General features: G+C 39.2%; 1 protein-coding gene and 1 non-coding gene across 5 annotated transcripts; both read left to right on the forward strand.

Moving 5' to 3' along the window:
- Positions 1-3,405: 3,405 nt before the first annotated feature.
- Positions 3,406-44,529, forward strand: DAW1 (dynein assembly factor with WD repeats 1). 4 transcript variants are annotated; one of them, XM_032857409.1, is made up of 14 exons: positions 3,429-3,503; positions 7,265-7,338; positions 13,446-13,518; positions 16,740-16,884; positions 18,525-18,583; positions 21,281-21,403; positions 25,288-25,387; positions 29,248-29,355; positions 31,437-31,543; positions 32,431-32,533; positions 33,298-33,412; positions 40,181-40,257; positions 42,115-42,277; positions 44,488-44,529. In XM_032857409.1, the coding sequence occupies exons 3-14, from the start codon at positions 13,451-13,453 to the stop codon at positions 44,520-44,522; spliced, it is 1,203 nt and encodes a 400-aa protein (XP_032713300.1). In that variant the 5' UTR covers positions 3,429-3,503; positions 7,265-7,338; positions 13,446-13,450; the 3' UTR covers positions 44,523-44,529. The 4 variants fall into 4 exon arrangements, with proteins under 4 accessions (XP_032713298.1, XP_032713299.1, XP_032713301.1 ...); XM_032857407.1 differs by lacking the exon at positions 7,265-7,338 and having other exon boundaries at positions 3,406-3,503; XM_032857408.1 differs by lacking the exon at positions 7,265-7,338 and having other exon boundaries at positions 3,406-3,503; positions 29,274-29,355; positions 31,480-31,543.
- A 17,500-nt stretch (positions 44,530-62,029) lies between these two features.
- LOC116868007 lies at positions 62,030-62,308 on the forward strand. The gene has a single exon (XR_004382727.1). It is a non-coding gene; the product is annotated as a small nucleolar RNA U89 (small nucleolar RNA).
- The last annotated feature ends 9,781 nt before the right edge of the window (positions 62,309-72,089 follow it).

The following is a 72,089-nucleotide window of genomic DNA, read 5'->3' on the forward strand; positions in this document are numbered from 1 at the left end:
TACAGCATTCATGGCTAATGGCCATGAATTAGCATGAAACAGACATATACTCAGGTCAAGAGATTCATGCAGCGCCTTCCAGGAATGAGTACATGGTAAGTCAATTAGGCATAGCTTTAACCTCAACGTAAGCCGAGGCCAGAAGAGAAATCTGTCCACACTCATGAACTTCACTTACTTCTCTTTGGATCACCACTTCATTTGCAGAGAAGCCTATTGCCTCCCGAAAGGGGGGCCAACGGGACTTAAACTGGATACTTGTGGCAGGATTCTGGGCTATCAAGTCAGAACACTAGGAATCCCATCAGCAGTGACTATTTAGGTGTTAGGGAGGAAATGTGAGAGAACTTTGGGACAGTCGGGATGTTTTGACAGATAAATTACTCTGAAGCAAAGACAGAGAGGAGGGCTGCTGACCCCTAGTGGGGATGGGCTCTGGAAAGATGGGACCTCAACACCAAAGGCCTGTGCCCCAGAGTTGGTAAAGAGGGCCCTGGGTATGACGTGAAGGTGGTGAGGAAGTTCTCTAACTTATGTGGGAGAACTTGGCTTAAACTCTTCGAGCCAAAGGAAGGATGTCAAAAGCTGCAGAGCTGGAATTTTTTTTTTTTTAAGAAGCAAAAGTACAACCTGTTAAAGTTTGGTTCATGGAAGTAGGAGAAATCCTTTACCTGGAACAGAAAGACAAGAGCCACTTAGGAACTCCTGGAAATGGAAGGAGTGGTGATGATAGGTAGGTAACAGTGGTGGAGGCTCTTGGTCTCAACTAGAGGAAGATGGAGGTAGAATTAGAAGTGAAATATGGAGTGAACTTGAACTTGGGGATCTCTTAACAAAAGTGGAGCCAGATGGTTCTGTGGTTGTTATCTATATCCTGGAACATTATGGAGCCTGGCTTGTTCTGTGGAAAACAAAGGCCACTTTTTATTTTGTAAAATATGGAGAAGTTGCAAGAGTAGGACAAGGAACTTCTCAAAAAGAGTCTTGTGCCAGGCTGGTTTTCAGTATTTTTTTCTCAGTGGCTTTATTGTTTCTTATTCATCCACCTATCCAAACACACACACACACACCCCCTTACACATAAATATAAGATTTTCAAAACCATTTGAGAGTTGATTGGAGGTATCATACCCTTTATCTCTAAAGAAATCAGTGTATTTTTTCTAAGAACAAAGACATTGTCTTATATAATCATAGTATAATGATCAAAATCAGGAAACTCATTATTGATACAATATAATCTAAACTACAATGTCTCATTCAATTGCCCCAGTCATGTCCTTTACAGATAATTTTCTTCCTGGTTCAGGACCCAGCATCACTCAGTGCATTTAATTGTTCTATGTCTTTAGTGTCTTTAATCTGAAGCAGTTTTCAGTCTTTTTTTTTTCCTTGGCTTGACAGTTATTTCATACAATTTCTGTAACTTTGGTTGCCCTGATGTTTCCTCATGATTAAAGGGACAGGTTATACTTTGCAGGAGGGAATTCCAGAGAATTGCTGTGCCCTTATCATTGCCTTGTATAGCGAGCTATGAATGTCAGTTTGTCCCTACATTGGGGATGTTAACTTCTATCCTAATGGTTAAATAAATGGTGTCCACCGGATTTCTCCATTGTAAACTTACTATTTTTTTTGAAGGCCTCATTTAAAATGTCACAAGCATAAACAATAAATGGGGAAACAAAATCCACTAAAGACTTTGTTCTTTTTTTTTTTTAAGATTTTATTTATTTCATTTGAGAGAGAGAGTGAGAGACCTGGTGGAGGGGCAGAGGGAGGGGGAGAGAATCTCAAGCCAACTTCCTAGGAGCAGGAGCCCAAGGTGGGGCTCAATCCCATGACCCTGAGATCATGCATGACAAGGAGATCATGACCTGGGCGGAAATCAACACTTAACTGACTAAGCCATTCTGGAGCCCCAAGACTTCTTGTTTCTATAGATGATCTCTTCACCCTTCCCCACTTAAACCTTTTCCAGAGTCTTAATGATTTGGGGAGACTTTGAGCTAGAAGGAATCTTACATTTCATCTGTTTTTTTTCTGTTTCTCAAGTGTGGGATGCTAGGATTTTTATGTGCTTCCCATTTGTATTAGGCTTAATTATTCCATGCAGAGGATCTTCATTTCAATGATCTCTCCAGCCTTCTGAGTACATGAAGTAGAAAGGCTAGGTTGGGTGCTAGGCTATCTTGAAAATTTCAAATAGTTGATGATGCTTCCCTACTGTTTTGTAGGGAAGGCCTTTGGAAGGCCTTTGGTTCATAGTCTCTGGTAGGTAAGAGTATAGGGTCATTCCACAGCATTTAAAAAATCACATTTATTTTTACAGTTACCTACTGCTCCTCATCGACAACTGGGCAAAATTCTAATTTACAGGATTAACAGTAATTTTCTTGCAAGCTTGCATTTAAAAGCGTGAAGTAAAATAAGTGAGTCAATTTGGAGAATTGACATGGAGACGATGAGGAGACGTGGCCCACAGTTGTGAAGACCACGGAGGAAGTGCTTACCTTTGGGGATATTCTGACTTAGGAATTTAGGTCAAATTCCTTAAAGGATATGGACAGTCTGGCCCCACTGATTCTTCCAGGACCGTCTTCCTCTCGGGAACTGGACTTTACAGGCAAAGAACCGACTCTGGCAAGCAACCGAATAGGCCACAAAAAGGTCCGGGAAACCATATACCCTGGGTGGACAGTACCCTGTGGACTCCAGGTGACAGGCTTCTGAGGCACCTGCCCTCCCATCCCGCTTCTGTGGCTCACTAGTTGGGGGTCGGTGGGGGTCCTCACTTTTTCTGATGCTGGATTGTTGCATCCGTGAGAGGGGGCGGGAAGAAATGGTGCACCACTCAAACCTCTGTTAATCTCTACAGCGACAGGTGTATAAGGCGCCAAGCGCAGTGCACCACACAGCATCAGGAAATGTAGCCTGATACATCGTGGTTCCAATTCTTTTGTGGGAACAAGGACAGGGCATAAGGAGAGGCCCGGAATGGTGACCAGGAGGGGACTTTTCTCCTGTCCCTTCTCCTTGGAAACTCAATGGGCCACAGTGTGCGCGGCCAGCACTCCGTAGAGTGCTTTGTCCGTTGTGAAGTCACCCTGACTGAGAACGGGAGGGGCCCCCGTCCCTGCGCAGCCCAGGCACCGACGGTGCAGACGGAGCGAGGGTGGCAGCGCTCTCTTCAGCGACGCGCCCTGGAGCCCTCGTCTCCCCCTCTACGAACAAGCAGGCAGGTCCGGACACCCGCAGCGGCAGGGCGTGCTCCCTGGCCGCGCCTCGCCGAGCGGACGCCCCCCAACCCGCCACGGGTCGCCGGCGCGGCAGACCCCACTCCCGAAGTCTGTAAGCCCAGCTCCGCGCCCTGGATGCTCGCGCATGCGCGCCGAAGCACAGCTGCTGTTTGGCTGTTTCCATGGCTACGAAGAGCGTCGACCAGGGGTCTGGGAAGGAGAAAATGAAGCTCAAGGGCCTCCTACTCCGGTATTACCCGCCAGGTAGGAGCCGGGCCTCCTCCGTGCTGGCGTGGGTGCTGGGCTCTGGCCTTGGGAGGCTCCAGGGCGGTGGAAGGTGCGGGGACTCGAGGGGCCGGCGGAGTCCCCTAGCGGGTGATCCATGTAGGGGACAGAGAGCCAGGCGATTCCCAACAGGGCCCCTTGCTCCTTTGGTTGTTGAACACTGTTACTCAAAACATTTAAAGTGACTTTTTAGGAATTCTTTAAACTTTGAAGTTGCGGAGTTATAATGCTTTTCTGGCTAGTTAGGAATGGGGCGAATGGGGAGGGAGAGGTGGTGATCAGTGATGTCCCTAGAGATTGGTATCCGGAAGGGAAGACACTGACAAGGAGCACATTGCTTTTTATTTTAAACAGAGCAGAACGATCAAGTCAAGATATGTTGAGTATGAAAAGGAAAATGCATATGCAACAAAGCATATTAATTGAGTATCCGCATTCCAGACCATGCTTATCAGTTGACCAAACACGTTTATTGAGGGCCTGCCACCAGGCGCCCTGTGCCCCAGGGCTTTCAGCTTAAAGGTCACAGTCCTTGATTCCAATGAGCTGAGGAATTTCAAAATACACCCACAGAACCCTGTAGTTTTAGAGTGGGACAAACTTGTCTAGTTGTCTTGTTTCACAGGTGAGGACATGGTCACCTTTGAAGAATGAGTGAAGACCACTGGTCACCCAACTCATTAGGCACAGAAATAAGGGGAGAACTCTTGGTTCCAATTCAGAGCTCACTTTAAAAATAAGAATAGGGGCGCCTGGGTGGCTCAGTGGGTTAAGTGTCTGCCTTGGGCTCAGGTCATGATCCCAGGGTCCTGGGATGGAGCCCCTCATGGGGCTCCCTGCTCAGTGGGGAGCCTGCTTCTCCCTCTCCCTCTGCCTGCTGCTCCCCCTGCTTGTGCTCTCTCTCTCTCAAACAAATAAATTTTAAAAATCTTTAAAAAAAATAAAAATAAGAAGAATATAAAATTAAAAAGTCTACAAAACTTGCCACAAAGCAATAGATGACCAAATATCCTTGCGGGATGAGAAGACTGGGCTTCCCTGCAACAGGAGGCCTGGCATTAACTCTCACCCATGTGAAGTTAACATTTGTAGTAAAATCATAACTCATTTCCTCCCTCTTACAATTACAATTAAAATAACATGAAAAGGCCCTAGATGTGAGAGGTAGCACGTGGGAAATTGTAAATAGCTTGTTCTCTCGATGCATTCACAATTTTGGCTATGCTTGGTGTAGGCTGGGGCTGGTTCCCATAAATAGACGGGCATGTGAATGACTGGCTTTCATTCATCCCTTTGCTGTGGAGTGTAGGTTAGGAAGATGAGCTCTGGGATCATAATATCTGGCTCTCACCGTATATAGATTTTGTAGCTTGGGCAATTTGTTTCAATCCATCAAGTCACATGTTGGTAACAACACCCATCCTAACCTGTCTGTTGACCCTTTGCAGCTACTCCCCCATTTATCTCTTTCCCTTCAGAGCAAACCTCCTTGGAAGAACAGCGTCCCAATTTCTCTTCTCTTTTGTCTTGGACTCACTCCTGTCGTGTTTCCCCCCTCATGGCTCCCCTGAAACTGTGCTCTTCAAGATCCTCAGTGACCTCCAACATCACTCAACCCACTGGCCACCTCTGCCTCCTTCTTGTCCTGACCTGACAGCAGCATCTAATGCATTTGACCACTCTGTCCCTTGCTTCCAGGACACACTGGTTTTTAATCCCACTTTATTGTGGCTCCTTCTTCATCCATCTTATTGGTGTCTCTTTCTTCTGATCTTAATGTTAGAGTGTCCAAGCACTCTGCCCTTTGACTTCTCTATCTATACTCATCGGTTAGGTGATCTCATCTATTTTCTCTGTTTAAAATCCTGAGGGAGTAGTCCTGAGTACCTCATGGCCTGCCTGATTGTTCACTTGGATACGTAATATGCGTCCTCTGCTTTTTTTTTTCTTAGCGCTATCTCAGGGCAACGTACCACAGTTTTACCTATGTATTTCACCTGGTCACCCCAACTTAAAAAATAAAAGCTTCCTGAGGTCCTGGACTTCGTCTATTTTGTTTATTAGTGTATCTCTAGCACTTAGAGTAGATGAAGATGGGTCAATAAAGACGAGCTCACATATTTGTTGAATAAACAAGTTTAATGAGATAAGGTATGTTGAGTAGAATGCTTTCAGCTCCTTCTGAAGTGGGAATAGGTGAGACAGATGATCTGTAAGATCCACTCCAGCTCTGAAAGTCCAGGATTCCAATGGCAATCTCCCATTCAATAAGGCTTTGGACTTAAACTTGCAACTATTGCCTTAATGATTATCTTCGAATGAAGTCATATCACTTAGCATGTTAGATACTTAATTTCTGAATTCCAGTCTTTGGTGAGCCATGCGTTATATGCAAGTTTCCAAGGTACTACTGAATAGCAGGTGGGTGTTGAAATAACATTATCAAGGAGGAAAAAAATCACTCACCACTGAATCATTCTTGTGTTACCTTTATCCCTTCTGCAATTTTGTTTAATCTCTTAGTCCCCAGATTTCAGTCCTCCTACTTTCTTTTGAATAACATATGGGTCAGGAGCATTCCACCATTGGCATCCATGGAATTTGTCCCTCTGCCTCCTAAAAGTACATGGCTGTAATATGGCTAATCAAGCATGGGCATTCTCTTTTTATCTCATTCATTAATTCATAAGCTCTTCACTTCACGAAGAGTAGGTGTTGCATACATGCTTTTCAACTGACTCAGGCATGACAGTCTTTGTCTTTTACTTCTTGTGTGTAGGCCCCTAGTGTTTTGGACCATGAGAAGGAGTTAAGTAAACATTAATTAGACTCATTAATATTCTGAGCACTCTAAGGGTCTTTGTTGGTTGAATGTGATCGGAGTAAGGAACACTCACATCTTTTGAAGCTTAGTCTTATAGTACGTTGCAGAATTTGCCGGGGAGAAGCTTCTTAAGTGTTCTTGGGAATCCTACCTACTGCACAAAAATCCATGGAGAACATTAAGATACTGTGGGCAACGATCACTGAAGAACAATATGCGCTCCGGGGAGCATCTTTGTCTGTTTTCTGCTTGTGTTCTTCACTATGCATGTCCCAGCTTCTGCCTCAATACTGCTGCTCAGTGGTCATGGGGAGGGTGAGCATTTGACCTTGATGTTTTTTAACAGCAGAACCGTCCAATGCACAGGTTTCAGATTTTGCACTTTGTTGTCTAAATCCATCCGTATAGTAACCCAGCTAATTTTTAGTAGTCGACTTTAAAGACTTTCAACATTTTTTATTTTATAAGAAACAAGATAACTGTGAAAAAAAGAATGCAGTATTTTGTGAATTTGCTAAAATTATTTAGTGCATCTCCTTAGAATAATGCTAATTCTTTTCAACCTTTCTCTGAGTTACAGATTAAGATTATATAATTTACCTACTGTTTACACATCATTTATTTACTCAACTATTTATAGAATGCCTACTTTCCTTGAGAATAAATAGTGCATATTGAGGACTCATATATAATGAAAAATACTTAAAATTACAGAACAGGAAGGAAACAGTCCTTAATGATAGTGATACCTTAAGCTGATAGAAACTTCATATGTTATTTGAGCTTTCAAATAACCTTATGGAGATCTTGATCTTGATCTTCAGGAGTTTATATGTTAATAATGTTAATCTCTATCATTTTTCTCCCTTTTCCTCCATGTTCTAATTTTTTTCTCTCTCTCTTTTTCTATCTTAAGAGTAATATTTACTTTTAACAAAATTCTGAAAAGCACATAAAAGGATAACTAAGAGCATGCTCAACCCACTGAAGGTATGATGGCTTCTTTTTTTTTTCTTTAAAGATTTTATTTATTTATTTGACAGAGGGGAGGGATCACAAGTAGGCAGAGAGGCAGGCAGAGGTGGAGGGGGGGAAGCAGGCTCCCTGCTGAGCAGAGAGCCCGATGCAGGGCTCGATCCCAGGACCCTGAGATCATGACTTGAGCCAAAGGCAGAGGCTTAACCCACTGAACCACCCAGGCACACTGGTATGATGGCTTCTTGAAAGGAGCCACCTGACATGTCTACCACCAGTAAGAACTCCTATTTCCTCAGGCACCCTGGTATGATGGCTTCTTGAAGCGAGCCACCTGACATCTCTACCACCAGTAAGAACTCCTATTTCCTCAACATGGCTAGTATTTAGTATTATCAGTCTTTGCCATCTTTGCAATTCTGATGAGTAAAAATTATATCTCTTTTTGTATTTTGTATTTCTTTTCCCAGTTAAAATATTGGGAATATTTTATTTTTGTATATTTATTGACCATTGTTGCTCTCTGTTTGCAAACTGGCCTTTCCTGCCTTTTGTCCATTTTCTTCTTAAAAATCATTTTTAGGCTTCTTTATAGTAAGTTCTTTAAGCTTTGTATTTATAGTTGAAATTTTTTTGCTGATTATCATTTATCTTTAATTTTGTGGTATCTTTTCCCGTATAAAAGCTTCAATTTATTTCAGACAAATGCATCATTTTTTTCTTTTTTAGGTGTTGAGTTTCACATCATGCTTAAAAAGCCAGTTTCTGGGCGCCTGGATGGCTCAGTGGGTTAAGCCTCTGCCTACAGCTCAGGTCGTGCGTGATCTCAGGGTCCTGGAATCGAGGCCCAAATCAGGCTCTCTGCTCAGCAGGGAGCCTGCTTCCCCCTCTCTCTCTGTCTGCCTCTCTGCCTACTTGTGCTCTCTTTCTCTGTTAAATAAATAAATAAAATCTTTAAAAAAAAAGCCAATTGGTTACACTAAGATGTAAATATATTCTATTATTTTGACCATTTTGTATTTTGTTTTTAATATTAAAATTTCAAATCACTCTAGAATATATTTTTGTATCTTGTGTGGTAGCAATCAGTTTTATAAATTTTTCCAAAATCCAACTTATTATTATATCATTATTTATTGCATAATTTATTTTTCCCCATTAATTTAAAATATTACCTTCAGTTTATTTTTAAACTCCCATATATAAGTGATTCTTTTATGTTGATCTAAGTCACACTTATGTTGACTGGAGTCACACTTTTTTGTTTTACAGTTTGTTATAATATATGATAAATTTTCAAATTCCAAAAAATAAAGTCATTATAATTTCTTTAATCCATAGATTGATTTGACATGTTTATAATATTACATTTTCTCATCTAGAAATGTGTGTCCTCATTTATCACAGTTTTCTTTTATGTTCCATAGTACAACTAGGCCTTGCACATTTTTTGTTAATTTTATATTTAAGTGTTCAATGCAATTATAGATGTGATCTTTCCTTTACTTGAACCTTCCCTTGTCAATGCATCTAATTCTTATTACTTCCAATCTTCACTTTTTGAATTTTATTTTTTTTAAGCCCTTTTAAATCTTTTCGAGAACACGTGACATATAAATAGGTTTTTAAAAAGATTTTCACAATGTTGTAATTTTTTGAAAAGGTTAGTTACAGTTGTTTGCCTGCTGTGTCCGGGTGCTCTGGTCATTAAAAGCACATGGAATGATTTTTTGGTTCTAAAACCTTATACTTCATTACACAACAGCTGCTTGGGTTTACCTACTTAAGTTGTGCCAAATCCGTGCAGCATGACTGTGTTGAGATGAATTCCTCCCGAGCGTGCAGCTGTGCTGTCGTGTGAGTGGTGACGTCTGACCCTGGGAAATAAGCTCTGTAGGAGAAGCAGGATTGAGGAGGAAGATCCAGGACTTGTTTGAGGTACTGGTGAGATACACATGCATCTAGAACGCAGAAGTTTAGATGGGAGAATTACAACTGTAATTGTTGGCATACTGATGGTAATCAGAGCCATGGGTACGGGTGAATTTATACAGACAAAAAAAAAATGTAAAGTGAAGAGAGAATTCCTAGACCTGAACCCTAACCTAAAGCAGTATTTAAAGGTCAGTTGTAAGAGGAGGAATCCATAAAGGAGAATGAAAAGTAACAAAGTAGACATATTTAATAAAAGCCAATGGATAATTGTATCTGAAGAAGGAGATTTGGTCATAGTGTTGATTATTTTGAAAGTCCGTGTCATAAAGATAAGGACTATCAATTGCATTAAGCATTCTGGGGGTACTTATCCAATCATCTGTCAGTTAGCTCATGTATTCAACAAGCTCTGTTTGAACAGTTCCTGTACACCAGTTTCATGGTAGACACTAGGGATAAAGAGAAGACAGACCCAGGAGGGCATCGTCTGGTGAGTCAGGTGTGGAGAGGATGGAAAACAGAAAGATCATAAAGACAACGGGGAGGGGCAGACCCCTCTGAGGGAGAAATGAAGGCCAGAGAGGGGAAGGTGTAAATCCATTTGACAGTGTTGCTTGTACTTGAAACTGGCCAAATCATGTGCTTACTGTGTGTAAATCATCACGACTCATTCCAAGGGGGATATCTTACACTTCCTCCTGGAAGTATAAAGAAGCATATGGTTTTCTTCTCAAAGATGTTACAGTCTCACCAAAGAGAGAAGGCATAGATGTAATTTAAGTAATACAAGGTGACTATGTGTCACAAGGCAGTATTTGATTATTCACTAGATAATAAGAAATAGTTAATGAGTTTCTAGATGCCAGGTGCTTTATATACATATTATTTAATTTCAACCAGAAAAATGAAAGTATTATCTATAAATGAGAAGACTGAGGTATAATGAGATTACTAGTATCATGAAATAAGTAGGGACTTGAGCTGGAACTCAAACCTGGATCTGTTTGATGCCACGTACATGCCTTTTCAACTCCACCTCATTCTATCTCAATGGTTCAGTGCTCTAGAACATAAATATATGTTTGATGGAATTTCCTATTTTCTATTGATCTAAAATACTTCTAGAATCACATCTGTTATATCAAATATATGATCTTAGGGAAGCGATTCTCACATTGTAGGAGGACCCTTGGGGGCTCTTGTGCCTTTTCAGTGGGGCCTCAAGGCCGAACCTCTTTCCATAGTAACAATAAGATACCTCTTGGTTTTTTCACGATGTTGACATTTGCATTACTGGTTACAAAAGCACTGGGAAGTGAAATCTCTGGAAATTTAACTCCACTTCAGGCAGTGGCAACAAATTTTCATAGTGGTCATTGTATTCCTCACTGACACAAACTGGTGATAGGACAAAGACCTCCTGAGTTTCACTTAGGAATGCCCTTGATGAATTGGTAAAACTTAATAACATAGTCAAAATCTGACGTGGGAGTACTTGCATTCTGCCTGATGAAATAGAAAGGTCTCATTAAGCATTTCTGCTGCACAGAGATGTTTGATAGTTGTTTTGAGGAAAACACTTGTATGGTCATGTGACTGAGAGATGAACCAGCCGTTTTCTTCATGGAACACCAATTGTACTTGAAAGACTGAAAAACAAATGCGGCTTTCAGACATGGACATTTGGAAGACATTTTGTTTGCAAATGAGCAAAGTGAGCCAGGAACTTTGAGGCCAAACTGTCAGCATTTCTTGCCAGTTATAATATTTGAGCCTTCAGGCAAAAATGAGAATTTCAGAAAACTTGGATCTATCATCATGAGTTGGGCAGCATACCGACCCTGAAAGAGTTTTCTGATGATAGATATTCGTAGTGATATTAACAAATGTGATTTTTTGGGGGGCTATTGTGTGATGATATATGTCAACATTTAGAAGATGTGTATAACTCAGTAAACAAATATTTTTCAGATGTCTGATGCATGATCTGAATATTTTTCAGATATCTGATGCATAATAAATCATACATGAATAAAAGATCCTTTGAAAGTGTGAGATAGACCAATGGATTTTAATATAACAGAATATGAAGAATTAATTGATGTGGTTTCAGATTCTATATTACAACAAATCTTTATGAATTACTAGTTATTAAGTTTTAATGCAGTATTAAAGAAGATTATCTACAATTACCTGGAAATGCAATTAAAATAATTTCTCATTTTCCAACTACATATCTGTGCATGACCAGATTTTTTCCCATATACTTCATCTGAAACTCTGTGTAGGAACCACTTGAACGCAGAAGCAGAGATGAGAATCCAGCTGTCTTTCAATAAGCCAGATATTAAAGATACATGCTAAAGTGTAAAATGATGCTACTCTTCTTATTTTATAAAATGTTATGTACATTAGCATGCTATGACTTTATTATTATTATTTTAAAGCAGTTTAATAAATAATTTAAAATTTCTCAATTTTAATACGGAAAATATTACAAAAACAAAACCTCTTTGGTGTGTTCAATAATTTAAAGAGTATAAAGTGGTCCTAAGGCCAAAACTTTTGAGATCCACTGGCCCATATTTATAGAGGTAGTACAGTAAAGTGGGTAAGAGACTCTTTATTTTTTTTTCTCCTAATAAATTATCTCTCTGTTGTTCAGAATGAATATATTCTATTGATCTGTCTTCAAGTTCACTGATTCTATCCTTTGTCATCTCCATTCTCCTACTGAACCTATTTAACAAGTTTTTCATTTTGCCCATTGAACTTTCTCATTCTATAATTCCCATTTAGTTTGTTTAAAAAAACTTTTATTTATCTGGGATTATTTTATTTTTTCATTTGTTTCACATGAATTTGTAAGTGGTTGTTTTTAAGTATTTTTGACATCTCCTTTAAGGAGGTAGTCAGATAATCCCAGCATCAGATTATACGTGTTTGTTGATCATCTTCCTCTGGTTCTTGGTGCGATGGGTGGTTTTTTAATTATATCCTGAGTATTGGGGTCTAGTGATTGTCTTTTCCTGTTTATTGTATCCTGGACATTTTGGTTCTTACATTAGGAGACTCTTGATCCTATCTGAATCTACTTTGACAGACCTGTCACCATGTTTAGATTTAACATAGAGGTTCTGTCTAGCTTGTGGGCTTCAGTTCCAATGGTAGCTTAAGTTTATGAGCCCTTGCAATGTTATTCTGGTCTGCTTCATTTTTTTGGTGCTGCAAGGTCTCTGGCTCAGTTCTAGCTGGTGCCATCTGCAGGGTAGAAGGTACTTCCCAATATGCCTGCTCTCACTGAATAACCTTCCAGGACAGTGTGGGGGACAAGACTCTAGTCCTGGTGACACCATTGGTTGAAAGTCAGGAAGAGACCATTTCGGTACCTGGTTGTAGAGTGGGGTCCAGGATATCCCAGGACTTCATTGTTGTCCCTTCTGAGGGTGGATAAGGCTGCCCACCAATGATTTGGTTGTGAAATGGGTTTTGAGTGATCCTGGGACTTCCCAGTGGCTGCTAGACAGATTGGATAGCCCCCCTAGGGCCCCCACTGAAGATATTGAGGAGGCCTGGGTCTTTGTGGCCAGGCTGCTGCAGGCAGATCAGATTACTGGTGGGGCCCAGCTTTGCAGGGGGACTGGGACAGGGTTTCTTTCCACTGGGGGATCAAACTGCCTAAGGATCCCCAGTTATGGAGCAGTGTTTGGGGTTCCCCATTAGTTCTTTGTCTGACTTCCCTTTGTCTGGTCCTTTGGCCACAGACAGCAAACTTTGCTATTACTTGATTTTTGTTGTCTATGCTTTTTGGTGGTTCCAGGCAGCAAGTTGCTCTTGTTTCCAGTTGGGGGTATATAGGAGATAAACAGAAAATCCAGGGAACTCATCACACTGTCATTGCTCAAGTCCTGAGACCTCTAGCCAGTCTACCCTCTATCCAACCTTCAATTATTTTAACATTGCCTGTTGAGTAATTTCAAGGGTGTGTAGCTGTATTTAGAGGAAGCACTAGGAAAAAGTGAGTTCACACTATCTTGTTTTAGAATCAGACATCACTGCACATGTTTTATGCAGAGAAATTCTAAAAATTAAAAAAACAGAAATGAAAAAAATTATGGCAAAGTAGATTAACTTTTGACATTGTTGTCATCCTAAGTGGTTTATAACATGTTTGTTTATTTTTATAGGAATTATGTTGGAATATGAAAAGAGTGGAGAATTGAGGACCAAATCCATAGATTTGCTCAACCTCAGTTCCAGGTAAACTAGCTACTCAGTGCAACCTGGGCTTCATATCCAGATTTTTTTTTACTGGAAAACGCTGACCCAGGATGATGTGTGGATGAGCTGCATGAACTCAGATTGCTAGAACAATGTTCTAGTGGTGCTGTATTAATTCCTGCTTGCTTCAGTGAGGTCCGCTTGAATGTCTTGCTGGGTAGGGAGGAGGTGGGAAAAGGATAGTCAGTCTGCCCTTTTTTTCACCCTAAATAGACCTGTTTTTATTGTTTTTAATCTTTTAGTTCAGAATAGTTTTAGAAAACTGTGAAGACAGGAGTTCCCACATACCCCATGCCCTGCATCCCCTATTATTAACATCATACATTTGTGTGGTACATTGGTCTTAACCAGTGACCAGGTACTGAAACATTCTTGCTAACTAAAGACCATATCTTAGTCAATTTTCCTTGTTTTATGTTTTTCTTCTATTATCTCTTTCTTTTCCAAAATACCACATTACATTTCATTGTCAAGTCTCCTCAGGCTCCTCTTGGTGAATGATCTCTCAGACTTCCCTTCTTTTTGATGAACTTAACATTTTTGAGGAATACTGGTTATTGGAATTTTAAGAAGATAATGGAGCCTGTTACTTTCCTGGTAGATAAACAGCTCACAGGACTGATTGCATTCCGTCCTACTCATTAATTGTCATGGGGCAGAGTTAGGAAATCCTCTTATGAGAGCATACTGCCCAGAAGTCATTCTCTTTAGGAAATCCTATGCAAAACTAAAAAAAAAAAAAAAAAAAGAAAAAAGAAAAAAAGAAAAAAGAAAGAGAGAGAGAGGAAAAAAAGAGAAAGAGAAAGAAAGGGAAAAAAAGAAATCAATCCTAGGCAAAACTCCACTTTGAGAGACAGAATCAGATTAGTGATTATCCTGCAGAAACCCATGTTTAGATAAAGTAAAGATAGTTTGAGTGGGAGAAAATTTTCAAATAGAACAAAAATACCATGAAGAACAAAAATACCATGATACCTGTTTCAGAGTTGTTGACCCAGAGAAATAAGGGATTTCCCATTGTGACTGTCCTTCTCCTTTGTCATGATTATAGGGGAGGAGAACAGAAACTGATAGCCAAGGGACCTCTCACAAAACTGTAGTTAAATAGTAGATGAGCTGCTCTTGAGTTTTGAAATGAGCCCAGACAACATGGCTTCTCAGAACTGTGGCCACTAGAGAGGTCTAGAGCTTGTCTGAGGGTGAGGACAGGGAGTGGCTCGGGTGGTGATGGTTTACGCTGAGTTCTCTTCTTGTTCCAAGTGACCACACAAAGAAGGTACTCAATCGTTTATTGTTTAACCAAAGAATAAATAGTGGCAAAGATAATGCCATTGAATTTCACGTGGAAGTCATTGTTTTATCTATTTTCAGGGAAGACAAGGTCTAAGATCAAGTCAGGATTGTCAGTTATTTTTGTAACTGGCACATGTTACTGGTTATGCCAGCGTGTAGAAAGTTCCTTTGTTAGACATTCATTTATTCGTTTTTATTTATTGAGTGTGTAATGAGGTTATCTGCACCTTCTACATGCAAAGCTCTAGGTTAGGGTCAATGAGAAGCTATAAAAAATCTTAATCCCGACCTCAGTGAATGTGTTTTCCAGTTTGAGAAACAACTTGTACTGAGTGGGGACATCATGTGAGTGACACAGATTAATGTTTATATGAGAGAATAACTTTCAGCTAGAGAGGCAGAAAAATACAGATTTTATATTTAAAAAGGTATAGGTCCTTAAGATGCAGTAGTCATGCTTTGTAGTGTATAAATGTCAAGTTAAAAAAAAAAGTATGGATGTTACTTCTGGTTCTGCTCAAGAATTTAGAAGAATTCTGCACATAAAAATATTTGCAAGATAGGGAACATTCTGGAGTTACTATATTGGAAAAGAACAGTTAGAATTCCACAGGCTTGGGATGTACAGATTAAATATCTGTACATCTGGTGAATATCTGGTGAATTTAGATCTTGCTGGGAAATCTGTTTTGATTTATAACAATGGTCGGAAAACTTTCCAAGAGGCATTATCATCATCTTAATTCTTAGGAAAGTATAAGCCCTTGGACAACTGACTCTCTCAGAATTTATCAAAGTCATCATTATAAACTGCCTCTGATTCATTTCTGTTCTAAATATTCATTCTGATTCTGATACATTGTATTTCTTGAGAGCTGGGACTGTGTCTTTTACCCTCCCAGGGCCTAAGCAATAGTAGGGTAAATGTTAGTGGGATGACTAGTCTTCCAGCTCAGTCCCTTACATGGACGGGACCTCGGGAACTGTTTATTTATGAAAAGGAGAGGCTTGCTTATCTGAGTTTGCATTTCTGAGAAGCAGCTGTTGAGACAGAGGTAGGAGAGGTAGGTGGGTTATTGAGAAGTGACAATTGCGACAAACAGCTGATGAAGCAGAATTTGGCATGAGGAGCCAAAATGACCTATTTTGGTTGCTTTGTGGTTTATAGACATTACTCTTTGTCTTGAACAATTATTCCAGACTAGCAAAATTAATCAGCATTGCCATAGGTTATTTGAATATTGGGGGAAAGTTGAATTCATACTTCTCAGAGCAGCTTTTTTTTTTTTTTAAGAGAACGATGCTATAGTCCATATGAAATATTAATCATCATCGTTCTTTGAATGTCCATTTTTGGTTAGGTACTTTCTCTTTCCTTAAAAAATATTTAAAACTTAACCTTTCCAAACCTCAGTTTCTTCATCCCTGAAGTAACTATGATAAAAGCATTAAATTAAATTAGGGGGTTGTTTAAGCAAGAGAGCATATATAAGGTACAAAGTATAGTGGTACCAGGAACATTCTGTAGGGGTTCATTAAAGAGACAAAACAACAACAACAACAACAACAACAACAACAAAAACAAAAACAGGAAGAAAATAAAGAGCTCATATATAGAACCAGTATGCACTTGGGCTTCTCAGGTGAGCAAATCATAATTCTTGCACACGTTCCACAGGAGAAGACACGGTTCATGACGGTGCATTCTGAAGAACCTGAGCCACTTTTCTGCAGGCTTGATTTTACTGATTTGTACTCCCCACCCCCCGAAATCTCTTAATAAAGCTATGGTGTTTTGACATTTTATAGATGTGCTTCATAACACAATGCAATTCTTCCTGCAATGCATGTCTATGCAAATTTTGGCATAGAAAAAAAGTAACTTTTTTTTTTTTTGTGAATTTCAGCACTGATGTCAATGCCTTAGTAGAAGAAATACAAAAAGCAGAGCCTCTAATCACAGCTTCACGATCAGATCAAGTAAAGCTTTTAATACAGAGGTTACAAGATAAACTCAGACAGCACAGCAATCACAAATTTTATCTTTTTAAGGTAATGAGTATTTAAGAAAACTGAATACAAGAACTTCAATGAATTAGTTGGTATCCTACCAATTTGAAACAAAATACAGATTATATTTTCTCTTTCCCTCTGTGCTTCACATATATTTGCTAAGACTAAGTCTCAACAAATGTTTGTTTATTGACTGACTAAGTGAAATTCTAACATTTATTTCTTGAGAAGTTAAAGAAAGATTTTTAGTAAGTTTGGCTGTTCTTTACAGTGTTATACTTAAAGGATGACCATTAAGGTTGTCTTAAGTTATTGAAGAATTAAATTTTTTTCCAGTTGGACTAATATCAAGAAGTTGTATTTCACAGTACATCAATAACTTAAATTTTCTGCTTCCATGTGAACTAAACTATACTTCAGTAAATTATTTATTGATACGACTTCTATAATAATTTAAATGCAGTGCAAATGTACCTATTTTTTCTAATCAGCTTTTGCTGGTTATAGTAAAAATATCACAAATATAGTCAATTATTTAGGACATTTTTAGTTTTTCTTATTTATTTAACAATATTTAATAGTTTAGTATTGCTTCATATTACACTGATTTTATTTTTATTATTTAAATAAAACTATAAGAAAATTTAATTATTATTTAGATAATTGACACATTCTATCTGAAAGAAAATATTCAATCTTTTGTAGTCATTATTGAAAGATTAAGAAATTATTCTTATGATACCTCTTTGTTCCAGCAGGTGGCACTATTTAACTTCAAATATGAGTTCTATAACTCACAGGACCTTGTAATTTATCCTCCAAAGGGAATATTTTTTGATAGGGAAAGGGGACAGTATTAATAATTATACTCCTGCAGTAGAAATAACTGGGTCTGGCCCAGCCTTGGCAATCACTTTATCTACAAACAGACTATCCAATTTATGTATGTTCATTCAATAAATATTAAACATCCACCATGTGCTTGACAATAGAAGTTGAAAGATAAATAAAGTAATACATATCCTGACTCTAGAGGAGTTTAGGAGTCCAAAAGTAATAAAAATTGTAAAATCTATATTTAAAACATATTTGGTGTATTTTCTCTATATACTATTCATGCATATTTACAAAACCATGTGCAGTATTTATTATTTTCTCTTTTTTTAAGATTTTATTTATTTGGTTGGCAGAAAGGGACATCGAGAGAGAGGAAACACAAGCAGGGGGAGTGGGAGGGAGAGAAGCAAGCTTCTCGCTGAGCCGGGAGCTCAGTCCGGGGCTTAATCCCAGGACTCCCAGACCCTGGGACCATGACCTGAGCCTAAGGCAGACACTTACCCACTGAGCCACCAGGGGACCCCATGTGCAGTATTTAAAAGAAAATATTATAAATTCGTGCTATTTGATATCTTATTTAATATCAGTAATTTATCTTAAAATCAAATTCATTGAAAACACAGATTTAATTATGTTTTTGCAATTATTTGTAACTATCAAATGTCTTAATGGTCTTAATGGTACAAGACACAATGTACTTTTTTCTCATTTGTTCAGATAGTGACTGTTGTCTATTTATAATTAAGACAAACTTGAATGTCTTCATTAGTTTGAAGTAAAAATTATTGAGTTAAACTTAATTTTTTTCAGTTTAAAACAAATTGTGCTTTCTTTCATTGAAGGTTCTCAGAGCACATATACTGCCATTGACTAATGTTGCACTTAATAAATCAGGCTCATGGTAAGTTTCTCAAATTTATTTATTTAAAATTTAAGAATTTTAGTTTATTTGAATATTTTATTTATTTATTTGGGAGACAGCAAGAGAGAGAGCATGAGCAGAGTGGGGGGGGGGGCAGAAGGAGAAAGATAAGCAGACTCTCCCCAGAGTGAGAAACCTGATGTAGGGATCAGTTCCAGGACCCTGGATAATTACTTGAGTTGAAGACAGATGATGGTTAACCAACTGAGCCACCCAGGTGCCTCTAAAATTTTAAAATTTTTGAATGAAAAAAATTTATTAAAGAAATTATTAGAAATGTTTTATAGAAATTTTAGGTTTATAGCAAAATTGGGCAAAAGGTACAGAGATTTGCCATGTACACCTGGCCCCCAAACACCCTCAGATTCCCTCTTTGCTGGCCCTACATTGACAAACTCATCATTATCACTCAAAGCTCATAGTTTGCATTAGGGGTCACTCTTGCTTTCGTACATTCTAGGGGTTGATGAATGTGTAATGACAGGGATCCCCCATTAAGACATCACACAGAGCAATTTCTCTGCCCTGAGAATCCTCTGTGTGCCACCTCTTTATTTCTATATTTCCATTACTGGTCTTTATTTCTCATTTTTAACAACCAAGGAATAGAAATTTCTTTTTTTAAATTAAACTTGTAGATATTTAAGGTGACATAATTTGACATACATATACATAGTAAAGTAATTGTTACAGTTGAGCTAATTAACATTATCTCCTCAGTTACCACTTTTTTGTGTGTGGGAGGGAAGCACTTGAAATGTATTATTTTAGCATCTTTCCAGTATTCAATCCAGTATTATTAACTACAGTCTTTATGCCTGTGCATTGCATCTCTAGTCTTATTCATCCCACATAACTGCAATGTTATACCCTTTGGCCAACTCGTCTCCATTTCTCCCACTCCCCGCCCCTGGTGACTACTGTTCTATTCTATGCTTCTACGAATTTGACTTTTTTTTTTTAGGTTCCACATAGAAGTGAGATCAGACAATATTTGTCTTTCTGTGTCTGGCTTATTTTATTTAGCATAATGTTCTCAAAGTTCATCCATGTTGTAGTAAATAGCAGCATTTCCTTCTTTATCATGGCTGAATAATATTCCATTCATTTCTTGATGGACATTTATGGTGTTTCCATATCTTGGCTACTGTGAACAATGCTGCAAAGAACATGAGGGTGCAGATAGCTCTATGAGATTCTGATTTCATTTTTTGGATATGCATCCAGAAGTGAGATTACTGGATCATATGGTAGTTCAATTTTTAATTTTTTTTGGAACCACCATCCTGTCTTCCATCATGAATGTACTAATTTACATCCCTGAAGAAGCTGTGAGGAGATGCCTAGAGATGAATCATAGATACACTGTCTTGTCAGCTCTTTCATTTATTTGAGTTTCAATGTCAGGATTTGTGTTCAACTTTTATCATTATCATTTGGCGTAGAGACTAGCTTTCTAATTTTGTGCATTTTTTTTCTGTGTCAGGGAAGTATATTTCCTAATGGAATATTTAAGGGATAACTGAGATACTATTATTTTACTTTAAAATTTGAGAGGCCAACATGCTAATTGTTCCTGTAGTAAGATAGTCATGTAAGAGGATTGCAAATCTTAAGCAAATGTTCACTGAACACTTACTAGTGTGCCAGTCATGTTCTAGGTCGTGCGGTCTACAGCAGTAAACTAGATGGGTGGAAGAACTAGCACGTGTAAAAAAAGAAAAACAAAAATGAGTTCTTCAGAGACAGGCAAAAAAGCCAACATGGCAGCTCAGGGTGTGCTTTGGGGCAAAGTTGAAGTCCCAGAGATGGCCAGTACTGCGGGTCTTATGGGCCATGAGCAGAATTTGGATTTTCCTCTAGATTGCTAGGAAGCCATCTAAGGAAGGTTAAAAAAAACAAAACAAAACAAAACAAAACTCCAGTTTCAGTGTGGAAAACAGACTTGTAAGGACCAAGTGCCAGCCAAGACCCATTAGAAGATGGCTTCATTTGTGGAGGCAAGAGATGGAGGCAACGGAGCCTGGTGAGAAGGAACCACACTAGGGATGTATTTTGAGATTGGGCTAACAGGATTTACTAATAGATTGTGTGTGGGATGTGAGGGAATTAAAGGAATCAAAGATGGTGCTCATAATTTTATGGTGGGACCAATGGGAAGAATGATGCTGTTTATTGAAATATGTTAGAATTTCAGAAAACGTTATGATTAATGCTCTAGTTATTAATTATTTATAAGAATGATATTCTTTTTTAAAGATTTTATTTATTTATTTGACACACAGAGAGAGAGACAGTGAAAGGGAACACAAGCAGAGTGAGTGGGAGAGGGAGAAGCAGGCTCCCTGCTGAGCAGAGAGCCCTATGCCGAGCTGAACCCCAAAACACTGGGATCATGACCTGAGCCGAAGGCAGAGGCTTAACCGACTGAGCCACCCAGGCACCCCTGGCAGGATTATTCTTTATTTTCTTTAGTGACTCCTTTTTGAGTTAGGGATAATCAGAAAGTTTCTAATCCAAGGATTTAGATATTGTCCTCAATTCACCTGTTTTGCATCCAGAATTTCCATTGTAAAAATCAAGATAAATAGGCTTACAATATTGCAGGTAAAAAAAAAATGAGGATAAACACCCTGCTATTGTCACTTTGTGATTCATTTATATTCCTTGTCTTAGCTTTATCACAGGAAGCTATGATCGGACATGTAAAGTCTGGGACACTGCATCTGGAGAGGAACTTCACACCCTGGAGGGCCACAGGAATGTGGTCTATGCCATAGCATTCAACAATCCATACGGGTACAGAGACATTCACTCATTCACTTATGCCTTTTTAATCCATTAATTTGTTTGTTCTTCTCCCCCTACGTGGAAAAAAGAGAACTAAAATTTGCCAAATGCCTGATGTGTGCATTGAAAGCCTTCTAAATACGTTCTTCAGTGCTTAAAGGGGTTTTGGGACAGGTATTACTGTTCTCATACAAAGTGTATAAAGTTCAAGTACCCTTCCCAGGATCACATAGTAAACAGGAGAGCGAGAGTCCAAGTTCAAGCAGAGCTCAGTCCCTTCCCTTCAGAGTTCTCTGACAGGCAGCTCCTACTGATGATTATAGCAATAGCATCTGGAGACTCTGACATGCCCGCATAGCACGGTTTACCTTGTTTAAAAGTTAACCTACCATCTATAGCAGGGAAAAAAATGTGTACAGTAACATGATACATAACAGTACAAAATATAATTGCATTTTCAACCAACCTCTAGTTACCTGATTCAACAGATTAACTTCGTTCTCTAGCTCTCCTTCTGCTCCCTGAATGCTTGCAACAACTGCGCCACCCACTGGTATGCCCAGCTTCTTGTCCCGCTGGTTAGGCAACCTACCAAGAGTTAGTTGTGTTTGCCCTTCAGTCAGCTTATGTTGGCTGTGCTTTCATTTGTAATTATGGTACTTAATTGAGCATTGCTTAAACGAACGAAATATGACTATGAAAATAAAGCTGTTAGTTTTTTGTGAAAACATAGATGAGGCAAATCTTGGAAAAAATTACTACTGAATGAAGTTGTAGATGGTATCAAGGCAAAAATTAGAAAGCACATTGAAACATTTAGAAAACTTTGCATTCAGATTGTTCTGCATGTACGTTTACATTCTCATCCCATTTTTAAGAAAAGAATTGGAAGTGGTAGAGGTTGGATATGATTTCTGAAAGTTACTTAATGAGCTCTAGTTAACCAAAGAAAAGGCCTTGGCCTTGCATATTTGAGTAAAAAAATTTTAATGTGTGTCTTTTTCTTGATGACTCACCAACTTTTTCCATCCACCATGCTGTTTCAATAAATATAGGTATTATGATGACTAGAAAAAGACAACAAATGGTTTAAAAGTTAAGAGGAGAAAGATCCATGTGATTTCTCCTGGTAGAGGCTTTCAAGATGATGTGAGGCTCAAGCAGAAGCATGGAAAGTGGAAGACAGAGGGAAAGGGGAGGACATCCTGGGTGAGGGCACCCTGCAGCTCCAGAGGTTAGGTAGGACTCCGTCTGGCTCGCCCAGTGCCCCCGGCTCTCTAGTGGACATTTCCTGGTGAGAAACAAAAGTGGTCAAGATCATAGTGTTCTGTGTAGTATGGACTCTGTTCTGGAGGACGGAGTTGTGATGAAAGCTTTGTGAACAAAGGAGGGATTCAATGAGAGTGCTATTCAGGAGGGCTGTTATGGCAGAGACAAGGGGCCAGAGGGTTTGGACTGGGAAGAAACAGGAGGCAAGGAGATTGGTTGGAGGCAGATAAAAGTGACAGATTCAAGAGACATGAAAACAGTGTAAGATAGTGGCAAGGGCAATAATAAAAGGGAGTTTTATAAAAATTTGATGGACTTAGAGTTGAAATTTTATACCATAAATATTAAACACTTGATATGTAGGTTGCTAATGTCATTACATCTCTTTAAAATGTAACACACTTTTAAAACATTAATTGTGATGGCACAGTCAAACCTAATTTGTACATTAAAATGATTAAATATTCCAATTGCATTACTAAAAACTTAACTATGATGTGATGCAGTTTTACATTGTAGGGAATGATAATTTTTATAATAACTTATTTCACCAACCTGTGGGAGAGAAAGATTTTATTGAAATTATAAATGATCATGTTTTACTTCTAGTATAATTTCTATTTTAATTGCAATGTTATTTAAAGCACTTTAAAAGTATAGTCTCTACAATATATTACCATATCACATAAAGTCTACTTAGAAGATATGATATTTTTGCATGCCTATCTGAGAACAAAGTTTTTGGGGGGATAGAGAGGTCAGGAACCCTTCACTTTTTGGCCCTTTTATTGGATTCTACCAAGACCCCCTGATGAAAAACTTTCCTGTCCAGTTACATAATTCAATCTTTATGTATGGATTAAAGCAGCATTTTCCAGGGCATTTTGGGGCATTGGGGTTTCAGCAGAATGAGTTCTAGATAACCACCAAAGAATGAGAGGGAGTGTGTGTGTGTGTATGTGTGTCTGTGAGAGAGAGAGAGAGAGAGGGAGAGAGAGGAGGGAAAGAGAGAGACACAGAGAGGTGAACTTCAGCCAGTTTAGTGTTTATGTGTTCTATACATTAGGTCAGGAGTAAGCTTTGATTCAATAAAGTAATTCTAAAAAAACATGTGATCAGTATTATCTTTTCTCATGTAGAGGCATATGGATGTAGAGAGCAGTGTGTGACCAAACAGTAATTAACTGAGAAACAACAGCACTTGAGACAATATGTTTGAGGGACAGGAGGGATGGGAAATGGAGAGAAGGAGCAGGAAAAGAGCACACAGGGCTCTCAGTGTGTCTGAGCAGAAGTTGGTGGACATCAGCAGCTAATGAGGAATGCCTAGACTGGATGGAGAGAGAGCCAGAGCAGACTTTGGGTTGACAACCAGCCTTGAGTGTAAGGAAGCTCTAAGTGGGTTGAGTGGGTGTTCTCCAGAAAAAAAAAATGTCCCTGGAGCATGGATAGAAAGGACTTCATTTATTTTATTTTTTATTTTATTATTTTTTAAAGATTTTATTTATTTATTTGACAGAGAGATCACAAGTAGGCAGGGAGTTAGGCACAGAGAGAGGGGGGGAAGCAGGCTCTCTGTTGAGCAGAGAGCCCGATGCGGGGCTCAATCCCAGGACCCTGAGATCATGACCGGGGTGAAGGCAGATGCTTAACCCACTGAGCCACCCAGGTGCACCCCTCATTTTCTTTAGAATCAGAGACCACAGAAACACTATGTGGGTGGCATGAGAGCAAAGGAGATATACAGGGCGTTGGTGTTAGTTTAGACAAAATATGAATTCTGCAACTGTGCCAAGCACATAGAATTTGCTTTAGGATATGTATTTTGGCTCTTAAGACATTGCACACTTTTGAACGGTGAACCTGCATTGTAATTGATGACCCAGTTGGATGAACATTTGGACGACTTGCTATAAAAGACAGGAGTCAATGGTAAAGGAAAAGATTTAGTTCTAGGATGAAAGCCAAACAGGCCAACCTACTCTTACCTGTTGGTTGTTGATAGTAACCCTGCTCCCCGGTATACACAGGAAGCCTCTTGTTTGCAAGGTACTGGTCTTCACCATATTTCCTCTCTAGACCCTCCCTCTTGTTCAAAGACCTTACAATTAGAGTAATATTAGCATTATTTTCCCAAGGAGACACTAAGTTCTCAAAACCTTATCTAGTCATATGGTATAAATTAAATTATTTATATATTTTCATTCTTCTTCTTTTAAATTCAAAATTATCAGTAGACCTGCTAATAGAATTTTTTTGTGTCCCTGCAACTCATACATTATTTATTTCCATTTGGTAAGAATTTTCTAAACTAAATTTTGTACCATATTCATTTTGCTAATTTAAAAGCTTATTGTAATCCCAAACATAAATTTATTACTTTTTAATGCAATATTTTAATGTAAAATACTTAAATTAAACATATAAACTGATACTATTGAAAAATTAGACCTTAATTTTGTTGTCCACTGAAACAAATGCCAGATTGCTTTTTGTTTTAAAAACAAAGTAAATTCCTGACTAGATAAACCCATGTATTAACATCTCTTGTCTTAATTCAGTGTATGATATACTGTGCTTGAATTTTTTTCAAAATCCATTTTTTTTTTTTTTTTTAATCTTAGTGACAAAATTGCCACTGGGTCCTTCGATAAGACTTGTAAGCTATGGAGTGTAGAAACAGGAAAATGTTACCATACCTTTAGGGGTCACACAGCAGAAATAGTGAGTATATTTATTTTATTGCATTTTCTTTCTTTCTTCCTTCCTTTCTTTTCTTTTCTTTTTTTAATAGACTTTATATTTTAGAGCAGTTTTAGATTCACAGTGAAACTGAGTGGAAGATATAGTGGTTTCCCATATATTCTCTGCCCTGCCCCAAACATGTCCCATTATCAACAAACCCCACCAAACCTGTACATTTGTTACAACTGATGGACCTACATCAATGCATCATTTTTTTTTTTAGTAATCCATTATACAAGGAGTGGTTCTACTTTTATGAATAATTTTGCAACTATATCTGGTATTTTCAGTTTGTATGTATTTTATGTGGAGGCATTAAAGTAATTTATAAACTATTTGAGTTTTTATATCGTACAGTTGTTGTCAAAGACCCATATCCTACATTGACTAAGAAGATGTGCAAAGTGATAATTGCATTTGAATACCATATCCAACCTTACTTTTTCTTTTTCAGTGACTTGCTTTTAAAGGACTGACTTAATGAGTGTTGATAAAATTCTTAGAATAGTTTTTAAAGTAACTTTTTTATATCATGTGAAATATTTAGCCTGGTTGTTTTCTGGATATCATTAGAACTCAAATTTGCATAAATAGTTTGCTACTTTAAATAGCTTTCGCTATTGGGAAGACCTTGCCCTTGGCCAATTCTGCGTTACATCCTATAACAATTAGTGAGTTAATTGGCACCCTATGGGAAAAATGATAGCATTTAAAAATAAACAGGCTGCTTATTTTAGGAGTAAAATTTATAATTATCATTCAGATTCATGGTGTATTCATCCAATAAGGGCTCATGCTATGTTTAATATTTTGCTAGACACTGGGGGATACTATAGTGTAAAATTATAACCGACCCGTTAATGGCACTCAGTGTGCACAAAAGAAAGTTTTGTGCTAATGTATAAGTCCTTTACATATATTAGCCTAGTTGCACCTCATCACTACCCTAAGAGCTAGAAATTTCCCCATTTTACAGTTGAAGATGCCAAGGCATAGAGAGAGTAAGTAACATGTCCAAACTCGTGAGAAAAACATGATCCTCATTCTCATGCTCCCTTGGAATTTTGAAAAAGTTTTCTTTATATATAGTTCCAAGGAAGACTTTGATCCTTTTCACAGTCAACAACATCAATCCAAAAATTATTTACTACTTATTGAATGTGTCGAGCCCTGGCCTGTGTGCTTGGCATACCAAATAGAATCACACATGGTTCCTGTCCTGCAGGGACTTAGTGGTTCACTGGAGGAAATAGAGGCATCAATAAATAAGTTCAGAGATGCATTGTAGCATGCTAGAAGTTGGTGGGGGGTTTAGTGTGGTCACAGAGGGGAGCACCCCGATGGTGGGGATGATAAGGAAAGTATGTGCAGGTAGATAGCACATTCTCTGGGCAGCGAGAGCTGCACTGGCCAATGCCCAGAGGGGGTGTGCAACAGTGGTGGGTGTTTTCAGCCTCAGATGACTCCATGTGGCCAGAGAAGTACTTGCCAACGTCCCCACCTGATGACGTACACAGAATAGGCCAATTCTATTGGCCTGTGCACCACACTGGGTGGGGGGGTTGGAGGTTGCTGCCTGCTGCCATGGTCAGAAGTGCTGGGTGAGGATCCCTGGTGCTGCCCAGCTGCCTGGATTAAAGGTACCATGTCTTGGTGCACTTGCACCGCATTCAAAGCCATATCACATGGTGAACGTGATCAAAGTGGGGGAGACTGGCAAGGCCATTGTATTAATTCATATGTTGTGCTATGGGATTTGTACTTTATCCTGTGGAGAATGCCATGCTGTTGAGACTTTTTAGGTGGGAGATAGCATGGTCATTTTTACTCTTTGGAAAGATCCTTCGTGTGGCAGAATGACGTACGATCAGAAGCAGGGGCTAGCTGGCCATCTTGTTGCAGTGCAAGCAGAGACAGTGGAGGCCCGTCATGAGGCAGGTGAATAGAGTGTGAGAGAGGCTGGAGTGGAGGAGTAGGAGGGGGTTGTCAGGCAGATGTGAGGCGTGAAGGAGAAAAAGGGCTCCAGGGTGATTCCTTAACTTCAGAGAATGGCAGGGCATTTTATGTAAAATGTCTTGTCCATTTATATAAAAGGGACAAGCAGGTTTGTGGTCATATGACTTGCATGTCTTAGATTGATCCAAGCTGCCTATGCAATGTCTTCACAGAAGCCCTTTGGGGTTGAACTGAGCGTGAGGTCGGGGAAGGAGACGTGGGTGTGTGAGTCACATGCATCAGGGTGGCCACGGGAACTGCTGAGATTTGCAGTTTCTGAAAGGACAAGTGTCAGTAGGGGGTGAAGTGTGATGGCACGTTGAGCACCTGGGGATGAGAATTCTCCAAAAGATAAATAAAAGAGATAGGAGGTAAAAGGAAAAAAGCAGAGTGCCATCAAAGTTGTCAAGAAGGAAGAAAATATGGAGAAGAAAGGAGTCAACACTGCAGGCACCAGGGAACCTAAGTGGGGGTGACCAGCAGAGCCTTCCAGTCATTTAGTCAGAGTGGTTCTCGCAGTTGAAATATTGGGGGATGGGCAAGCGGTGATGATGGTACACACTATTTTTCCAAGGAATTTGGTTGTGAAAGGGGAAAAAAGGTAGCTAAAAATGAGGTACATGGAGTCAAGGGAGGATTTATTTTTATGTGGAAAGAGCTCGAACATATTTATGGTGCCATTAGGAGGCACCCAGTATAGACGTAGGGAAAAATGAGTGGGCGTGTCTCCGGTAGGCGTGCAGGGAAGAGGGTGTCTGAGAAGGGAGAAGTGATCTCTCTGCACCTGACAGTGGAGGGAAAGGAAGAGAGGACCAGGTGAGGAAGTTCCCCCCGACAGGTGAGTTTTCTCAGGGAAGTAGTTGAAAGCCAGGTTATCCGTGGGGAAGGGATGAGGACAGACAGGGAACAGAAGTGTGGAAAGGAAGAATGGACGGAGCCAGAGGCACGTTCAAGTAAGGAGGAAATGCTGCTGAGGACACAGCTGCGGAAAGAAGGCACACACAAGCAACACCCGTAATGTGCCAGGTGGTTTTCTTAAGCTGAGGGGTGAGGGAGGTCCAAGGACTGTGTGAAATGCCAGCTTGATACAGTTGTCAGGAGTCGTAGGGACATGGACGGTGCCAGGGAAAGACAAGGAGTGGAGGTGTTGAGGACGCTGGAAGGAGTGATGCTTCCAGGGTGTCAGCTGAATGGGGGGTTGGCCAGGAAAAGGCAGGGGTCTCAGTGAGACAGGAGATATGCCAGGGGTGGCTTGGTAAGGACGAAAGTGGAAGCATTGGGAAATTGTACTGAGAGATGGATGTCCACGTAGTGAATCTTCTAGGAAAAGTGACACTGAGGTCCAGGGTGTGGCCACGGGAGGGATTATGGGAGGGAGTCCAGGGTCATGGGTCTGGGCTACTGGAATGATGGCTCCCTTGAAGGCCACCTAGGACTTGGGACAGAGACCGTGAGCCAATAGCCAAAGACCTTGACTGGTGAGGGAGCAGGATGGGAAGGACTGTGATGTGAACAACATGGAAGATGGGAGCCAGAGAGCATGAATCACAAAGGAGATGGATTTACTTTTATTCTTTATTTACTTTTATTCCCGTCCTCTGGAAGTGACAAGGCGTGCCCGTGCCCGAACTAGGTGACATGGGAGAGCAAAGAGACCTCTTCTCAAGAGGAGAGTGCTTCAGGATTCAACCTGCAGAACACAGGCCACCCAGAGGCCACCCTGGTATCTCACTGCGGAGAATTAGGCTGAACCTAAGGCAGTTGCCTCTTGAAGCTTTTCTATACAAAATCAACAATTCAAAACTCTTCTCTTTCTAAAATCTCTTCCATTTCCTGGAATTCAGGTGTGTTTATCCTTCAACCCTCAAAGCACACTCGTGGCCACTGGGAGCATGGACACAACAGCCAAACTGTGGGACATCCAGAATGGAGAGGAGGTGTTCACTTTAATGGTACGTGCATCCTGTCGCCAGCTTCGAGAGTTCTGCGCTCTCCCTAGCTATTGCTTAGCCTAAGCCTATTACGGAGTTTGTTGTTATGAGCTCCATGTCAGAAGATATTTTTGAGCTATTGGTTTTCAGACTGTGATGAAAAGTACGTCCCAGTGGGTTTGTTGGCGATTCCCAACGACTTTGACGAGGGAGCTGAGGAGGTCTGGGCTTTTTTATTTTGACGAGCTTCCGTCTGTAAGTCCCACCAAGCACAGCTTAAAACCTAGTGCCATCTCTCCGGCTTAAAGCCAAGGAGGTGGAGGCTGACACTTTCTGGAAGAGGCAGAACTGGAGAAACTTGCCAGAGGATTCCCTAAAACGACAACTGTCCGCACTGTCCTCCACTATCCCCGGTCTCACAGGCCTCCTGTATTACAAAGTCTGAAATGACAAGGGGTAAGTGGCAGGAGGAGAAAGGCTAAAGGGCAGTGCTCAGAGAGCAAGAGCTGGTGGTATATGTCCATGGGGGTCTTGGTCTGTCACCACCACGCGTCCAGCACTTTCCTCCCACCTTCTCCCTCTACTTCCTCCCACCCCTGTCCAAACAACAGAACACACAGACGGTGATTCTCTGTGCCAATCAGTCAGAACAGCTAGGTGGGAAACCCAGTTCTTATCCTTTCAAATTATAAATGGATTCCAAATTAGGACTCCTTTCGTAGGAGTTTTTTTGAAGTCAAAATGGACTAGAAAGAGAGAAAAAGCACTCTTTTCAACAAACACCAAGGGATTTTCTGAATTCAGAGTGCCATCCTTAATTAACGTAAGTATATACACTCTTCCGACTTCCTTCTCATCATTTCTGTGGGGTGCTGCCTCTTCACTGCCTCCTCCTTCAGAACAATGCCCAACAGTCTTCGAAAGGCTGCATCCCCCTCGGCACACCCACACCTGTCTGCCACCAGGCCACACATCTGTTTTGTGCGCTTGGAATTTTCATGTTCAGCTACATTTAATGCCTACCATTTGGAAAAAGCCAGAAATTTGATGTGTAAATGAATATTTTCACTAGTGGAAAAAAAGTAATGTTAATTTGCTAAAATAATTTGGGAAACAAGGGCCATACTGCAAGCAGAGTCTACTGCCGGGAGGGGCTTCTTGCCCTTGCCTCAGAATGTTTGATGCGTCGGCCCTAGACAGTGACCAAGTGAAAGCCAGGCTAAAGGCCAGATATTTATTAATCTATTTTATGTTAGATCATCTTAAGAGGGGCACCTAGGTGGCTCGGTCAGTTAGGGGGTACATTTGGCTCAGGTCGCCATCTCAGGGTCCTGGGGTTGACCCCTGTGGGTTGGGCTCCCTGTACAGTGGGGAGCCTGCTTCTCCTCCTCTTTCTGCCCCTCCCTACCCGGGTCTCGCTCTCTCTCTCTCAAATAATTAAAATCTTTAAAAAAAAATCAGCATAAGAATAGTTAAATTTATTCCACAAACTTTTCTATCACCTGCTACTAACTCATAAAGCATATAGCTTTTTTTTTTTTTTTTAAGAGACAGAAAGAGAGCAAGAAGGGGGAGGGGCAGAGAGAGAGAGAAAGAGAGAGACAAACAGACTCCCTGCTGAGCGGGTAGCCCTATGCAGAGCTGAATGTCAAGACCCTGAGAGCCAAAACCAACAGTCAGACACTTAACCTTAACAGATTGAACCAACCACCCAAGTACCCCAGCCCTCCTTTTTTTGCATACAGCTTTTTAAAAAGTGTTTTCAAGACAATGTGGAAGAAGTCCTCTGATGATTTCCCACATATTGCCCTCTTCCTGTCCATTAAAACAAACAAAACCTAGTTTTATTAAGTTAAATGGACTTGATTTAAGTGTATAAGTCAGATTTTAGTAAATTTACGGAATTGTGCAACCTTTACCAAGCTCCAGTTTTCAAAATTTCCCCCAAAAGATACCTATTACCACCCCCCAGCCAACCACTAATCTCTTTTCTACCTATAGAGTTTTGCCTTTTCTAGCATTTTCTTTTAAACTAAGAATTGTGCCTTTGTAGAGATTGTTCTTCTGCAGGTAATGCATGATAGTATCTGTTCTCTTTCTAGGGACATTCCGCTGAAATCATCTCTTTGTCCTTTAATACCTCAGGAAAGAGAATCATCACGGGATCTTTTGATCATACTGTTGCAGTGTGGGAAGCTGATACTGGAAGGTATTCTGTGTCTTTAAGGATTTTTTACTCTGGATCAGAGGGTTAAGAACACCATCTTTGCTGTTCCTATCTATTAACTGTGCTTTGGACTCTATAGGAATAGGATACCTCCCAAATAAATTAATTCATTACTTAATTCATTCATTAATCAGAAGTGATATTTCTGATCCAGAAAAAAATGTGTGCATTCTTGGAATTCTGACCAAATAATGCCACACAGAAACATAAAAGGAGAATGTTAACAATAGCCTGGGTGATGGCTATTATTCCTTCTGTATACTGTGTAATCAGATTTCAATGGCTTGTCAGTATGGCAGGCATGGATCTCATGAGTAAATAAAATCATGGCTAATTTTCCAAATTTAATTTAGTCCAACAACTTCAATTTCCTTCCTAATTATTTTGGGTTCTAGTTGCTGAGAAGTTAACTAAATTAGACTCTGCATTGGAAAGCTCTACCTTGGACTTGTATCTTGATGGAGGGGCTAATTACCAGGGGTAGCAGTCAAGATATGAGGGGGAAGGAAGGGCCCTTCGGACATTGGATGGGTAGTTTCTGAACTACCAAGAGGTCTACTGGTCTTGTATAAGAATACTTCCAGGACCTCAGACAACTGGATTATTTATCAGCCATGGCTTTCTGAAGTCTTAAGTAATCTTGTTATTTTTGAGTGCTTCAAATGTAAGTATATGTTCGCCGAAATGAAATTAATAGCCTAGTTGGCGGTTTCTAAGCTGTACTAGAACCATCTTTGTTTTGTCATCAAAAGTATTATTTTGTGAAAACCAAAATTTTGACTCTCACACCAATGGGCTTGACATCGTTATCTGTGCCCTTATCCTGAAGTAGGGCATCTTTCACCAATGTGAATCCTTTCATTTTGTAGGAAGGTATATACCTTAATCGGGCATTGTGCTGAGATTAGCAGTGCTTTATTCAACTGGGATTGCTCTCTGATATTAACTGGCTCTATGGACAAAACCTGCATGGTGAGCTCAAGAAATATCTTTGCTTTACAGTTCTCCCGTGTGCCCTTTATACTGGGTCAGATATTCATTGAAACATTACCACATTTCAAAGGTGTTGTAAAATTAGGATTTAATTTATAAATAATTGGCATTTTTAAATGTTAACTTTCTGATCCCCCAGGTTTAAAGGAATTATGATGGAGTAAAACCATGTTAATTGAATCAAATGTATCACAAGATCTTATTTTCAAAGACACATTATTTTTCTTTAATGTCTCTCTGTTCATTTGTTAAACTTTGATTAGAGTGAATCTTGAGGAGGCTCAAAACAATGTTTCCCTGCTTTTAAATTTCTATTGCTAAGAGCTTATGCTCTGGAATTAATATTTGATTACATATGATATATTATAATCTTAATGTACTTTTTATTCTCTAGCATTATAGTTTTAGATCAAGCTTCTTATCATTTGATGACCTTCTTATGGAAAGAGGACATTTCCACTCCAATGTCACGCACTTTGAGATTTTTCCTAATATAGTGGCAGATTTGCACTCTCCATTCTAAATGTGTGTTTCTGGTCTTCTCTTGTCCAGTGTGCCTTGTGAGTTGGTTGGCTGGGGTTTCTTGTCATGAATCCAGGTAAACTTAACAGAACATGTGGAAATTATACACATGATCTTGGCACAGTTATTCAGCTAGCCATAAGCATGTCATAATGACTACTTTTCCCCATTTTTGCACTTCAGACAGGAAGTCACAGTCACCTTCTTTTTTTTTATTGTAGCTGTGGGATGCCACAAATGGAAAATGTGTGGCAACACTAACAGGCCATGATGATGAAATTCTAGACAGCTGTTTCGATTACACTGGAAAACTTATTGCAACTGCTTCAGCCGATGGTAGGTCATCTGTTCATACATTTAATTTGTTTGATAAACATGTATAATTCTATACCGTAGGTCATCTACCTGATAACCAGCTGTGAGAAACACTACATCTGCCTCATCTCTGTGATGCTGGTCATTGCACTACATTGGTATCATATTCTTGGTAACCACAGGTTACAATGTCTGCGTCATCTCCTTGACAACCACATCTGATGTTTCACTGGGTCTTCACATCCCCTTGATGACTATATATAATGGTATATTCTGGGTCGTCTCCCTAATCATGCATTATGCTACACCACGTTGACCTCATCAACTTGACCACCATCCATGGCACTGTAATAAATCTGCATTATCTCCTTTATACCACATGTGCTGCATGTAACACATCTTTGTGATGACATATGTGATGCTTTGTTGTACATCATGTTCTTGTTTACCACCTAGGAGTCTACACTGGTCTGCATCATCTTACTGATAACTATGGGCTGGTGGTACACCACGTGTACCTCTGTTCACTGAAGACCACAGATGATGCTCCAGTACCTCTATGTCATTTCCCTGTTGACCATGTATGCTATTCTATTATGCCCACCTCATCCCTCCAGGACACATGCTCTATCTACTCCAGCCCCGGGTCACCAAACGAGATACTGCTTTATGTACCATCATCATCCTGATCACCATGCATGATACACCATACTCAAGTTTTCTTAAAAACCATGTATGATATTGCACTCTACCTATATCTTCTCCTCGATTGCTGCATATGACGTAGACTACGTCAGAATCATTGCCTTGATAACTGTGTGTGCTGTGATACTAGAACTCATCTTGATGACAAATATATGTGATGCTGCACTGTATCTGTGACATTTCACTGAAAACCATATATAATGCTATGTGATGTCTGCATCCTCTCATTGACAACCATCTGTATTGGTATACTACATATACAGTATGTCCTGGATGATAATTTATGTTAGTAAACAACAGGTCATCCTCATAACAGCTATGTATTCCTGACAAGCATGTAAAATGCTATACAACTTCTGCCTCATTCACCCATTATTATATCATATCCATGATAACCACACGTGATACTGTGTCTGCATCATCTTCTTGACAACCACATAGGATGCTATACTCAGTCTATGTCATCTCATGCCCGTCATACAACAATGTGTGATTCTGTTCTATGAGTCATCACCTTGATAATGAAGTAAGATGCTACAGTACACTACATGTCCTCTTCCTGAAGACTGCAGTTAATGCTACACCACCCCTGTGCCATCCACCTGATGGTCATGTATGGAGCTGTGCTAAGTCTGTGTTATCCCTTTAACAACCAATTATGATGCTATATTGTATCTATATCATATACCTGACTGTTATGTTTTATTTTATAGTCCTTGTCATTCCCCTTAAAATCATGTATGATACTACACTATATCTTCATCTAATCCTTTATAACCATATATAATATTCTACCATATCTTCATCATTTCATAGAAATTTATGTGTGATGCTATAATATTTCTACCTCATCACCTTGATAAACACATCTTCAAGGTCTGCTATGTCCGGATCCCTTCATTTACAAAACTACATGATTCCATGTTATACCTGGATCATATCCTTGAAGTCTGTTTATCACACTATCTTTTAATGGCATCTCCTTGAGTGCTATGTGTGGTGTTATTGTGTGTGTCATCTCCACAGTGGGCTCATATGTTATGCTCTCTGTGCCCACAGTTAATGAGGTTATGTGATGTTAAAGTGTGTAACTTCACTGACCTCCATGCATGATGCTACACTCGGATTGTCTCATCTCTCTGATAACCACATTATCTCTGGCAATTATTAAGATGCCATGCTATTTCTGTGTTATTGCCTTAAAAACACATATGGTGTTATACTATGTCTGTATCATGTTCTTTACAGTGACATCTATATCCTCTTCTTGAAAATCATGTGTGATGCTCTACTATGAGAGTTTTCTCAATTACCACACATGAGGCTACATAATATATGCATCATATCCTAGAAAACCATGTTATGTTATGCAAAACCTCCCAGACAAGTATGTGTGATGCTTTACTCTCTCATCCCTTTAACAACCCTGTAAGTTGGTAGAGGATGTGACTAGATGATTTCTATATCATGTCCATGATAATCATGTATGACACTATACCATGTCTGTGCCATTTGGAAAACAGTATGATGATACATTATTTTTGTGTTATTTTCCTATTTTTTAATGCTGAAATCTATGTCTTATATTCCTGATAAGCACTATGACATTAAATATGTCTGTTTCAAGTTCATTATATCCACATATGACACAAATCATGTCTATGTCATCACTCTGATGACCATGTATGACACTATAATATCTGTGTTCTCCATGATAATATATGTCACCATGCTACATTTGCATCATTTCCCTGACAACCAAAGTGATGCTACACTATTTCTGGGTCATTTCCTTGACAACCATGTATGAACTTATGCTCTGTCTCATTGTGTCTCTGACAACAGATGAAGCTATATACTGTATGATGATCTATTGTGGGTAGTCTCTTGACAATCACGTATGATGCTATGAGCATCTTTGCCATCTGGTCCACCATGTATGCTACTACAGTATGGCTGTGGTAAGCACACATAGTGCTCCTGTGTGACTGCATCATCTCTTGGGTAACTGTATTCATTTGTCAGGGCTGCTATAACAGAGTACAACAGACTAAGGGGCTTAAACAAAAAGAATTTCTTTTCTCACCACTCTGGAAGCTACAAGTTTGAGATCAAGATGTTGTCAGTCTTGGTTTCTTCTGAGGCCTGCAGGTGGCATTTTTCTCCCTATGTCTTCATGTGGTCTTCCCTCTCCACGTGTCTGTATCCTCATCTCTTCTTCTTATAAGGACACCAGATATATTGGGTTAGGGCCCACTCTAATGAACTCATGTTAACCCATTTCTTCTTTAAAGTCCCAAATCTCCCTGCTAAGTCAACTTCTAAGATACTTGGGGTTAGGAATTCAACATAGGAGTTTTGCGGGGGACACAATTTGATGTGTAACACCATGTGGGACAAACAGCATATTCCCATTTTCTGCCTAAAGTCTTCTCTCCTTGTAAATCCCAGGATATGCCATGTCTGACCAGGTCTTTGATAATCATATGTGAGTCTATGCTATAGGTCAACTTTCTGACAACCACCTATCATGCTACACTCCATATCATCTTTTAACCTGCTCTATATGATCCTACACTGTGACTTCCCCCTGTCCTGATAGCCATGGATGATGCCCAACTATGGGTAAGCTCCCTGAAGACAATAAGTGATGCTTCATGATGTTGGCATCATATCCTTGCCACACTCTGTATCAACTTTAAGTATGTGTTGTGGTGTGTCATTATGACTGAATGTTTCGATAAATACATGATGCTGTGTCATTATTCATGTCTTTGATAACCAACTAGGGATAGATCTTATATATGTTATACTATGTTTATGTCATCTCCTTGATAACCATGTCGAGTGCTACACTATTTTGAATCATCTCCCAGATGACTGTGTTTGATGATATAGTATGTGTTATATCCATGATGGCCTTATGATGATACAATGTATCTGTCCCGTTGGTTGACGACCCCATATGTTGCTACACTGGTATGTGCCATCTTTCTATAGTCCATAGATGACTCTACACACCATCTCCATTATCTTTTTGATGTCATGTATGATGCTATGCTGTGTGTTTTCATCTCCTTGACAACCACACATCATGCTTCACTATGTCTGCATCATCTCTGTGATGACCACATATAACACTATATTGTATCTGTGTCACCTTCCCATGAATGCATATCATGCTGTTCTATGATTATGTCATCACCATGTCAGCACACATAAGCCTACACTGTGTCTAAGTCATCTCTTTGATAATCACACATGATGCTTCACTATGTCTAATTCCCTTAATGACTGACTCTATGTGACTCTACATCATGTCCATGTAAACTTAACAGCCATTTAAGAAATTCTAGCAAAAATGGGATGCTTTTTCCAGATATGATTTGTTCTTTGTTTGCCTGCATTTGCTCTTTGTGACTAACATACTGTTAGGTAGTCACATATACTTTGTGTTATAACCAGTTATGGAATTTTGCCAGTGATTCATTTTAATTACACAGTCTTTATTCCAACTTTCTCTTGCTTTTCAAAATTACATTTGCATGATGTTCCCTTACTCACTAGGATTTTTCAAAGGTGATCCTTTGATCATACATAAGTTTCTTTCTATATCCTGGAATATAAATGCCCTGAATTTGGAGAACTCTCTTTTTCAGAGTAACTACTTACTTTTTCATCTTACAGAGCTTTGCTTTTTAAAATCATACCTCAACTGTAATTAATCTACCCTTTTTATTTTAAATATCATTTTTACTTATACCAAAAAAAATCATTCAGAAAGAATAGGGAACCTATTTTGTGCCAAGAATTGTTTTAGGAACACGGGCTATATCAATGAACAAAAGAGAGAGGAATTCCTTCCCTCATGGAGCTATATTATGGAGGGGGAGTATATGAAGAATAGCATATATGTGTTTTCCATAGAATGTTAGAATATAGAGTAAAAAGATTATACTTTATATATAGAATATATAGATTATAGTATATAGATTATAGAATAAATGAGTTTTATATATAATCTATATAATATAGATTATAGAATAAATGAGTTTTATATATAATCTATATAATATAGATTATAAGGAATGTTAAGAGTTTGTCAGCACTATGAGGGGAGAAACAAGCAAGGTCTGGGGATCAGGATACTGAGAGATGGATGAGAATTAACTGTAAGTTCAGTAATTCTTCTGTTTTCTCTATCATCTGTTACGTCCCCTATCAGTGATTCCATACTTTCCTTGCTCTATAAGACATTACTTCAAAAAAACTTTTTTTCTTTTGGTATGTTTTGTAAACCTCTTCTCATTCTGCACCTTCTAAGAAGTCTTGATGCTTGGAGAAATCTTGTTTACTTAACTCTGGTTCTTGCTTCTCATTCCCCTCTTAAAACTGGATACATTCAACAGGAATTAGTTGAAGCTGTAAAAGTGAAGATAAATGTTTCTTCACATTAATCACATTTTACTTCTTCATTTGAATCATTCTCAAGCCTGGATTATTTTTTGGTGTCTTATTCATATTTCTATCTTTTAAAAAATGTAGTTTTAGGTTATATTATTTCTGTGTTTTCTAAAGTTTAAAAATCTTTTGAGCAATTTGGAGAATTAGTATAGGTAGGATTTTCATTTTTGTTGTATTAACACTTCTTTTTTTAAGAGATATTTATTTGAGAGAGAGAGAAAGAGAGTGAGCAAGTGAGGGAGGGACAAAGGCAGAGAATCCCAATCAGACTTCCTGCTGAGCACAGAGCCCAATATGGGGTTATATCTCACAACCCTGAGATCACGAGCTTAGCTGAAACCAAGAGTTGGATGCTCAGCTACCTGGGCCACCCAGATGCCCCAATATTAACACATTCTTTTAAAAAAAAAATTAATGATTTGAGAGAGAGAGATCGTGAGTAGGGGGGAGGAGCAGAGGAAGAGGGAGAAGCAAATTCCATTCTGATCAGGGAACCTGACATGGGGTTTGATCCTAGGACCCTAGGGTCATGACTTGAACTGAAGACAGATGCTTAACCTACTGAGCTACTGAGGTGCCCCATTAACACATTCTTAAAACGCATTGGTCACTTTAAGGCTTTTGAAATGTTCAACTAGTAGTTTTATATTTTTAGTCATATTAATTGTAAAATAACAATTTTCATCTACTTCCCTCTGAAGTTGACATTGTCAGAAGGGCAAGTAAAAATTTTACTAAAATGTTTTGCTCTTCTCTGAATGAAAATTAAGTAACCAAAATTCCCTATCGTTACTAATTTTGCCTCTATGTAATTTTGTATTGTAATAAAGGAGCAGCCTTCATCTGGCCAGAAAAATTTTAACGTTTTTTTCTGACAACAATTTTACTACTGCTGTTTTTCTCCTTCTACATTTATTTAGCTCCTCCATTCCTTAATTAAAAGGAAATTTCTATACCACTTCTTCCTTCCTTCCTTCCACTCATCTATCCATCTATCCATCCACCTTCCCACCCATCCATCCACCCACCTATCCATCCATCCACTCATCCATCCACCTACCCACCCATCCATCCACCCACCCATCCATCCATTATCCACTTATCGTCTACTGGGAGCTTGGCACTTCTGGCCCCTAGGGATACAACAGGGAATAAACCAACTCTTTCCTGGCTTCCCTGATGCCTCTTCTTTGTCCAGCAATTAGCGGCTGTTGCTCCATTTCAGGAAGACCTCTCGAACCTTTTGTCACCTTAGACTCCTATTTGGTGTATGATGCTGGTCTGGCTGCTTGTTTCATCACCAGCCTCTCAAAACTCGTTTTAATTCTCCCTTTCCCAATAAAAGCTTTTTCTTTGTGGATTCCTTCCCCCCACCTTTTCTACCTTGGAACCCATCATTTCTTCTAATAAGCTTGGGGCTTGAGGGGCACCCTGTTCCCATTCTTTTCCTACCCTGGCACCACTTACATTTGCAGTTTTAGGTGGTGGCTGTCACCTCAGGCAAGGAGACAAGCAGCACAGAACCCGGACATCAGAGGGATGGGTATTACATAATTCAGGCACATGGCTCAAAAGGTCTGTATTTCAGATGAATTTATCTATTTCCACTCTTTCGAAAAGGAACAGCAAGAGTTTTCAGTGCTGCTACAAGAAAATGCATGACCAAATTGGAAGGCCATGAAGGAGAAATTTCAAAGGTGAGTTGCTTTCTCACTTGGAGCAATTTAGTTTTAAAAACATAGCATGCTTAGTGTAAATAGATCTGTTGGCACTAGGGTTTGTCCAATTATCTCATTCTTTCTAGAAATCAGCTACCTAAAAACTATATTTTTAAGTGGGACCTCAAACTTAGCATAATAAATCATTCCTAAAACCTTTTAAAAACTATAAAACAGCATTTTTCTCAGCCATCAGCAAAAGATTGAGTTTGTTGAAAATACTTATTAAAGCTATTTAAGAAACTCATAAAGTGCTTTTCCTGGTCCAAGCAGACACACAAGTATGTGTTATGCAAAAAACATGCTGTGCAGCGAGTATCAAGTGTTTTGTAAATTAGATGCAATTGAGAAAGTATTTCCTGGAAATATTTAACACTTAACAGAGTTTAAAATGACCTACTTTGAAACTTCAAAGCTGTAGCTTAAGATTTTGTCTAACCTCCTCCCACAAGCTGATTCACAGAGCAGGGTCTTCCGACTCAGTAATCTGAGGTTTAGCTGTGTCCTTAGAAAACTCTGGAAAGGTCGGAAGTTGGTGACTCTCAGCTCCCACACAGCTCAGCCCAGTTCCTTGGTCTCATACCTGAGATCAGATTTGCTCCTTCCTTTTAAAGGATCAGGTTGATGGCTTCAGGTCCTAGAAGGCTGCCCCTGGACCCTGGAACCACCCCCTGTTGTGCTTTCTCTACTCCTCCCTCCTCTGCACCTGCCACTGTGGCCAGGAACCTCTGCCCTTCAAAGTTGGTCTCCGAGGCTGCACTAAACACATCTCCTTCATAGGCTACGAGGCCTTAGGGCCTGGCAGGAAGAGAGATGGGGAAGATGTGGGGGCAGCCTGGGAAGAGAACCCAGGCCTTGTTGCTGAGTGACTGGTCTAATAATGATTGACATGCACGAGGTGGCCCACTCAACAAACACACATATTTTTGTGCATGTGTGAATATAAAGGGTTCTCTCACTCTATGTTGCATTTTAGGATATGTGATACATTACTTATTGAATTGCTATTCAGCAATGGCATTTCTATGGATTAGAAAGTTAAGGTATTCATTCATTCATTCATTCATTCACTCAAGAAATGCTTTTTGAGAGCTTTCCCTGTGCTGGACATTGTACCGGAGACACAGGGACAAAAAAAGCCATGCTCTTGAGCTTTGTCCTCATCAAACTTTCAATCATAAAGGATGTGACCCAAGTCATTGTCTTATGATGATTTAGAGAGTGTTATAAGCATGGAACCCAAAGGAATAGTGAACTAACCATTTCCTTTGACAGTCGCTCAGATACTATATGACAATGTTTGACACATAGGAGGCACTCAGGAAATATTTATAGAACCTACTTTACTTTGAACGGAAGTAGAATGAAAGTCCCCCCGACATTCACTCATTCTGAGGCACAGATTGAAAGAGGATCTATATGCTTTTGATTAGAGAAAGTTGAGTTATAGGGATGACATGGGGGCTTGGGTTTGAAGGAACCTGACTTGTGTTCTTATCCACACCAGGGCTCTGTCTCTTTGTGTGGAAAGGCTTGCATCTTGAGTTTTTGGAAAGAAGCTAGGTGGGGAATACTCAAAATAGAAGGGAACTTTGGTCTTTTTCCTTAGAACTGTGGGGTGGGTGTGGGGTGCCCTGTTATACTCTGCTGTATAGCCTTTAATTTTCATGTATTAGTCCCTGCAGTTTTTCCCCCTTCAGGAAGGAACTGTTCTATGTAAGAATAAATGCCAAGCTGGGAAAATGACAGGTGCTTAGTCATGTCCCCTTTCTGCTGATTAAAAATATATCAGGAATCAAATTACACAAACCTGTCATTTTCCTTTCTGTCTTGTAGATTTCTTTCAACCCCCAAGGGAATCATATTCTGACTGGCAGCGCTGACAAAACAGCAAGAATCTGGGATGCTCAGACTGGTCAGTGCCTCCAGGTCCTTGAGGGGCACACAGATGAGATCTTTTCATGTGCTTTCAACTACAAAGGCAACATAATCATTACAGGTATGGGAGAGAGAAACACATACACTTGGTTTTCTTTTTCAGTTGGCTATTAGCGTTTCCAAGCTGAATACTGAAAGAGTTTTACTGCTCTCTCCTCCCAGTCTTGCAGGGTCCCTGGTGTGTGCTCACGTTTCTCATACCTGCGATTTAATTTTAGTAGCATGTGGGACCACAGGGGTGAGCTCTAACTGTAAGGCTTTGTGAATTTTGAATTTTAGTTGCTCTTAACAAAGAGCCCAGTAGCCTGCCTTACTGGTTACCGCATCTCCCCAGGAAGTACCCACCGAATGGTTAATATTCAGTTGTCAGTAAGTGTTAGTAACTAAAACAGACTAGGACCCATGTTCTGCACAGTTGGACTTCCAGCCCATGAAAGATTTATTTTTTGAGCTAAGTTGTTTTCTCCTTGGATACCCCCCACTAACAAATTAATATTTGGGGGAAGAGAACCCATATTGAGCATTTTTCAACCGTTATGATTTATTGTGAATTAATTATATTAGAAATGTTTTTTAAGAACTGAATTGAGAATAGGCTAACTTTGATTGTGGAAAGTGACAAGAGTAGTGGTGTAATGTTAGTGTGGTGCCTCTGGAAGGAGGCCCTGGCGTGGAGTGGGGTGGTAAAGCCTTGTGGGGTAGGGGCACCCTAAGGGGGCACAGAGGACAGAATCTGCCTAACTCCCAGTGATTCTTACTATGTTGAGCAATTTCAAAATTGATTAACTGGTCTAATAAATTAAATGTCCCATGCACAAGGTTGGCTTTTTATATTGGAGATTAAATAGCTTCCTAGTCATATAACTTGAGGGGTGCTTAGAATTATCTCCCTTTTTGCCCTAAAAAATCTCTTCTTACTATTTAATTGTGGATAATTTCTAAAATTATGGATTACTTTCTGGAGTTTATGATTTGCTAATGTCACTAAAATGCAGGTACTCTTAAGACAATGCCATAAGAATCCACATATTTTATTGTGAGCTCAATGTCAAATCCTTTCCTAGGACGAGGAAAGAGATGGGAGGCGGTGATGGGGGCACCAGAAGCTGATGTAGGAAGCTTCTGGCAAGTAAGGAAAAGGAAGCTGGCACTGCTTTGTCAGAGGACCAACCTTTTCTAGTCTACAGGGCTCATGTTAGACCAGCTGTATAGTGCCTCTTCCTGGAGTCACAGGAGGTCCTAAGAGACTTTAGGGAAGAAATATTGTCTATCTCTTGTTTTGGGGCTGGCATTTACATTCCTGAGCTCGTTAAGACATTATTGATTTATTTAGTGTCTCCCAAAGCACTGAAGTGCTAGATACTGGCCTACTAAATGGGGGAGCTTACTACAAAGGGGTAACACTTCTGTCTTCTCATCAGCAGAGCAATCACTTTGTTTGAATGGATCTACCCCCTTTTCTTGATGGATCCAGGTATGATTAACTGCATGAGTTTTCATGGACTGCCTGAGGTTGGGCTTGAAATAAAGAATTGGAAGGAACTTGGCCAGTGTAGTCATTAATTTTTTTTTAGAAGGTGAGGTGCCTTTTGGTGGAATGGACAGTTTCCATAGCCTCTCTCAGTCCATGTAAACAGCACATTTCTTATACTGATGTCATGTGTTCCCGAAGATCAGGGAACCAGCAGTGCCCGGTGCTGCTCCATACCAGGGTGGTCATTTCCAAAGGCATAATGAATGTGAACAGTGCCCTTGGGGACCAGTCGATCAGAGCTGCTTTGGAAGAGTGTCTATCTATCATAGCAGTGGGGAGGGAGAATGCACATTTCACATTTTACCAACAATGCAAAAAAGCCATTGACATTTTGAAATGTTCTGAAGTGGAATGTGTTGCCTCCTCATAAATTAATCACCCAGATCTAGAAATTTTCAAATTCACTGTCTTTCCACTTGACTGTGTTGTTTGAGGGGAGGGCGCAAGGAATGAGCAGAGGGGAAGGCTGCATTCTCAGGGCTCCAATTCTGAGATGCCATGAATCTCACACATGTGAGTAGGACATGAACTTGCCCAATTGATGACTGATAAGAATCATTAAAAACAATTTTTTTTTTTTTTTGCACCCTAAATGCTGGAGCAGCTCTAAGACTCCACAGCTGGGTACATTGAGTGTACTGATCATCCTCGATGTCCCAGAGAAGGTCAACTTGTAAAAAGGGAGAATTAATGAATTAAATAAAGAAATAATAACTTGGTGAAATTTGTTTTATTAGGTAGCAAGGATAACACATGTAGGATATGGCGCTGACTGAAGAGAAAAGGCAGTTGATGAGCAGATTTGCTAGCAATGGAGTTCAAGACCTGGAGCTTCACATAGTGCAAGCAAGCTGTTTTTTGTATTTCACATTTTCTCTCTTTCCAAAAGTTAGCTTCATGGATATGACTATTAAAGCTGATAAATTTATACTGTTTCTTGATATAATTTGATGGGAATGACAAGAAAGAGCATAATGTCTGGCAAATGTCACTGGTCATTTCAATTTTGTTTTTATTTTTAGTAGCATCATGATAGTGAATAAGGAAACCAAAGTGATTTAACAATGTGTCTCCTAGATTCTACTCTGAAGGCCATTATAATTTCTGTTGACTAAAGTTTTGGGAAGCAGTTTTTAGTGAATCGTACATCTGTATTTATGGTGTATGTTTCCCTTTTCTTGTGATGAGAACTTTAAATCTATTCTTGTAGCAACTTTCAAATATATGATACAATATTATTAACTAGAGTCATGATGGTGTCCATGGCATGCTCAAGGTTTATTTCTTTTTTAACTCTAAGTTTGTACGTTTTGATAGTCTTTACCCGTTTTACCCATCTTTCCAATGCCCTGCTTCTGGCAACCACAAACCACCAATCTGTTCTCTGTATCTATGAATTCAGTGTTGTTGTTTTTTTTTTCTGTTTTGTTTTTCTTTTTAGGTTCCGCATATGAGTGAGAACTTAGAGTACCTCTCTTTCTCTGTCTAACTTATTTTGCTTTTCAGAATGCCCTCAAGGTCCATCCGTGTTGTTGCAAATAGCAAGATTTCCTTCTTTTCTATAGCTGAGTAATATTCCATTGTATTTATATACCACATTGTTCTTATCCATTCATCCATCAGTTGACACTTAGGTTGTTTCCATACCTTGGCTATTGTAAATAATGTTGCAATGAACATGCGGGCACTTACATCTTTTCTGGTTAGTGTTTTCATTTCCTTTGGGAAATACCCAGAAGTGGAATTGCTGAATCATATGGTAGTTCTATTTTCAACTTTTTGAGGAAACTCCATGCTGCTCCGTGGCTATGTCAGTTTGGAATCTGACTAGAAGTTGTATTACTTCTTTAGTGATTTTACTTTCTGCACCTAAGAATGAAAAAGGCAAAATTGGAAGCCTAATCTTTCCTCATACTCACAAGTATATCTATAGCCCCTTCCCTCAGAAAAAAGTTGACAACCTACACTGAGTAAAATAAGGGTGGCATATAGGGAAAGCAAAATGAATGTCACTTACTAGGAAATAATTTTAAATTCATAGTGGGTATCAAATATATGGGCAGGTTTTTCTCTAAAAGAAAAAACAGAATAGACCTTTGAATTATTGAATTAAAAAATTTGGATAGGAAACAATTGAGGTACCAGAGTAAATCACCAAACATCAACCCACTTGCTGCTGAAATACTGAAAACTATTTTTTAAAGGCTTTTCTATGTAAAAGTGCTCTAATGCCTATTAAAAATTACTGTTAAAAGATAAAACACACACACAAAAAAGATAAAGGACAAGATAAAACCAGTGATGCCTGAACCCACAACTAGAGAATGCGTGAGGATCTTCTGGAGCCATTTTCTCAATAATAATAACCGTAGTCAGGGTGGCTGAGCGTGTGCTGCCTGCCAGGCACTGCCCACCCACTCCATGTAGATCAGCCATGCAACCCTTGCAGCAAATGTTTCCGAGCAGGTAACTGTCCTGATCTGAAAATGAGGTGGTGAGTCACATTGAAGGGAAATAATCTACCAAAGATACCAGATGTTAGGGATTTTGATTCCATTACATTCTCATGGGTGGAGAGTATCATATGTACTGGTAGGAAGGTCAGGGCTGAGAATTACCCTTCAGATCACCAATGGATGTCTAGCACCCAAGAAGAAAAATAAAACAAAAGCAAAGCAAAACAAAAACAAAACAAAACAAAAAACAAAACTTCAGTGTAGCTGCTGGAAGGAAGACACTCATAGATGGCAAAGCCCAGGAGAGCTTGGATTAGAGAAACCTGGGCCAAAATTTAGCTACTTCTTAGGAAACCAAGAATATTGACTCTTCCTCTTTGATGGTTTGATGGCTTTAGGGAAGGTGGCAATACTATTTTGTTACGTCGTTCAATAGAGAGAACAAATATACGGTCCTGGAGATCATTCTAAGCCTCATTGACCTATTTAGCTGTTGGAAGCCCCTCAGTCAGAGAAAGTTCCTCTAATTTTTTTAAGCTTCCTCTAATTCTCATGAAGAAATCTTTCTTTATAGAATACTTATTAAGGTTTCCAGTAGTATTTTTTTTTTTTTGAGAGAGAGAGAGAGCACACATGCACGAGCTGGTGGGAGGGGCAGAGGGAGAGAGAATCTTAAGCAGCCTTCATGCTTGGTGTGGATCCCATGTGGGGCTCGATCTCATGACCCTGAGATCATGATCTGGTCTGAAATCAAGAGTCTGATGTTTGACCATCCAGTAGCATTTTTTTTTATTATTGAAGTGTGGTTGACATACAATGTTGTATTAGTTTCAGATGGACAACATAGCGATTCAACAATTCTGTCCATCACTCAGTGCTCACCATGAGATGTGTCATCACCATCTGTTCCCATACAACATTATTATAGTATTATTTACTATATTTCTTATGAAATAAGTACTTCTCATGCCTATGACTTATTTTATAAGTGGGAGTTTGTTCTTCTTCCAGTAGTATTTTTTAAGCTACTTAAAAAAATAAATGTTTAGATATTTAAGATCATAGAATAAATGATAATACCCTCACCTTTTTTTAATCTAGAGTATTATAGGGTATAAGTGAGGTGCATGTGGAGTCTGGAATCAGAGTGCCTGGATATATATTCTGATTCCAATTCTCAATTGTTGGGCAAGTTCCCCTACCATGCTTCCTTCATTCTTTCAGCCAGAAAAGGGTGATAATAATCATTCTTGTTGTGAGGACTGAGAATATCTGGCACATCACAAGCATGATAAATATTTCCTATTATTCTTATAATCAGTAACTTAGCCGTCATCTTAAAAAAACTGATATATGAACACATTTCTCAGAAAGGAACATAGCATTAATTATTCAGAAATGATAGCTGAAATACAACTTTAATGTATTATAGGTATCCCGGGGAGAAATATAGCTCAAATTTTTATCAATGAAAATTTAAGAACCCTGGGAACATTGTTCTTTTAAGGTTTCTCTCTTGAACAGAGGAGCTGAGATGTGAGGCCATCATCAGTATAAATGATTGTGGTTTAATCCATCTTCATATATTCAGATTCAGGATAGGATTTTAAGAAAGTGAATCATCCTCATAAAAATGAAATATCTTTTCTAAGAACTCATATCTAAAACTGCAGGAGCTCACGATTTAGCATAATGCCTGATTTAGAGATAAAATAAATGCTTTTCGAACTAAACAGTGCTTTCTAGACATGCAACTTCTGCATTGCCTTTTAAAAACACATCAGTAACCTTTTAAATCACATGCAGATTATCTTCTGTCTTTCCACGGGTGCTGTTATCTTCAGTTTACCTTGTTGGGTATCCAAAGGGGGGAAATCTGTAATAGAAGGAAAAAGCAATTACTATATTTGAAGACATATCCCTTCTCAAACACGAAGAATCGTAAACTGACTCAAAATATCTATAACCCTTTTAGTTATCTTACCAAGATTATTTTATTTTTTGTTCAATTCAACTACACTGTTACATTGGGTAGGGTGGTTTTGGCTGTAAGTGTCAAAATGCACAGTTAAAACAAAGTCAGCCCCAAAGTTGGTTACTTAGTGGCAAGATGCCCCAAGGACTCAGGGTTTAGGGGCATTCCCCTTTGCCATCCTTATTGGCTCATCCTCAGTGTCCTTCCAAGCTGCAAAATGGCTGACATATTTTCTTTGGTCTAATCATCTTGTCATCTCTTTAATCTCACCCAATCCAGAAGAGAACATCTCACTTCCTTTTCTAGGACTTCCATTTATCCTGATATTTTAGCAGTTCTATTCCTGCCGCTGATGGCAATAATCTCGTTTTTCCGTTATTTATTTTCTCTATGTGCCCACAAAATCACAAATGTTTTCCTCAATTAAAAAACAAATCCTAGCTATCCAGTCTTGTTGCCATTTTTTTTAAAAGATTATATTTATTTATCTGACAGACAGAGATCACAAGTAGGCAGAGAGGCAGGCAGAAAGAGAGGGGGAGCAGGCTCCCCGCTGAGCAGAGAGCCCGACATGGGGCTCCATCTCAGGACCCTGAGATCATGACCTGAGCTGAAGGCAGAGGCTTTAACCCACTGAACCACCCAGGGGCCCCTTGTTGCCATTTTTATCTGTAATCTCTAATCCCACTACCTCTGTACTAGAAATCAAGACAATCTTCTAGTTACTTATCCTGGCTTCCTTTTGCTATATTAGATGATTGCTTTCTAAAGCAAACAGGGAGAAAGCAAAACAAAACAAAAAACCTTTCCAAATATTTGCATGTTTTATGGTTTACAAGACTTTTGCCTCAGTTCATTTAATAAAGAAGAATGATGTAGGAATTAATAGAACCTAAATTTAGAGTTGGTAATACATAATTGAGTAGAGGGAGGGTGGCTTCCCTGGATCAATCGGTCAGTGGGTTGCCAGACATGAATTCAAACCCAGAAAGGCTATGTCCTATATATAGCTCAAAGAGATCTTAAATAACGATGTGCTGCCTGAGTTTTTCCACATGATTATTGTGCTGTACTAGCATGTATGTTTTTAATTGTCTAGATTTCTTTTAAATCCCCTTGAATAACTTCTAAAACATAAACATTATGAAGGATGGTGTTTTCCAATTAATTAAAGTTTGAGTTTGAACCATTATTATGCATGCAATTATTTAGTAATGGGGTCCCAATTCCTGTGGCCTGGTAATCATAAATTCACACTTCTCCTAGCAATTATATCGCAACAGAGTAGAATTGGTTATTCCAAACTTTACAGATACTAAATGAAAATTAAAAATAAAAACTTTTGGAAGTAGAAAAGAGCAAGTGCTCAGATTCTTGTTATTCACACTTGGCGAGTGGAAAGGTAGATGCAGTAATGACCTAGGAGTTCTGCTTAGTAATAGGATGACCTGTGTGAACTTGTAAGAATGAGTTGTTTATTCTCACTTGGAAGTTTCCTTACCAGCATCAACAAGCAGAGTAAGGCTGGATCCCCACTCATTCTTACTGTGAAACCCATTTCACAAATGCAGGGTGTTGAAATCATGCCAAGACAATGAGAACAAAGGTGAAGTCACAAGTGTATAAAGTAGGACTGCTCTTCTTAAATGCGTATTTGTTTAATTGCATAGTTAAATTACCTAATCTCAACATAATGGTACATATAAAACAAAGTATTTGAAAAATACTGAAGGGTTTAGAAAACTTAGAGCAAAAGAAACCACAAAAGCCAATATAAAAATACTCCTTATGTGAAGTAAATTGAGTTAATCTTGTTTAATGAAATCAATGTTTTATTAAAAGAATGTGATTAATGGGAAAACTATATCATTTTTTTCTCTGATTCATGTAACTGCATTTCTGACACTGGCTATTTCTGTAATGGTTATTTATTACAGAGGACTTCATTTTTAAATGCAGTTTGTATCCAAGGTAACAAATTTTGACTTACTAATACAATAAGCCAGTGGCAGACCATGATTCACATATATTTCTTTCCTTTCCCTCATGTTAGAATGAGTTTATCATTCTTTTTTTTTTTAAGATTTTATTTATTTATTTGACAGACAGATCACAAGTAGGCAGAGAGGCAGGCAGAGAGAGAGAGGGGAGAAGCAGGCTCCCTGCTGAGCAGAGAGCCCGACGAGAGGCTCTATCCCAGGACGCTGGGATCATGACCTGAGTCGAAGGCAGAGGCTTTAACCCACTGAGCCACCCAGGCGCCCCGAGTTTATCATTCTTAAATACGGGCCAGGTCCATCGATATGCTTAAAGGGAGTAGAGATTCTACCATAGCAAAATGTCCTCTCCACAGGCTGTACTCCTTTTGGTGAAATCCCTGATCCAAACTAGATTAGATTACGATTGGTTGTGACTTCATTTGTCTCTGCTACTGGCAAGCTCTATCTTTTACTTTGTTATTTTTCTTGATTTAAAAATCAAGTATGCAGATCCCTCAAAATTTAACCATGAAATTACCAAATGACCCGGCAATTGCTCTCCTAAGTAAATGCCCCCCACCACCAAAATGAAAAATGGCACTTAAGCCTATGTACCCTCATGATCCTGGCAGCATATTCACAACAGCTCACACATCTGCCCATGGGTGCATGGGTAAACGGGCTGTGATACATCTTTATGATGGAATATCATTCAGCCATAAAAACGAATAAAGGACTGATACATGCTACCACATAGGTAAGCCTATGTTTAAAACATTATGCTAAGTAAAAGAACCCAGACACAAAAGGCCATGTATTGGGTAACCCCAATATGTGGATATGAAACATCCAGAATAATAAGTCCATAGAGACAGAACACAGATCCGCAGTTGCCAGAGATGGGCAGTAGAGGGCAATGGGGAGCGGTAACTCAATGAGTGCAGTTTTATTTTGGGATCATAAAAACCTCTTGGAATTAGGGGTGGTGATTGTACAACATTGTAAAACTACTAAATGCTAATGGATTGTTAAAATGGCTAGTTTATGTTATGTGAATTTCATCTCAATAAAAACTTATCAAATGCTCAGTCTGTTTTCACAATCTTTTGCAAGTGGTAAGGGATCGATTTTCTTGGTTTTTGCAGCATCGTATACCTGGGGTTTTTTGTCTTTTAGAGGCACATTATTTAAAGGTGGAATCAAGCATTGACCTCATGAAGAAAAAGACATAAGCCTTAAAGATACTTGTATTAACTCTTCAGAAAGATTCATTCATTGTGGGATCATGTCTTTCAACAATTAATTACTTACTATCTCTGAGACACTATGCTAATTACAAACAACTTGATTAGGTTTTTGGTGGGAAAGGAGGTTGTGAAAGTTTGGAAATTTCTTTTCTTCTTTTAGAATTGAGAGTATATTTTGGACGAGTATACTTTAATAAAAAAAAAAAAAACAAATAAAACCTGAAGGATGAAATGATTGAAACATGACAAGAAAAACATTTTCTTATTTTAGCGTAAAATCTGGTCCAGAAAGGGAGGATCTGGTTGGTATTTGATGCTTTTGTAATTACAAGACTCAGAAGCCTTCAGATGTTTTCTCATAACAGTTCCTGGTTTGATACTTTCTGAGTTTGGGTTTGTGATATGAGAGTAGTCTACATTTGGGAATGCTACTTTTAGGAGTACCCTGCTCTTTTAGGGTGAACCTAGCGAAATTTTACAGACCTCTGAGGCCAATTCATTATAACCTCTAGAAGACTCCAACAGGGAGTTGGTGTAACTTTGATTTTTTTTTACCCCTTTTTACTACCCTTCCTCCATTTTTTTTTCTTCCCTGAAACATGCTGGTTATCCCCAAAATGGATATTGGTTTAACACATGGTGAGGAATTGATAAAGGGGTGTGTGTTTGTGTGTGTGTGTGTGCGCACGTGTTTGTATGCCTATGTGTATATGTGTGTTTCACAGGGCTTTTTGAGTTCTTCACATTAAGGCAAAAGCATTAGTTTCTCTCTACTCCTAAATTTCCTTTTGAGTTCAGAATTTCAGTTTGCATTACCTTGAACTTAAAAATGAGTTTTTGGGAATGCAAGAGATGGAAATCCCAGAAAAGTTGTCTGGAAGCTAAATACATCAAAGACCAGGGCTGATACTCATTCTACCTTTTGAGAAATGTTGGATGCATCTCTTTGGACAATGTTGTCTTTGCTACTATTTTCTTGGAACTCTAAGATTTTTTTTTTTTTAAGTTTTTATTTGTTTATTTTAGAGAGAGAGAGAGTGGGGAGAGGAGCAGTGGAGGTGGTGGTGGGGGAGATTCTTGAGCAGACTTAGAGCCTAGATGGGACCTCAATGCGGGGCTCCATCTAACAACCCTGAGATCATAACCTGAGCTGAAACCAAGAGTTGGACGCCTAACCACTGAGCCGCCCAGGCACCCCAGGACCATGAGATCTTAATGAAGTAATTAATGCTCTCACTAATGAAAAGTAGAAAATGTTGCTATGTTCTTCAAGTGCACAGGCTTGCATGCCTTTATTCTCTCATTTCAGCAGATGGCAGTGTTTATCTTTTAGCAGATAAATTGTTGTTTCAAAAGCTACAAATGAGGAGTATAAAGAGTAAATTTTTTATTCTATGTCCTTTAATGACCAGGGTTATGTGGGGATATATAACAATGCTCAGATTTTGATATGCATTAAACTTAGGACCATCTTGGCATATCTGGGGCAGATGACAGATCTCATTAATTTTGATACAGTGTAGGGATATTTTTCCATCTATGAAGACTCAGACCAGTAAGGGGAATGAGAGATAGTTCCTTTTTTCTCTATAAGTCCCTCAATTGGAAACCAGTTTTAATATCTTAAAATACAATCAATCAATCAAGGAATCCAACATTCAATTATGTCTTTTAATGGTAATACCTGATCAGAGTATAAAATGAATTCTGTTTAAATTTTAATAAAGTTTATTGTAATATCATTGGGTTGAGAGTCTAAGAATTGTAAATACTTTGAATATTAACTATTTTAACATAACAATAAGTCAAAGGGTCAAACTGGTTTGTGTTGGGTTATCAAAGATAAAAGTAGGTCTGAGACTAACTTAACGAAGGCTGCTTAATCATAAATTTGTCGCAAAGAAAGCCATCTGCTATCCCTTCCATTCCAGCAGGAGTTTGAGGTTGCAAAGGAGAGTCAGTTTCATAGAGTGAAATGATGAAATACTGAGTTTCTGATAAGTGTTCTATTAAGATGGGTACTTTGGAAATGAGGTGACTTTCTAATTGGTCTTCAGCTACCTTTGATAGTTCTTGGTTGACTGCAAGGGAGCATACAAACAGCTTGAGGACATTTTAAAAGAAGAATGGTTCAATGTTGTGGGCGGAGTTTCTTTTATCTTCTTTTTTTTTTCTTTCTCTCTTTCTTTCTTTTGTGTGTGTGTGGTGACTATTTCCTATAATAAGTGGGGGCCAATTGTGTTTTGTTGTCATCAAACTGTCATAATATTCCACATTTGGTGGTGGTGAGGAGGTGGCTGCCACAACAGCCACTTTCCCAGGAAGGGACAGTGTTTTGGAAACTAAAAACATAGATTCAAGAATCAGAATGCCTGTTTTAATATGCTATTCAGCTACTTCTTGGATGTGGGACTTTGAGAATTCAAACACCCCTTGACTCTGTTTTCTCACCTATAAAATAAGACTAACAATAGTATGGGGGGAGTTTGTGAGGATTAAGTTAACTGGTACATAAGGAGGCTGACACATCATAAACATTCACTTAATGGGTAGCTTGTATTATTTGTGGACACTGCTTCAATGATTTGATTTAAAGGATTTAAGAATTGAGAAGGGATTTGCACATTCAAGGTAAATTTTCTTATTAATTTATTATGGTTTGGGGCATCCTTGCAATAGACAAAAGACCTTTCAATTCACTTTCTCCTAGGAAACTAAGAGGGAATAAAATAAATGCAGGGGATATTTTGAGTGCTCATCTGTCATGGATTCTCACGGATTCAGGCATGTGAATAAAATTTTGGTTCACCTTAATAAACATGTTTTGTCCGTGGCTCTGAGTAAGCCCAGGTTTTCTGGATTTTTCCCCTTTTGCAAAATTGTGCACTTCTAAGTAAAGCCTTGTCCAGCCTGCACAGCCAAGGAAATCATAGTTGAAGAAGAGGCAAATGCCATTAATTAAGCAGAATTCTAAAATTCTTCTTGAAATCCTCCTCTCAGTACTTGAGAAGATGTTCTTATTAGGAAAATTGGAGGGAATTTATCAAATACTTCTCAAAAATATCTTAAGGGTGAAAACAGTCCCCAGGATGTGCTGATGGGCCCATTACAAGTTTAGTGACTTACACGTATTCGGGGAGTTGTCTGACAAATGCCCCCAAATTTGGATTTTAACACTTACACTGTTAAAGAAGCCAGTGCCCCTTCAGTATGAGTGACTACAGTCATACTTCCTGTAGTTACCTCCAGTAACATTTCGGGTTTGGACTTATCTCAAATGTGCAGTAATCCCCTTGGGATCTTTTGTGATGTGTTTCCTAGGTTAGTATTATTCATCACTGAAACCCTTTGTTATTTGCAAGTATTTCTTGGACATACTCTCATCTTTAAATATGGAAATGGAAATTCGTAGAGGAATGCCTAAATTTCTGCTCCATTTAGACGTGGTTTTTCACTGTTTTCCCGGAGGAGTGTACATTCCTACAGTGGAGGATGACGCTGGGTATTTTCCCCCAGGCAGGAGAAGACCTGTTTTCTAGGTGTGCCTGAGGCAAAAGGACACATACAATTATTTTCTAGGCTAGAAAATCTCCAATGTAAGTTATATAAGTTATTAACCCTTGGGCTATCACCATGAATAATCCATTTGGTTGTGTCATATGAAATTGCCATTTTTGACAAATTTTAATCTCCAAAAAGTAATTTCATCTGGTTCACCCTAGTATATTGCTGCATGTGTGAAAGGTGAGAGATTTTATGTCCATGTTTGTTCTCAAAAAGATCCTTGATGGTGACCCACAATCCATTATAGCAGCCTGGTGTCCTCCTCCTGCAGGAGGCAGAGGGCAGGGGCAGAAGACAAAGGGCAGAGGGAATTTATCAAATTAATTTTGATAATTTGAATTATCAAATTCATCCCGAAACAGCTGATGATATCTTGTGTGATCATAGGAGAGAAGCCCCACTTAATATACTGTGTGGCATAGAGTGTGCACTTTGGTCTGAGAGACTGTTCAACTCATCCTTCTATTGTTCTGGATAAGTCTTTTTACCTTCCTGGGTTTGTTTCCTTATCTCTACAATGGAAATATAACCAGAGACTGGTTCATACTACACATGAAGAAAAACTAACTCAAAGGCTGTGGTATATCTGGCAGTCAGTAAGTGTCCTTGACCTTGCATTGCTCCATTGAGAACAGCCAGGTCAAGGTTGGAATCAGTGCTGACTTGAGTGATGGGAAAGACGATCTTGCATGACCTGCCCTTGTGGATGAGAGCCAGGGCAGCCTCCCTGCTTTTTTTTTTTTTTTTGAAGGCCAGAGCCCTCTCTTCCCAAATGTGCTTCTCTCAGCCATTCAGATTTTACTGACTCCCTTGGGAAAAGCAGATGGCCTATATTTAGAATAGCATCAGCTACTTTCTTATGCATTTGAGCTAATGCTGACAAGTATTAATCACAAAAACTTTTTAAACATTGGCTAAATGTAAACATTTTGTTTCAGAAAATCTTCTAAATATCTATAGGGCCTTTCAGATTTGGTTTGAGAAGAAGGATAGAAGTAGAAGAATGTAAATACGTATATCTGAAAATAAGTCTCTCTTGAGGGAATTCAGTTGCTACAAAATATATCCTATAACCTATACTGATAATTTATTAGTAATGAATCATGTTAGCAGGTCTCACCTTCAGTTTTCAATAGCTTGATGAGTGGATGTCATGTCAGGCATTCATATAGTTCACTGTTTAAAGAAGAGGCTCAAATTTCCCATTCTTATGTTTCAAGGTATCCATGAGTTAGTCTTAATCTACATTTCTGGCCTAAACTTTCCTGCTCCCTGTTATCCCAGATGTTATCGGATGAATTGTATCCCTCCAAAATTCATAGGTTGAAGTCCTAATCCACTTCAAAATGCAATCAAAATGGAATTATATTTAGTGATAAGGTTTTTAAAGAGGTGATTACGTTAAGGTCTTTAAGATGGTTCCAAATCCAATCTGACTGGTACCCAGAGGAGAAATTTGCATACACAAAGAGACACCAGGGAGGCACACACGCAGAGATCAGACCACATGAAGTCATAGTGAGCAGGTGGCCAAGACAAGGAGAGAAGCCCAGGGAGAAACTAAACCTGTTAACAGCTTCATCTTGGACTTCCAGCCTCTAGAACTATGAGAAATACATTTCTGCATCTTAAGCCACCCAGTTTGTGATGTTTTTTTATGGTAGCCCGAGCTGACTGATATAACAGATAATGAGTCCACTCATCAGGTCTTAAATACATGCCAGACTTTCCTCTCTTTGTGATTTTACTTTTACTTAGTTTTATTCCACTAGGCTACTACAAAAGACTATCATAGATATTGGGGTATGGGAGTGGAACTATACACACCAGAAATTTATTTCCATAGCTTCAGGAGCTGGAAAACCCAAGATCAAGTCACCAGCAGGTGCAGGGTCTGGTGAAAGCCTATTTCTTGGTTCATAGATGGCCATTTTCTTGCTGTGTCCTCACATGGTCATGGGGCAAGGGAGCTCTCTGGGGTCTCTTTTATAAGGACATATGATCCCATTCATGAGGGCTCTACTTTCACAATCTAGTTACCACCTAAAGACCCCATCTCCTAATATAATCACATTGGGGATTAGTTTTCAGTAGATGAATTTTGGGGGTAGGACACCTTTCTGCCCTAAAACTCCTTTTTTTATATCTCTGGCTGGCAATCTGCCGTCCCCCCATGCTTTACAATTTGCCCCAGATATCAATTCTTCCTTGAATTCTTGTTTGATCCTTCCCACCCAGCCTTACCCCTCCAAGGTAGAAAAGGTCTCTTTCCCAAATTCCATTTTTGCATGCCTATTTTATCATTTTAAATTATGTTATTCTTGAAAATAGAGACTAAGTTTCCAGGACCTGGTCTGAAGATGGAAAAGATGAAAGGCCATGGGGCCATCAGATGTCCCCATGGTTTGTTTTAGAATGAACGAGACTTACACCCAAATTTAGACTGAGAAGTTGTTCAAGTGGCAAAAGGAAGGTTGAAGAATTAGAAGGAAATTGAAACTTGTTAGAACCAAGGGTTAAAGGAGACAGAAGAGGTGGTCGAAGAACAGACAGAAGGAGGGGTTAACATTGAAATAAAAACAGCTCATGTTCTGGGACTAGAGGGGATGATGTGAGAAAGAAACAAATTTTGTGGATTATTATTTCTAAAATCATGCGAGCATGAGCTCCAGAGACACATTCCTAAGTCTCTTCATCCATCATGTTGAATCTGTGACCCAGATGGCTTTTAAATTCTGTTTAGTCTTCGTGTTTCCAGGTCCACAGTGGGCAAAATTGTCACTGTCATCAAGGGATTAAATGAACAACATGTGTGAAGTACTTAGCACAGAACCCGACAACGGTGATAACAGTAATTCTTATTGCTATGCCAGTGCCCTCTTGCCAAAGAACAGATTGGGTGGATTGCTCCTTGGAGGGAGAACACACTTGCCTGGGGAATCGTGGAGCATCTCAGAAAGAGAATGTCAGAAAGGATTTATTAAAGGGTTTGGGTTTGTGTTAGGTTCTCTGGGGGAGTGTTTAGGGACTTTGCTCTTTGCTCTAGATTGGATGCTGTAAGGAAGCAGGGGGAATGTTATTATTGTGTATATTCATCAATTCTATTCAATTGGTAAATTTTATGTAATTTAGTAAGGGAAGAGGAACCATTCATATTCACCAGGAGAGGGGGCTCTTTGGTCATTTTTGTGCTTGAACAGTGCTCTTATTTTTGCTGTGTTCAGACTTCTAATGGAGTGGTTTTGTTTTTGTCTTTATGTCAAGGCAGTAGCAACACTAAGACCTGGCTGATAAATGCCTGATGACCTTGGGTTCTATAGGGTTGTTGGTTGAGAATGCGGTGCTTAGAGACCAAGGGACATTGACTTTTTTTTTTTTTTTATAGTTATTGAAGGAAATCAAAAAGGCTGATGGGCTGTACCAAAGCTGGGACCTCAGATGTTTGTAGCCATGTGTGCTGTGATTGTGTGATTCTCTCCCAAGGTGTGTGGCTGCACAGCACAGGTGTGGAGAAGGCATATCCTATAAGTGGTTCTGGGCTGGGGTTGACAGAAAGACCAGGACACAGGACAGGAGTCAAAATTGAAAGTGCTGGTGAGCACAGTCTCGACTTGCTGTGATGTATGGGCAATGCAGTGAACAGAGACAGGAGATGAAGGGAGTTAACACCAGGAGATGAGTCTTAGAAAACTCTCTGGTGGAAGCCCTTCTAGGTAATGAGAAGCTCTTCAGCTAGAAAGAGTCCAGGGCATTTGGAATCAGAAGGTTGGGGGTGAAAATGGAAAATCTGCATTGCAAAGTCAACCAACCAGGTAGATTGAAGTCTCCTTGGGCCACTTTGGATTTGTCGGTCTGTGTCTTCTAAGACAGGATGCAGTTGAGGTGACGAGTACTCCTGCCTCTGCAATGACCTTCACCTTTCCCCCATCTGATGGGTAACATTCTTTCATATTCCATTTTTAGAATATGTTCCACTTTAAGGGAAGAGGATACCCTCTGGCACTGGTTTGCCATATAGTCCCTCCTCCAGAGTCTCAGAGATTTTCATGATGGAGTATTTAATTTTTGCATCCTCTCCCCAGGGCTCTGGCACATGTTCATGGTGGAGAGAAGAGGTCAGATAAAGACCTGGTAAGCAAGATCCACAGTTTTTACGGAACTCTGTCTCCTCTATCAGGAATTGTCTTTGGAATGAACCACAAAACCCTTAGGAGGCCACCCTTCAGGACCTCAGGAGCATAATCACTGCCTCTCATCCTGGGCCCACCACCAGCAGACACAGTCTGCTGTTCATCCTGAAGTTCTCCAGAATGTGGCATGGTAGAGCGCTCGAAACAGTGAATGACTGATGGACTGGTTAAATGAATGAATTAATACTGATATGGCTTGTTACTTAAGCGCTAATTTTCAACAGACGCTTTATGGGACATTAGCTGTTCTTTAGGGGTTTCTTAAAGGCATCCATGCCAGTGAGCGAGAACCATGTCCTCCAGATTTTTCTTTACCAGAGGAACTTAGCTTTTTTGGTTAGTCCCGATTTTAGCCTGCAAATAAAATGCATTCAGAGAATGGTTTTGGAATCCTTAAGAGAGAGACTGAGAGACACCACTGGCTAAGAGATTGAAGTTCTGCATTTAATCATGCAAAATCTGGCCATGATTGATTCTTCCCAATTCATTTTCTTGTCCTTGCTCACATAAATTCGTCATCTAGTCTAGCTTGTATAATATGTCTGTGCTTGCCATTTCCGGTCTCCATATTTTTCCTCCCTGAATCTCCATCCTGCGACCGCAGGTCATGTTGCAAGTCTTCCCTGAAACCCATGCCTGGATGTGCTCTCTCCTTATGCTGAATTGCAAAGCATTTATGGTGTCTCATGGCCAACCCTTTATGTTGCATACTCTCCTTCCCTAACCAGATGGTTCGTTCATTCACTTACTTGATAAGTGTTCATTGGTACATGTCATGGAGCAGGCATGGGGCTCGGAACTGAGATTCATGATGAATAACACAGATACTTCTGCCTTCAGAGTATATAGTCTAGTGAAGGTTGGGGTATATTAATCAATATTCAGTCAGAGAAACAGAATTGGTAAGGAGAAATACATTAAGAAATTCATTGCAAGGCACAGATGATTTGGGGGCTCACAAGAAAAGTCTGAAAGCCTGAGGGCAGGCCATCAGGATGAGCTGGGTGAAACTCTCAGGCACAAGCTGAAGGAGCTGCTCGTGTGTAGAATTTCTCCTGAGAAGCTTCAGTTGTGCTCTTAAGATCTTTTAACTCATTGGATCAGGCCCATTCAGATTATTTAATATTCCTTACTTACTAAAGGTTAGCTGATTATGGACTTAATTTATTTTTAAGAATTATTTACTGGGGGGGTGCACCTGGGTGTCTCAGTGGGTTAAAGACTCTGCCTTTGGTTTAGGTCAAGATCCCAGGATTCTAGGATGGAGCCCCGCATCGGGCTCTCTGCTCATCAGGGAGCCTGCTTCCCTTCCTCTCTCTCTGCCTGCTTGTGATCTCTGTCTGTCAAATAAATAAATAAAGTCTTTAAAAAAAGAAAAAAGAATTATTTACTGGGGTGCCTGGGTGGCTCGTTTGGTTAAACGACTGCCTTTGGCTCAGGTGTTGATTCCAGGGTCCTGGGATCGTGCCCCGTGTCAGGCTCCCTGCTCGGCAGGAATCCTGCTTTTCCCTCTCCTAACTCCCCCTGTTTGTGTTCCCTCTCTTGTAGTCTCTCTCTGTCAAATAAATAAATAAAATCTTAAAAAATAAAAAAATTATTTACTTAGTTGAGAGAAAGAGAGAGAGCATGGAAAGGGGCTGAGGGAGAGGCAGAAGGGGAGAAGCGGACTGCCCCCTGAGTAGGGAGCCCAAAGACAATGAGGGTGGGGGTGGGGCTTGATCTCAGGATTCTGAGATCATGACCTGAGCTGAAATGGAGAGTCCAACACTTAACTGAGTCACTCAGGCGTCCCTGTTAATGGACTTTAATCACCTCTACCAAATACCTTTACAACACCCTTCACAGCAAGTGTTTGATTGAATAACTGGGGACTGTGGCCTAAATTGACCCAAACTGACCATCATAGGGAAAAACATTAAAGAAACCATGCAAAAATATCATAACTTCCAGGAAGGAGAAAAACATGATCTATTTTCCTTTGTTTACCTGGAAGTTAAGAGTTAAATTTGATGTTCACTTTAAAACTTAAGAGACTTTATCCCAGGAGCTTAATGCAACTATCAAATGAGAAATCTTGCTGAAATATACTAATGCCTGAACCCTAATCTGAACCAATTAAGTTGGAATCTCTGTGGATTAGGGCTTCAGGCACTGGCATTTTAGAGATATTCTAACAGGTAACCAGAGTTGAGAACAACCGCTCTGATGAACTTGAAATTTCTAGTTGTCTTGTTTTATATATGTTTTGATATTGATAAAATTTTCATCACCCTTGGACATATACCTTTATAAATTAGAAATAGTTCTTTTGGTTAAAAAATGGATGCTTCCTGAAGCCACTGGAATACCCAAAGTTACCTTCCTGGATTGTACACCTGTCACGGGCAACGTGCCATGTATTCTTAGTCATCAGTCAGGACAGATGAGGTCAAGATGCCATTAAATAAAGAAGACCCCCCAATTCTCAGGCAGTTAATAAAGAGAAATGTATTTCTCACTTATGCAAAATCTGCTATGGGTCTAGGCAACTGCTCAAGGAGGTCGTTCTCCCTGGATGGCTCATTAGTAAGATCTAGTTGATTTGGTTTGTTATCTCTGCATTTAGCTCAATAACTGGCACATAGTAAATGCTTACTCGGTATTCAATGAATCCACACAACTTGTTTTCTTCTCTCTTAGAGACTGGGCGATTCTGTGTATGTGCATGCAGTCAATCTACTTTTCCTCTCCAGGCAGGTGCTTCTTACCTCATTAGCTCTTTCAGATCTACAGGTCCACAGATTCGGGACTCCTGGCTGTAGAAGAACAGAGACATGTAACTGTGAGACCTTTATGATTCCAACTGCCAGCATCCGTAAAGGAAAACTCCCTGTGATACCACAGATACCCAACTACTCACTGACCCTCATCTCTTCAGAATTCCTCTTTTTGACCCAATAAAAAAGCAAAAAGCCCTTCCAGAAAGTACCCCATTAAAAAGTCTATTTGCTTAGCCAGGTGCCTGAGGCCTGCCCCTCTCTGTAAGGCAGATCAATAGCGCTGCTGGCCTTGCCTCTGGTTCCTGGCAGCTGCCTGCAGGGAGTCCCACCTGTGGGGAACAAAGTGTGACCAGGCAGGAGCTATCTGAGTTCAGCCTTGGATCTGACAGCAAATAGAAGGGCTGGAGTAGTAAAGGATGGGGCTGGGGTTGAAAATGGGCTTAGTGTGAACCCATACCCCAACCTGCTCACGTCGGAGGAGCTCTGAGCAAGAACCCTGGCTATATCAAATTGCACAAGATCCAGACAGCCCAGAACATCTCCAGGAGGATTGCCACATCACAGAAACTTATCTGTCTCACTGCTGACAACCTTGTCTTGAAATCTGCAGGATGAAAGTTTTACTAAGGGCAGTGACAGACTCATCAAGGATAAGAAATGAGCCTGGTGACCAGGAATTCCATTTCCAGAGAAAAAGTAGATCTTTTTCTCTCCCTGCTTTTTGAGGACCCTGCTTGGGGTGCAGCACATCTTATCCTACCCCCAATATCATGTGACAGTCCCTTCTGTATCTGTCATCCCACCCCTTCTTGGATGAACAAGGCTTGGCCAATTTCCCAGGCCAATTTCTTACTCCTCCCTGTGTTGGCCAGAGGTGTTGGGAAGTGTGATTTCTGAGTGATTCCCTGTAGTATTGGTTCCTCCTTCCAGGTTGGGAGGCAATAGACACCATCCCAGGAATTCTCAATAAATTTTTATTAATATGCTGAAAAAAAAAGTCTATTTTCAGTGAACCTGGCTGGGCTTTGCAGAGAATCCATAATGCAGTTCCAGGATTCCTCCCCTGGTCAGGTAAATACCACTGGCCAGTGCTGTCACATGTCTCACATCTGAAGATTGGAGGCTTGCCTAAAAAGGAAGACAGGCTGCCCTATGCTCAGGGCCTCTCAAACTTCTGCATTTCCCAGTGCATCCTATATGGGGCTTAGCTGCCTCATCAGAGAAATTCATGAACAGACTTTCAGAGGGTGAACTTCTCATGAACCTCCCTCCAGGACAAATGAGAATGAGAACATTTCTATAGCAGAGTGGCATTGGGGCAGACACATCTTTATCCAGATGTTAAATTTTCACTGGAAATACTTGATTTATATTTAGATTTCATAAAATTTCCAGTTGAAAAATTTACACTCACATATCTACGTTGTTCCAGCCATAATTGAAAGTTTCCCAATAACTAAATTGGATACCAAATAATCATTTTCCTTTATAGTTGCAGCCACATTGACAGACTTGGTTCATTTTTATGGGAAGAATTGATTTGGCTTTGAAACAAAAGCATCTGTTTCAAAGTTACATTTGTCCAACTTAAGTAAATTCATTAATCCTGCTATCAACTATATACTATTAATATCAAATTAGTAAGTAAAATCAAAACTTCACTTCCTCAAGTCACACTACCCACATTTCAAATACTCAATAGCCATAGGTAACTACTGACTACCATATTGGAGGGTGTAGGTATTGAAGACATCATCTCTGAATAATACAATCAGGTGGATATACAACAGTTATTCTGTAACCAAATCAAGGCAGTGGCCAAGGGCAAGATGGTTAACAGCTTTTACCTTTCCTTTGTCTGGCTTGGAAGTCTTGCATCTTATGCATAGGTAGATTGACTCTAGTTTGACTTCTTTCCATCCATCTTTCTTTCTTTCTTTCTTTCTTTCTTTCTTTCTTTCTTTCTTTCTTTCTTTCTTTCTTTCTTCTTTCTACTAAATTTAATTTATTATTTGCTTCGGGGGTACAGGTCTTATACAAATCATCGACCTTACACAATTCACAGCACTCACTGTAGCACATACCCTCTCCAATGTCCATCACCCAGTCACCCTATCCCCCCACCGTCCCCCCAGCAACCCTCAGTTTTTTCCCTGAGATTAAGAGTCTCAAGCCTTAGAGCTACCAGCCTCCCGGTAGTCTGGGGTTTGCACTTATCACCCAATGTCTTTTGTGTGAGGGATGCTCAAATATTTGTTCAGTGATTACCAAGTTCACCTACTGCTTATTTGAATCTTGTTTCACATTGAGAGAATTTTTTTTAACATTTATTCAAAGAAAAGGAAGGTAGAGGTACTCATTAATTCTTCTAATATACTCTAATATACTCTAAGATACTCTTTTTGTGTTAATTTAGCTTTGCCATTTCCAAAACGGTACCACCTACAAGCAAATTAAGGCAAGACCAAGTATTCTAGGCAATATTTGAACTTGGGCCTCCTGACTTTTTTTTTTTTTATTTTGGCCTAGTTCATGTCTTTTTGATTTAATTAATTTGGAAGTTATGTCAAAGAGGAGCTTAGTGGGAATTCAAAGAAATTTTCAGATTGAGGCTCCTTGTTTTTTCAGATATCTAGTTGACAAATGTAAAGTTTTGATTTTTAAATATAATTTAAACACTTAACTCTATCAAAAAACACAATGATAAATGTGTTATGGTGTGGAAATGTATCTTTTAAAGGAAGCTTCCCTAAATTACTTTAGCGATCTCTTTGGATAAATCTTCAGCCACTTCTGTATATTATTAAAAGATCAACAAGCAGGAAAGATAAAATCCTAACTGGATTGAAGTCTTTAGTTTTAAAATAAGGAAGACAGACGAATAACAGAGGAGTTTTAAATACAGGCTGGTCTGACCAATGAGCCATCACAGAGCTCTAGAAAATTGTTCTTTTGTGCTTGGGTCTTCTGATGAAAGTCTCCAGTTTGAAGCAATGGATTCATGGACTATTGTTTATGCTTCTGTCATAGTTCTGCGTGACCCTTTTGTATCAAGAACTAGCATTTATTCACAGGAAATATCCAACTTGTACACACACACACACACACACACACACACACTTTGGGTAATTATAAAATTGCACATGATAAAAGAGAGAGAAAGCTATCATTGACCACAATAAAAGGGAAGAAAAGAAGGTAAAAAGAACTAGCCTTTGTGTATTGTAGTTGTTGGCACACAAGACTGCTTCTCTGGGGATGCTGTGCTTAGCTTTGGTGTTCCCAGAATGTCTGAGTACAGTGATGCTCAGGTGTTTCTTTAACAATGAAAGTGGCATTCAAATTAAATCTGTCAGGCAGCGAAGTCCATTGTCAAAAGTTAAACATTCTTACAGGACCCTTGGAGGATATTTTATGTGGGATTGTGAAAATTAATGCTTCTATACTCCTTTTGTGTGAGCCTGACAGTCTTCAGATTTTCTCTCTTGGTGTTCATACTGAGATCTGAACCAGGACGTACATAAAAACCAATCACAAGTCTGTTTATTACCAGAAAAGGCCATTCAAATGGCAGACTTCAACTCTAACATATTTTTCTTTTCTGTAGGAATAATTGAGGAGAGTTGAAACATCTACAGGGCAGGTCTTCTTGTAAGGACCACCTGTTGTTTTCCATGAAAGAAAATATATTTGTAGGGGTGCCTGAGTGGCTCAGTTGGTTAAACATCTGACTCTTGATTTTGGCTCAGGTCATGATCTGTTTTGTGGGATTGAACCCCATGTAGGGCTCTGAGTTCACTAAGAAGTCTGCTTGAGATTCTTTCCCTCTGCCCCTCCCCCTGCTCATGCTGGGTCTCTTGCTCTTTCTCTCTCAAAAAATAAAGAACTAAATACATATTTTAAAAAGAAGGATATATATATATATGGCATTTCTGTCTTCTCTCAGTAATAAAAAACTTTTTTGATCAACTGTGCTTACCACATTTTTATTAGAAGACTCCAAGAATGACCTACTTTGAGGATATGGAAGAATGATCTTTTCCCTTGGTTATTAAATAAGAATAAAATTTATTAGCTAATTATCCTAAGTCTGTTTCCTTTAACTTTGGAATGGTGTGATCAAATAAATCATTGCTCCCAGCCTGGTGCATTAGTTTTTGGAAAAAGGAGTGAGGAGACGAGGACTTACATTTCTATGGCTTTGAATTCTTATGCAATAGGAATGTTGATTTTTTAGAGCATCTCTTGTCCAAATATTCCAGAACTTCTTTTATCAAAATCCTAAGTGGATAAAGCTGTGGCTGGGGATGTAGATGTATTTTTAAAGTTGTTGCTGAGGGAAGGAGAAAGGAAGGATATTTACATTTATCATTAAAGACAATATGTAGGGGCTGCCTGGGTGGCTCAGTGGGTTAAGCCTCTGCCTTCAGCTCAGGTCATGGTCTCAGGGTCCTGGGATCGAGTCCCGCATCGGTCTCTCTGCTGGGCAGGGAGCCTGTTTCCTCCTCTCTCTCTCTCTCTCTGCTTGCCTCTCTGCCTACTTGTGATCTCTCTCTGTCAAATAAATAAAATCTTTAAAAAAAAAAAAGACTTAATATGTAGCAAGTAATTTGTAATTATTTTCACTTTTAAGCTTCACAAACTTCCTGGAATTTAAGATGCTAAGTAACTAACCCAAAGTGACCCCATGACAGAGCATGGATTTGAAGCCTAAGTCTTTTTAAGCAGCCTCAGTCTGTTTAAAAATCTTGCACACGTTTCTATACACTGTACTACCTCCATGAACACAGAATTACCCCTTATTTGGATATTTGATGTATATGGGTCTCTAGATGCTAAAATGTGATTATATATATACAGATACATACATATCCTAGAAGTGTTTCATGACAGCTGAGTTAAAATGAGGTGTTTTGTTCTGTATTGCCTTGAACATGTCCTTGAAATTGAGGGGGACTACCCACTCTACAAATCTGCCTACTTGGTATTGGTTACTGAGGAGAGGTCACATGTTTTTTCTCAGATCTTCCAAAGCTGCAAGTCCTGATGATGATAAATAACCACCTACTTATACCCTTATATCTTGCATAGTTTCCCAAGAAAACGGTTCCTCAGCTTTCACCTGTAGACCCATCCTGCATGGGCTTAGACACCTGATCAAGGGATGTAGTGTGGGAGGCAGATATCACACTATCTTCTGTCATCATTCCCCATCTAACTCATGAACCTCTTACTCCTTGCAAATCATCTCTGTTGAAATCAAAGTAGCAAAAAAAAAAAAAAAAAAACCAAAAAAAACAAAACAAAAAAAACAAAGTAGCACTGGGAGTACCACTGTGACAGGTACCCTCAAACACACCTCAGTCTCTCTAGTTGCTCAGTGTCTAATATATTATCAAGGAAATGTTTAAATGTGTTTAATTAGGAGTAGTGTATTGTTTAGAAATTACACTTGGAACGTCTTCTATCATGAGTTTTCTTCTTCCCAACTGCCACTCAATATTCCTATTCAGTTTTACACATGTTACTCAAAAGTTGAGCATATCACCTGGGAGCTTGTTAAAATGCAGAATTCTGGTTCTTACCCTAGACCTACTGAATGAGAATCTATTCCTGTTGACAATCCCACCATTTAACAAGATACCAGCTCATGTGTATGCATTGTAAAGTTTGAGAAGCTCTGATTTATATTAGTTTACCATTTCCTGAATTTATGCTTTAGGTAATAGTGAGCTATGCAGTTTGGATCAAACCTTCAATGAAACAACCAAAAAAACTGAGTAAAATATAAAATGAGTTTAAAGCAATCTAGACTGAAAGACTGTTAGCCGAAGCAAGCAAAAATCCTCCCTAGAAGAATGTTTCAGTATCATAGGCCTACAATTATTTATACAAATAGTTTTTCAAATAGAATATTGAGAACGTTATCAAAGACATCAGGTGCACAAAAAATCAAAATGACATGAGTAAGATTCAGCAGAACAATAGTCAATAACAATAGATCCAATGTGACTTCAGATTTTGGGATTACCAGACCACAAATGATAAGACAAATATACTTATTATGTATAAAGAATATTTTTTTAAATTTATTTTCAGCATAACAGTATTCATTGTTTTTGTACCACACCCAGTTCTCCATGCAGTCTGTGCCCTTTCTAATACCCACCACCTGGTTCCCCCAACCTCCCACAACCCCACCTCTTCAAACCCTTCAGATTGTTTTTCAGAGTCCATAGTCTCTCATTGTTCACCTCCCCTTCCAATTTCCCCCAAATGCCTTCTCCAAACTCCCCATGTCCTCCATGCTATTTGTTATGTTCCACAAATAAGTGAAACCATATGATAATTGACTCTCTTTGCTTGACTTATTTCACTCAGCATAATCTCTTCCAGTCCCATCCATGTTGCTACAAAAGTTGGGAATTCATCCTTTCTGATGGAGGCATAATACTCCATAGTGTATATGGACATAACAGATTTTAAAAACCCCAGAACTTCTACAACTAAAAAACAGGAAATGAAATTTAAACACAATGAATGGGTTTAACAGAAGACTTAGCCAAAAAGAGAATCTTTAAACTGGAAGATAGTTCAGAAGAAATTATCTAGCTTAAAGAGGCACCAAAAGAGTGGGTGAGAAACAGAAGACCCAGGGTAAAGGTCTAACGTGTTTGATGAGAATAAGGAGATGGAGAAAGGACGATTGAATGGTACAGAAACAGTAATGACTGAGAATTTTCCAGAACTCCTTAAGAGAGCAATCACAGATTCAAGAAGTTTATTAAATCCTAAATATAACAAAAAGAATGCTATATTTAGACACACACAAGCTAAAACACATCAAAGAAAAACCTTAGGTTTATCCTTGAAGGAATAAAGACAAATTTTCCTATTATTATGCTGTATAAAAAAACTACTCAGTGGCATCACACATAGTAATTTTATTATGTTAAAAGAATTCTGTAGGTTAAGAATTTAGATAATACACAGCAGGGATGTTTTGTCTCTGCTTCATATGTGTGGTGCCTGGGCTGGATGACTTGAAGCCCAGACTCACGGAGATTGCCAGCAGAAATGTCTACATTTGTTCTCTCCAGCAAGGTAATTTCAGGCTAGTCTGATATTTTTTTACATGGCAGCTGGATTCCCTTATAGTGAATGGTCAATAGCAGAAACTGAATGGCATTTAATTATCTAGCCTTAGAAATAACAAAGCATCACTCCTACCAAACACTGTTGTAAGAAAATGACAGAACCCCACCCAGATTCAAGTGCAGGGAACACAGACAGTGCTCAGTTGGAGGAGTGTCAAATAACTTGTGTTCATTTAAAAAATATCACCCTCCAAAACTATAAAAAGCTGGATATAAACTAAGGCTGACTCTTCTTAGAGGAATGAATTATTGTAATGACTTAATCAAGTTTGTTTGATATTATTTTCATGGTGCATTTTTGGGCATCAATTATAAGAGATTTATAGGTCTCCCAGTTTCTAGAGGAGAGATGCCAGGCTTATGCCCATTTCATTCCAAAGAAAGATACCAAGAGAACTCTTTGAAGAGATATTTAATTAATTTCTTGTATGCTTAACCTCATTATTAATCAAAGTCTTTTAAAAGATGGTCAGAATTATCTTTCCAATATTTAGAAAGGAATGAATTTTAGTTTCAAGAAACCTCAATTATGTTATTGAAGAAATCATATGTAATACCATAAATACCTAGTGAAAAGTTAGAAAAATGAAAAAAATAAAAATAAATGTAAAAATAATCCCATTTTCCCTAACAGATCTATTGCATTAGTTCACAGTAGTCTATAAACTCTTGCTTCACTCTCTAGACTCAGTCATATGTCCAACCCTATATCAACCACTGTGGCCAAGGAAATAGAAAGTAATGAATGGTTAAACTAGCCTAGGTTGTGTGCAAACTTCTAGAAGCTATTAATTTCCCTTTAAGCGAGCAGATACAAAGATGGAAATTGGGAATCATTGGGATGGGACAAAGAGATACTGGAAGAGACACTACCAAGTCCATCATAGGTGAATATATATTCCAAGCAGAGAAAAGAGCTTCTGCAAAGTTCTTCAAGGTCATGGATTATTTGTAAGGAAATGGCAAGAAACTGTCATGGGCTGGAGTAAATAACATCTAAAGGCTCTGTCCACTAAATCAAGAGGGCCAGACTCTAATTATGTAACACTGAGAGGTGATTACATAATTGTTTCACTATCAACACTCATTTCAAAATGCAGAGACCTGTATTCTTATGGAGCTGAGATATAGGACTAGGAAAATATATAGATTCAGGGAGTATAAATGCAGAAGTATTAAATAAAATTCTCCTTTAAAGAATCTTAGACTCGCCAAGATCTTAGCAATGGTACTTCAAGCTGTGTTGACTACCCCCAGGCTCTATTCTTGGGTCCATGAACTTGACACTTGAGAACTTTCCTTGAGAATTACAATAAAATAAGCTTTGACCAGATGAAAACACCAGAGTTATAAATACTCCAGCCTGTTTTAATTCTACCTCTGCGGATTTACTTGTCATTTTTCAAGCAGGCATCAATTGGGGTGACCTTTCCAAAATACAGTCAAGGATTCGGGAGTCACATTGACACTATACCTTGGATAACAGCTTGCTGCCTACAAGGCATGTTCACAGATGTTTTCAAATCAAAGACTTACAATAACCCTGAACAGAAGGTATATTGATCTCATTTTACAGATGGATAAACTGAGACTCAGAAAGGTTAATGATTTCCCCAGAAGATACACAGATTCTCAGTGGCAAATGCACCACAAGGCTGTATTCCTTTATCTCAAATTCTGCATTCCTTTGGCTCCTCATCATGAATAAAGCAGACATTACCAGAAGTCTCTCACTTATTAAACTATGACTTAAATCACAGAGTCTACATTGTATTTTAAGCTACACCGTGAATCTGGAATGATAGCAATAGCTTATCTAGAGTCAAAATACTAGAATAATATAAAACACAAGTAACCTACTTTCAGAACAAATGTGCATAAAACACATTGCTTGAATAGACTCTATATCTTCTTTCAATGACTTCTACATTTTGCCTCCAACCACTTTTAAATCATAAGTCCTCCCATTTTCCATACTCTTTTTCCTATATTGCCTTTGTTTTAAGACTCATCCTATTGCCTACACTCTTCCTTTTGCTTAGAATTATTTTTACACCTCTTCTATTTCTTCGTTTCCAAATTTGATCTGGGCTTTAAGGCACAGGTCATGTAGAACCTCAAAGTCATTATTCTCCAGCAGATCCCTCAAGCTTTCTCACTGTAACTGTATTCCTGTCCAGTCCTATCTTTCTGTCTCAGAATGTGTGTGTGGTATAGAAAGACAGAAGGGGGCACTGAGGTTCTTTGGAGTTGCCTTAGTTCTGGCTGATATAACAGAATACCATGACTAGGGACTTAAATAGCAAGCCTTTTATTCCTACAGTTCTGGAGGCTGGAAAGTCCAGTATCAAGGCACCAGCAGATCTGGTGTCTGCTGAGAGCATTTTTCCTGGTGTGCCAATGGCCATCTTCTTATTATATACTCACATGGTAGAGAACAGAGAGACAGAATCTTTCTCAGGTCAGTTCTTACAATGGTACTGATTTTATCTATGAGGGATCCACACTCATGACCTAATTAGCTCACAAAGACCCTGCCTCCAAATACCATCACACTGGGGAATGCAGGCTCCCACATATGAACTTTGAGGGAGACCCAAATATTCAGTACATAATTCTGCACCTAGCTCCCCCTCAAACTAAGTCCTTCTCAAATCAAAAATATATTCACTCCATCCCAACAGCCACCAAATTCTTAACACATTTCAGCATCAACTCTAAAGTCCGAATTCCAATGTCTCAACTAAATATGATCTAAATCAGATGTGGGTGAGACTTGAGGAAAGATTCATTTTGATGCGAAGTCTTCCACAGCTGTGAACCTGCAAAACCAGAGGAGCTGTGTGTTTCCAAAATACGATGGTGGAACAGCATAAAATAGACATTCCCTTTCCAAAAAGGAGAGAGAAAAAGGACGGAAGAGGTGATGGTTTCCTGGCACATCCACGACTGAACAAGGTAAATTTCATGAGGTATTAAGGCTCAAGAACAGTCCTCTTTGGCTTGATGCTC

The sequence above is a fragment of the Lontra canadensis genome, unplaced genomic scaffold (assembly GCF_010015895.1).
Source record: "Lontra canadensis isolate GAN:19392208 unplaced genomic scaffold, GSC_riverotter_1.0 scaffold13, whole genome shotgun sequence".
NCBI lineage: Eukaryota > Metazoa > Chordata > Mammalia > Carnivora > Mustelidae > Lontra > Lontra canadensis.

Bases quoted from the DNA above. Each gene is read 5' to 3' on its own strand.
- DAW1 (XM_032857407.1), top strand. From the start codon at position 3,422: ATGGCTACGAAGAGCGTCGACCAGGGGTCTGGGAAGGAGAAAATGAAG. The intron at 18,584-21,280 runs GTAAGTTTCTCA...TCCTTGTCTTAG, and splicing joins CTTAATAAATCAGGCTCATG to CTTTATCACAGGAAGCTATG. The intron at 21,404-25,287 runs GTACAGAGACAT...TTTTAATCTTAG, and splicing joins GCATTCAACAATCCATACGG to TGACAAAATTGCCACTGGGT.